The 71,639-nt window shown below is 45.6% G+C and overlaps 1 protein-coding gene and 1 pseudogene across 2 annotated transcripts; one reads left to right on the top strand and one right to left on the bottom strand.

Annotated features, from left to right (window-relative positions):
- Window positions 1-7,411: 7,411 nt before the first annotated feature.
- LOC119037727 (uncharacterized) lies at window positions 7,412-7,590 on the bottom strand (annotated as a pseudogene).
- A 4,242-nt stretch (window positions 7,591-11,832) lies between these two features.
- Window positions 11,833-44,336, top strand: ANKRD50 (ankyrin repeat domain containing 50). Of its 2 annotated transcripts, none has more exons than XM_037129865.2 (5): window positions 11,833-12,062; window positions 13,460-14,407; window positions 31,410-31,639; window positions 36,477-40,027; window positions 41,385-44,336. In XM_037129865.2, the coding sequence occupies exons 2-4, from the start codon at window positions 13,863-13,865 to the stop codon at window positions 40,022-40,024; spliced, it is 4,323 nt and encodes a 1,440-aa protein (XP_036985760.2). In that variant the 5' UTR covers window positions 11,833-12,062; window positions 13,460-13,862; the 3' UTR covers window positions 40,025-40,027; window positions 41,385-44,336. The 2 variants fall into 2 exon arrangements, with proteins under 2 accessions (XP_036985760.2, XP_053514366.1); XM_053658391.1 differs by lacking the exon at window positions 11,833-12,062 and adding an exon at window positions 12,118-12,428.
- Window positions 44,337-71,639: the final 27,303 nt, after the last annotated feature.

The raw sequence follows: 71,639 nt of genomic DNA, 5'->3' as shown, positions 1-71,639 counted from the left end.
TTACTCTGGGTTTGCTGGATACTTGGAGACTTGAAAGAGCAGCGTGTAACAGCTGCAAAGTGTTAAAATTAATTCAAACAGCAAGAGCTGATGGTTGTTTCCAGTTACAACAGGGAAAGCTGCAGTTAGCTCCCGTGGCGTGAGGAGAAGGAAGTTGATGAATCTTTTCTCTGGCGGAAGCCTTGGAAGGCGCGTCCCTGCAGCTCGGCAGAGCATGCGCAAACACGGCTTCCCAGAAGTAGCCCCGTGCATGCTGGGGGACCATGGTCTTGACTGTCGGTAGTTTCATATTTGACTGATAGTTTTATTCAGATGCTATTAAAAGCTTACCAATAAAAAATATATAGGAATATGAGCAAGAAAGAATCAGAGCCTCCAGAAATGCCACTGCTAACATCTGGACGTTTGTCTCATCAAATGTTTTTCTGTTTTTTGTTGTTGTTGTTTACAGGGTTGAAATCACACCATACAATTACACATGTCACTTTCTCTATTTGCCATTTTGCAATTGAGCAGTCCCTAAGTTTTCTTTAAACCCTTTAATACCATTTGATAACTAGTATTTTATCATCTCCATATGCTAACGCTTTATCTGAAACATTTAGGTTGCTTCCACTTTTTAACAATCGTAAGTTATACAACATGGTAGTGAACATCTTCATGCCCAGATCCCTAACAACATTTAAAATCACTTTCTTAAGCTAGTTTTCTGAAATTGTGATTTTAAGATAAAAGGCTATGAATATTTGTAAGTGACCCTTCATGCCAAAGTGTTTTCCAAAACAGCTGGGTCACCTTACATGACCCCTCCCAGCAGTGCAGGGGAGAAAATAGGCAGCATTTTGTTGTGAGTGAAACCAAGTTCAAAGAGGGTAAGACAGCAATTGAATTCACTGGCAAATGTTAGCCTAAAGGGCAAGGTCAGGGAGGGAGAAGGAAATGTCACCTGTTGCACTGAGAACAATTTTTACAAAACGGTTACAGAAATAGAGCCTATCAGGAATGCTTCTGGTTACAATGAAGTTGTTACCTCCGCGTTTTCCTCTGCCCACCAGCCTGGCAACTCCTTCTGTTCACCTCTCTTGGGACAGAGGGCTGAGCAATGGCACCAGCCAGCTACCCTGGGGACCGAGTGCTCCGCCTACCACAGCTGCCTTCCAAAAGGCAGACACATGTCAGTAGGAAGGGACCTTAAAGATTCTTCAATCCACCCTCCTCACCAGACCAGATCAAACCCTAGGAAAAGCATGGCAACTAAACGTAAAAAGATGCCCCACCTCACATGCCACCACGGACATTTAAATGAAAACAACAGGGAGACACCACTGTAAATTGATCAGAATGGCCAAAATCTGAGACACAGACAACAGCAAATGCTGACGAGGATGAAGAGCAACAGGAACTCTCATTCATGGCTAATGGGAATGCAGAATGAATGGCACAACCATTTTGGGAGACTGTTCAGAGGTTTTTACTAATAGAGTCATAGCTTAGCATACAACTCATCAGCATATAAATTTACAGAATTTTTATTTCAATTCATAAAAAATGTAAATACCAAGTGGAAGCTTATGGGTTTAAAGCTTCAGGGTTCTTCACTCAGGCACGGCCCCCTCTGAGGGTGATATGGAGTGATAGTGACTATTTCTTTGAGGAGAGCTTTTATACTGTCAACAGAGTTTGTACCAGGAGTTTGTACCAACTCAGCTCCTTGGTATTTACTCCAAGTAGCTGAAAACTTACAGGCACCTAAAAACCCGCACACCACACCGATGTTTACCGCAGCTTCGTTCATCATGGCTGAAACTTGCACGCAACGGGGATGTCCTTTAGGAGGTGAATGGGTAACTAAACCATGGTCCATCCAAGCACTAGAATATTATTCAGCCCCCCAAGTAAATGAGCTATCAAGCTCTGAAAAGACATGGAGGAAACTTAAATGCATGTTGCTACATGAACACAGCCAATCTGAAATGGCTGTCATTCTTTCAAAGGCAGAGTGGAGAGAAAGGGAAAAGCTTCGTGGTTGCCCAGGGTGTGGAATGGGGTTGATGAATGCTGATGGGAGAGAATTGTTAGGTCAGTAAAACCACTCTGTGTATTTCTATAATGATGGATACGAGTCATTATCAATTTGTCCAAATTCACAGACTATACAACACGCAGAATGAACCCTGAAGTAAACCATGGTTTAGGGTGACTCTGTTGCGCCAAGGTCGGCTCTGTCACTTGTAACAAATGTGGCTCTCTGGCGGGGACGTTGATGATGGACAGACCGTGCGTGTGAGAGGTGGGGGTTATGTCAAACACCTTCCTCTCAGATTTGCTGTGAACCTAAAACCGCTTTAAAAATACTCTTTGAAATAAGAGAATAAACAGAATCGTTTGCCTGAGATAGGGCCATCCCTGCACGGAGGAGGTACGACTGACCCTTCCAGGTGATGAAAATGTTTGTTCCCTAGTTTACTGTGGTGGTGGTTACACAGGTAATACATTTGTCATGTGGGACAATGAAGACATACACATTTTGTAATGTGCAAATTATACTTTATTAATGTGGATTTTTTTTTAGTAAAAAAGTGTTATTGCCAAATGCAGAAAAGTTTAATGGCCTCTGAGATAAAAGAGGAAGATACCCTTTGAATAAATAGTGTACAATAGACAGAAAACTTTAAAGTATAGGGGGTTGTTGAAAATAAAAACGGCTTTTTCCCCTGGTACAAACCCTGTTGACAGTATAAAAGCTCTCCTCAAAGAAATAGTCACTGTCACTCCATATCACCCTTAGAGGGGGCCGTGCCTGAGTGAGAAACCCTGAAGCTTTAAACCCATAAGCTTCCACTTGGTATTTACATTTTTTATGAATTGAAATAAAAATTCTGTAAATTTATATTCTGTGAAACCTAATTTAATAGAATCTTCCCAATTCACGTTTTCATTTAAAATGTGTTTATGGCTCCATTTGTTACATAATGAGAATAATTTCAAGTAATGATTTTCCGTTTAATTTTATTTATAAACAGAATGGAATTTGAAGCCTTGGCCAGGTAGTTCAGACGGTTAGAGCCTCATCCTGATGTGGCAAGGCTGAGGGTTCCATCCCTGGTCGGGGTGCACAGAAGAAGCCCCCAATGAATGCACCAATACACAGAACAACAAATCTCTCTCTCCTCACCCCCGACCCCTCGTCTCCCTCTCCCTTCTTCTCTCACTCTTTAAAAATCAAGAACTTAAAAATAACTGGAGATAAAGGCAGGGAGGCAGGAGAAGTTTGCTCCTGCACAGTTGCAGCTTGGCAGCCTAGGAACTGAAAGGAGAAATCAATGAGAACTGGCCTGTGACTTTTGCTCCTTTTCCAAACACATGGCGTCATCATCGACCCACCACTAATCCGTTTGAAGTGTTTTCTTGATGTTGTGTTCAAAGGACTTCGGGTTTCTCTTCTCTAATCTAGAGAGTGAAAGGCCTTTAACAATGACGTAACTGAAATATTTTCATCGGAGCTCTAAAGTACAATGAGATAAACACAGCGCTACTGGATACAACGGAATCGCTCACCCCTATGGGAGGACGTTCCTCTAAGAACATAGAATCGACACGCGGTGAACTGGGAGCAGGAGAAAATTAGAAAACAGGAGCCACCGTTTCAGCCTCCTTGGTCTTCACTGTGTATTCAAGTCAACTAAAAAGGTAGTAAAAGAAGAAGTTTCCATGGCATATCTCTTAAAAACAGGTAAAATAAGCTGTTGGAAATCAGGAACTGAGTATTACTAAGTTTAAGATGGGAACCGATGTTTTATAACACAGACCTGGAAAATAAAAGGCTAAACTATGTTGAATAATCTGAATACAACTTGCAACAGAAAATGATTATACACCTGCATTTAGATCATTTACTACTAAACTTTAAAAATAAAATAAACAGCCCCGGCTGGGGTGGACTCAGTGGACTGAGTGCTGGCCTGCAAACCAAAGGGTCACCGGGTCAAATCCCAGTCGGGCACATGCCTGGGTTGTGGGCCAGGTCCGGAGTAGGGGGCACATGAGAGGCAACCACACATTGATGTTTCTCTTCTTCTCTTTCTCCCTCCCTTCCCCTCTCTCTAAAAATAAATAAACAAATATTTTAAAGAATTAAAAAAATAAACTGATTGTTCTCTTGGCAAAGTGGATGGCAATCCTGCCTCCCTCCGACTATTTCCCCATTATCCGCCCTGCTTCCCCCAAACGACCTCGATGACTGGACTGTCCTTGGGTTGCGCTGAAGACATGAGTGTTGGAATGGAGGTTGGCAGGGAGGCTCAGCCTCCGTGCCAACGTTTGTTTCATTTTCCCCTTTTGCTTCCAAAAACCACTAAGCGAATGGCCACGTTGTGCCGGGGAGGGAGAGAGGACAGGGTAACCCTAGAGGTGTAGCACGGACCTCAACTTTCAGCCCAGTGGTAGCAACAGGGTGAATGTTGTTCTAGCTGTAGACATCCAGACCGGGAAGAAATGGATGCTGGGGCAAAACTGTTTCCAACACTAGCTGAGCAGAACCTGTGGCCTAGAGAAGGGTTGTGGACATCAGAGCCCCTAGGCAGCTGCTTGGGCCCAGAGGAAGGAGGGCCATGAAGGCCAGATGGGCCCCGTGGGTCCATCCTTCCAGTGGCTGTGCTGTTTCTGAGGACACCGTCTTACTCAGGGTTTTACAGCTGAGCTGTTTTTCTAGGGCGTGGACCATATGTAACTCATTTCTTTGGGAAATAAAACTGTGCTATCTATTGGCTATGAAGAAAAGAGGGTTCCAGGGCAGGAATAAAAGAATACCGAATTCTTGTTTTCCTATTAAGGAAACAAAAGTCAGAAAACCCTCCAAAGGATTCAGGAAAAGGCAAAATGGATTTAGCTGCAATGTTGTTAGAGGCGGTTCTAACGGAAAGCAAACTGGGCCTTGCCCTCCTCTTCTTACCCAGCGCCTCTCCTGTGAAGAGCAGCTTTCATTGTTTTGTTTTTCTCACCCACTGATTTAATTTAGTGCATCTGCAAGCTAAAGGGAACTTTGAAATGATAAACACACAGAACACCGAAAACTCCGATGGCTCATCAGGCACATTTTCCCATTTCCCTCACATCGTGAGTTTGTGAAAGGAAACTGCATCTGGGTGATTCATCTTCTAAAGCCTTACTGAGAAATTATCTTCTTTCTTCTGAATAAATGTGGGCTAGCATATTCTTCGGGCACGCACTCTGTGCAAAAGTGTCACGACGAAGCTCAGCGCCGCAGGACCCGGGTCACAGGACCAGCTCTCCGGGCCCCTCTTGCAGCGTTCAGTCCATTAGAATTACTCGGCTTTAATTTTTCCTCAGCCAGTGCAGTTCACTGACCCGAGAATCTTTTATTAGCTAAATGAGATTTAAAAAAGGAAGAATGATAGTCCTTTTTTAAAAAAAAACCTTTACTCACAGGAATTAGCGTAGGGACATGCCTGACCTGTCCCTGCCCTGAGCAGGCCAGGCCTGACCCACGGGTGCCACCGTCACCTGCAGGGCACAGGCCAGTGGGTTGGGCACTTTATGCAGCAGAAACTACAGAGTAGTAATCAGAGGTCCGGCAGGAAATGTCGCCAAAGAAAGAGAACTGTGATGTGGACGCCATTGTGGAGAAGTGAAGCTTATTGCTTGATGAGAGTTAGGTTTATGGAGTCCATTCATGCTCCATAACCAATTAATGCTTCCAACGTTATGGACATATCAAGAGCTCAAGTAATTTAGGGTGTCCAAAGTGTACCTGGGAAGAAGCCAAGAGATCACTGGAACTGTGAGTTAGGTGTCCTATCACAAAGAGCTATGCAAAGATGCTTATACATACATCAGGGGCAGCCAATAAAAACATTAACAAAGAAGCATGATACCAGCTTTTGGTTTTCGGCAGATCACTTTTGCAAAAATGTGGGAGACGGGATGCGTGAGGTTGAGACTGAAGTAGGAAGACCAGGCAAGATGAGAAGCTGAACTACATAGTAAGGATGAGAAGGAGAAATACAGATACAAAAGGTAGTCAGGAGGAAAACCAGAGAGAGAAGGAAGGTGTGTAGGGAGATTCCTAGATTTCCTAGGGAGATTCCAAGTGGATCACGGAGCCAGACGCTAGGAGCCAGCCCAGGAGGAGGAACAGGTTTGTGTGTGATGGGAAGATATGTTCTCTTGAATCAAAATAAAAATGCCATGTTCCGGGTATATTAAAGGAGGTGGCTTTTAAAATCGAAGTAGTTATGTGCTCGTCTGTATTAGTCATGGTGCATTTATTTGTTTATTCAACATCCTCGCTGAGGAGCAACAAGCCGGGTCCCAGCAGTGGGTGGGGGTGGGCAGCGCTGTAAGCAGTGTCCCAGTGCCCACCCCTCTGGAGCTAAGGATTGTATCAGAGAGCTGTAGAAAGCGGCGACTGTGGGAATCCGGGGAATCCTTTCTCAGGAAAGGCACATCCTCCCTGTAGCTGCCAGGTGGTGTTATCAGCCTGGTTTCCTGCTGGAGACTGTGGGGGACTGTGAGTCTCCTTTTAGGTCACAAGCTCTGTGTCCCTGGCTGTCCCAGCTGGCAGTGCTCCTGCTGAAAGTTACTACCAAGCACCTTGTGGCTTTGGGTGGATTTATGTGGACAAAAGGCTCGTTTTTTGCTTTTTTTAAAAAAAGAATTCCTTTTCTATTTTGGGCTTTAGCTGAGGTGGCAGAGGGACGCTGCCAATAAGCTTTCTGAGGCTGCCCGCTTCGGCTGGGACCTACGAGGCGCACCAGGAGTTGCCTGTGACTGCCCGCCTCCCACTCTCCTCTCCCCTGGCTGGCTGTCCAGGGCGGCACAGCCAGCCCATGGCTGTCACTCTGTGCCACACCTTCGGATGCAACCTTTTAATTTCAGCGACTTTTGCTATCACGGCAGGGTGGGACTGTCCCAAACCATCCAGTCCCGGTTCCCTTTTGAGTTACGGTTCCTTCTCCAATTTCTTTCTCTCTTCTCACGTTTTACTATGAGTGGAAAGAAGGAAACAGGCCTCACTTTCCACACTTCGCTTAGGAACCTACTCAACTCAATATCCAAGTTCATCGTTTACAAGTCCTACAGCAGGAAACCATTTTCCTCAACTTCCCACGGAGACCGAGCAAGACTCTCTCTTCCTCTGTTTTCCAGGGACGTCTTCCTCGCTTCCTGCCGGGCCCTCGCCAGCAGCACTGGGAGTGTCCTTTGTCCCAACAGTCTTTGCAAAGCATAAGCAACTGTTTCTATCAAGCTCCTAAAAATTATAAGAGCCTCCGGTCACTACGTGATTCCAGACGCCTTCCACATTTAGGGGTATCTTCTACATTAACTCCCTCAGTATCAAAATCGGCATTAGTTTTCTACTGCTATAAAATAATGATCACAAACACGGGAGTTTAAAACAATACCCAGTCATTATTTCACAGTTTCTGCACACCAGGAGTCCAGGCAGGCTCAAGTGGATTCGATGCATTCACGGCTGAAACCAATGTGTTTACTGACAGTGTTTTCAATGAGCAATAATCACGTCTCGGATAAACTTCACTAGCTATGACATTGCCACTGCCCAAAGCTACCGACAAGTGTTTTCACGTGGCACTCAAGGTCCTGTTCCAGGCTCAGTCTTGTTACTGGCAGAGTTTAGGTCTCTGCAGTGATAGGACGAAGCTCCCCAATTGTTGTTGGCAGTTGGCCTAGGGTTAAACTGACCTCTTCCTTGCCTCTCTCCATCCTGTGCTTACAGCCCACTCCATATTCAAAGTCAGCAATGGGCATCAAATCCTTCAAACTGGGCCCCAGCCAATGTGGCTCAGTTGGTTGGGCATTGTCCATCCTGCAGACAGAAAGGTCACTGCTTCGATTCCAGGTCAGGGCACATGCCAGGGTTGCAGGTTCCGTCCCCAGTCAGGGCAAAGACAGAAGGCAGCCAATCAGTGTTTCTCTCACACATTGGAGTTTCTTTCCCTCTCGTTCTCCCTCCCTTCCCATCTCTCTTAAAAAAACAAAAATAAAAAATTTTAAATGCACCAAACTGGGATTTTTCATGTCACTTTGGTGTGTAATTTGTGGACTTTGACTCTGCTAGAACCTCCCTACGGTGAACTTTTCAAGCATCATGTCGCCTTGATCTGAGAGCACACCTCCGTTAAGATATGCTCCTCTCCAGCCTCTGGCTCTTACTATCAAATGGCAGGGCCTTGCTTTCTCCGGTTTCAGGGACCCTGTGAGGCTTGCCTTTGCACAGCCTGCGTGCAAATCTGAAAGTCTTGCTTTTATCTTATCAGTGACAGATTGTAGACCGAAGTGCCAGGCACTAACTCAGGTGACATTTTGGAATTCTTCGGGAAGCAAATAGTAAATGTATATACACAAATACAAGTAATAAAATAGTCTTCATTCATTTTCATTGGAATTTAGCCAAATTAAACTACTATGTATTATAATATTTGTTCACATCACAAAGATATATTAAATAAGAAATATATTTTCTTATTAATATTTTTAGGAGTATTACAGCTGTCAGTTATTAAGTGTAAAAATACTTTTGAAAAATGTTCGTGTCAATGTACATTTCAATAAACACTAGCTAATTTACTAGATAGTTTATTAATAATTAACCAAGCTAAGCAAAAACTCTTCTTCACTTTCCTCTTTGAAGAAAAAGTTCCTTTTCCACCAATGACTAAAAAAGACAAAAAAATTTTAAACTCCTTAAATTAAAAGAATTTAACCAAAGATAGAGTGACATGTTGATTAAAACCAGAACTTTTTTATAAAACTAGAAAAGAGAATATTGTCCTTATGAATTAATTTATAAACTAATATTTCATTCAAAGTCAAATAAATCATCAATCTCTGTTTAACTATGATACTCAAATTTTCTGAGCCTTAACTCTTTAAAATCCTGTTATGTTGAATAAAAATGTAAATGTTTTAAACACAGCACCTAATGCTGAGAAAGGCGTCAGTGTAGATGGATATATTATATATATTTATATCTATGTGGACTGTATTTCTATTTATTCATGTTAAGTGGCTCATTGAATTTCAGGGAAGCTGTGTGAATCAGGGTCCCTTAATCTGCAGTCCTGTGACAGAGGAGGGCATTAGTCCTCTATACTAACACAGACTTTGTATGAGCTTGCTTTTCTTTTTCTTTCTGGTGGAGAGCTTAAGTAATGTGTCCAATTCTCAAAGATTTCCATTTGTGGTACTTAAAGGACAGGACCATAACACCTTGCCCCTCATTCCCTCGGATGGGGGAGTATATTTCGCCCCTTGTCTAGCTGGTCCTGATGAACTGCTTTGACCTACACAGCTGGCAGAAGTGATACAGGGCTAGTTCCAGAGTAAGGCCTCGAGAGGCTACTAGGTTCTCACGGAACTCCGAGCCCACTTGCTGGAAAGAAGCCTCAGGAGAAGGCACATACAGCTCAGTCTCTGCCACCAGCCCAGCTGGTGACCCCGACAGAGGAGTGAAGCCAGCTGAACTCGAGTGCACGAGCTGCAGGGAGACCACCCAGAACCACCCAGTCGATCCACACAATTGGGAGAAATAAGAAACCAGGGTTGTGTTAAGCCACCAAGCTGTACTACAAAAGACTATTGTCAACATTTTAATGATATTTTTCTTCTACTACTAAGTCAAAAGGTGGTCATATTGATTTTCAAAAAACGTGTATTATTTTACAACATTTTTGTGACTTCTGAATTAATTTTTATTGTATAAAAATTATCTATAAATTTTTGTTATATTTGAAAAAGTCAAAGTATACACTTTCATCCATATAGGCCTAGACCCAAACAAGGCTTGCGTTCGCTGTGGTCTACCCATGTCTGAAAGGCAGCAGGGGATGCCTCAGGGCACGCGCCACCTGGGCATTTTGTTGCCTAGGAGAGACAAGCCCTAATGTATCAAACATTGGACGTGAGCTTTGTTACATGTGCTCAAACACCCCGGGGAGCTGCACCACTACCCTGATACGCTCTGGCCTGGAAGCGCACCCGTCCATCCGAACAGTTGCCTGCAGGTGGGCAGTGCGAGGCCTCTCAGCTGTGTGAGGTGACTCTGCCCCAAACCTAACCTCCTAATGTCCCAACTGTGATTCCGCCTTACAGGTAAGGAACTAGGGAAAGCCACAGCCAGAGAAATAAAATGCGAAATAAACTTTAAAGCAAAACAAAAAGAAAAGATCTAAATGAGTCTGAAGATCAATTACAGCTTAGCTATCACTGCCATTAACAGCATTCCACAATCGTTAGTTGCCATAAAAAAAATAGAGCCACTAAACCAAAAGTTTCTGTAAACTCTCTCTACTGGGCAGAAATTATTTTGATTATCATATTAGCAAATTGTTTAATGGAAATAATAATATAATGGATATATTTTGTATTTAATATTTTTCTCTAAACATAATTTTACAACCAAGAACCTGAGGGAGTCAGTGACCATAAAGCTGCGGGCAAGCTAGGTTTATAAACAATCTACTTGGTAATTAAAATTGCTTAAGCAATTTTGTAGATTTTATAAGTTTTTAGATTTTTAAAAATCAATTTTCCTTGCTCTAATTCTAGATAATTTATACTCTTCCGTCTTTTTTTTCCCCTTGCTTTGGAAAAGGACCTCAGAATTCACAGTAAATGAATTAAAGTTAAATACTAAGATCAACCAGCCTCAAATGCCACGGGCAGGATGGGAATAAAGAGAAGGGAAAAGTCAGCGCAGCACCCTCCATTATCTGTTTTTCTAGTTGAGTGTGATACCTATAATTTGAAATCCCTGAAACCAGATGGAAATTGGCTTAGTATTTGGGAAATAAAGACATTCAAATCAATGGGAGATGGACAACTCATGGTTTTAGCATAGATAATCAAATTATAAAGATGGTGCATATTCTACTCTCTCAGTTGACAGGAAGTACTTTACTTTCCCAGCAGAAATCTTAAGTCTGAATGATCCAGGTCTACTCGAGTGCAAACAACTGGCCTGCCTAATTCAACAGTTCCTGCCTGTGGCCAGACCCTCCAGGGCAGCAGATCTGACTACATTCTGACCACCACCGTAGACTTTCTCCCCTGTAGTTGCCCCTGGAAATCATCAAACCGTTCCTAAGGGCAGAAGCCTGAGACGCAACGACTGCTTACAAACTATCGGGGAGGCCAAGTCCTTCCCATTGGCGGTAGGAATGCCGCCCCATACCTCTTTTTATTTTTGCAACATTCTGCCCAGTCTTTTCCTTCCTGCTGTTAGTCTCACCATGAGAAAGGGGAAAAAAAATCACAGGAATTTAATGGATTGAAAGGGAACCCGCACGACTAAGAACAAGGATGGGTCTGAAGTGGCCCTTTGGGGCTAGGGGGCCAAGGGAGAGGAAGGGGCCAACTCTCCCAGCCCAGCTGCTCCTCCTACGAGCGGATATGGCCCCCAAAGCCAGCGAGTCCCTCGGGCCTGGAAGACAAAGGAAAGCTCAGGGCCGAGCGGTGACGGGGTGGGTGGGAGCAGCGACTCGCGTGAGCACGGGGACGTGAGAACGCAGCCCCCGCCCCCTTCTCCAACGACCGCCCCGAGAAGGCGGAGCCCCAAGGCCGCTCCGAGAAAGGTCTCCCCGCGGCGCGAACAGCGGGTCCCAGGCAGCAGCACACGCCCCGGCACGGGCGGCTGGGGCGGCTACGGGCCGGCACGTTGGGGGCGGGGCGGGGGCGGGGCTGGCGGCGAAGAAAGGCTGAGCGTCGGGAGGGGGCGGGGCCTGAGCCGCGGGCGGGGCGGAGCCGACCGGTCCTGGGCTGCTTGAGACAGTCATTGCCCTGGCGGCGGCGGCGGCGGTGGCGGTTGGTCGGTGGGGGCTGGGGGAAGCGCGACCCTGGCTGCCGGCGCAGTTGGAACGGGCACGTCTCGGGGTCAACCGGCGGATCGCGAGCTGGGAGCGCACCACGGGCCGGGCGGAGCACGCAGCTGCTGCTGGAACCCGGGAGCGCTGGCGACCGAGGCGTCTCAGCCCAGCAAGTGTCGGGGGCAGAGCGCGGCGGCCGCGGCTGCTGCGGCCGAGGTAACCGAGGGGCGGCGGCGGTGGGAGCTCGGGACTATCGCGGAGGCGCGGACCTGACCCACCCGGGCACTTTCCAGGCTAGGACCCTAGTCGCCGCCAATCCCCTCGCTCCGCCGCGGCCGGGAGGGGGCGGGATCGGTGCGCAGGGTGCGGGCGCAGAACCGGACCCGGATCCGGAGGCGACCCCTCAGCACGGATTGGCAAGGACGTCGGGCACCCCTCCCCCTTCGAAAGACACACCCCGGTGGCGGGGCGGGGCGGGCTGTCCCAGCGTCTGCTTAGGAAGACCTCGGAAGGTGGCTGCACCTCCGTCCTCAGCCCATCCACGGTGGCCCCCTGTGGCTCTTCGCGGCCGCTTAAACGAAGGTGGTTCTGTCGCCGGGGATCCCGGAATTCCTTTTGTCTGTCAGCTGAACCCAGCGGCCGGAACTGGAGGCAGACACCCCCAGCGCCGGGGCTGTTGGCTCCTGGCCCCTCCTGCCTCGGAGGGAATTCTCCCCGGCAGCCGTTCCTCCGAGTGCTGGAGGAGGTTCCACTCCTCACCCTCATCCGAAACCTTCACCTCTAGTGCAGAGCAAGGAAGGATTCACGTTATTCTGTGTTTGGATTTATCATTCGTGTGAGATCATCCCCCTCCTCCCCTCTTTTTTTTAACCCGTTGCCATCCAGCCTCCGCCATGGCAGTCATCTCCTAGATGTTGCAAACTATCAACAAAGAAGTGTGGCTAGTCAAGTAAACAGTCCTTGACTGGCTGGACTGGGCGGGTGGATAGAGCTTCCTTAGCTGGCGCCCTTCTACCAAGCTAGTGGAGAGATCTCTTTGGCTAGGCTTAAGGATGTTACTGTGTGTGCGCATCGTCTTTTTTCCCTCTTCAACAGTGAGGTTTGGAATATCTAGGGTAACTTGGTGAAAATGTAGATGTATGGGAATTATAACCATGGCAGAAGAAAAATATAGAAAGGAAAACGTGATCAGGATTTCAGGGTAATTGTTCAAATTTTTGAAAGTGCAAAAAATGATTTTTGAGGTTAACTGGTAAGTTGTATCCTTTGATAAGTAAACTTTTAACCTAGATTTTTGCACTAAGATATTTTATTTCAGTTACTGGTGGAAATTGTTGATGTCTTACGAAGAGGAAACTGTGAAAAGGTTCATTAAGAATCTGCCTTGAAAAGTACATTTTATGACTGCTTTGCATGAAGAGGTGCTAACACTGGTCTGTCATTTTTGTCACACAGTTGCCTCCCTGGCAATGGCCCATATGCCCCAAAGTGGCGGGTCTGGTGGTGTGCGTGGCTGTCCTTCCCCAAGAAGTACAGAGCTACCTACCTACTGTACACAGGGGCTCTCTGGTGACATTGACTATAATGGACACTTTCTCTGATCTGATTTGCAGACACAGAATTAACACTTGGAATCTGGAGAAGCATTTTGTACAAAGTGAAAGATTGGGCTTTCTTGTTAGTTTTCCAGATGTATCGTCTCATCTGCGGACTTGAAAGACCCACAATCACATAAACTCTGGTTGTTAGCCATGGAGCCGTGTGACCCATCAAGATAGAGAAAAACTGCTGCTGAGCTTGGGAACCAGCTGGTTTTTCACCAGTTCAACAATTAAACTGATACATTCTCTGCTGATAATCAAGAATAGAGAACCAGATAAAGTCATGCGCATCCTATCGACAAATGGACCCTGTGGCTGTTGAATTTTACTGTCACTGGTTACTCTGTCCTTCAAAGTGAACTTCATATGCAGGTTACGTCCCAACGGACGTAAAGACCTGTGTTGATGTGTCTCAATGCTAGCAAAGGTTGAAGATACGAAGCCTATTATGACTAATCCTTGGGAAGAGAAAGTCTGCAAAATGGCTCAGACGAGTTTACTGCAGGGGAAGCAGTTTTACTGTAGGGAGTGGGTTTTCCACAAGCTTCAGCACTGCCTCCAGGAGAAGACGAATAGCTGCAACAGTGCTGTCAACACACCGCCCCTCTCAGTGAATTCTGGGAGTAACGCTAGTGTTGTCCCTGGAAAAGGAGCCGCCTGGGGTGTGCTGTTGGTGGGAGGGCCTGGCAGTGGCAAGACCGCCCTGTGTACTGAGCTCTTGTGGCCAAGTTCACCTACAGGCTTGCAGAGAGGCTTGCATCGCCAGGCTCTGGCCTTTCATTTCTGCAAAGCCCAGGACTCAGACACACTGTGTGTTGGAGGGTTCATCAGAGGCCTGGTCGCCCAGATCTGCCACAGTGGACTGCTCCAAGGATACGAGGACAAGCTGAGGGACCCTGCCATCCAAAGCCTCTTGCAGCCTGGGGAGTGCGAGAGGAACCCTGCTGAAGCTTTTAAAAGGTAACAGTAAGAATGTCATGGTGTGCGGTTTCTGTGCAGAAGTTAAAATGGTTTTTAGATTTTTGTAGTTTTTAAAAATTTCGTGGGGTACTTGCACTACTGATGTATATTTGGGGGATAATCTGTGGCTGTGAGTAAACCAGTCTCTTTGAATATTGAAGGAAACAAAATTGAAGCTTTGTTTGCAAAGGGTATGGATTAAAAGTGACTTTTATAATAGCATTTAAAGCACTGTTGAGAAACAAGTTATTTTTCAAGTTTATGCCCACTATTTATTTACTCTTCTGATATTACCTGTGATTGGTAAGGGATACCTGTTCTTACGGTAGAGAAGAACATTTAGCTGCCCGGAGCGTAGGCTGCATCTTTAGGAAGGGCAAATTTACTGGTCCCGAATTTAGAGGAACTCTGATCATAAAATCTATTATCTGTGTTTGTAGAGTTACTCCTTTAAATGAGAAAGTTCTCTTTGAAAGAGACCACTGGCCATTGAGAATCTGAAAAAAGTTTACTAATGTGCTCTGCTATTTATTCACCTTTCAAGTAAATGGAAATTTCAGTGATATTTTGATATGTGTGGTATTTACAAAATAGTGAAAATTAGGTGTCATTTTAATACTTTCACCAAGTGATACAAAATTTTTTTTCCCCTAATCTCAGTTACTCATTTTTCCATAGCTAAAGGAGTGGTCTAAGAAGTGACATGAGTTTTTTTCAGAGTGATTCCAGAATCAAAGTGTGTTTTAAAAAAATGAGTCCTTGAAAATAATTTTTTGTATGTTACCCCTCTGCTCATTGTAAAAGAAGGAGGCAAATTGTTTTGTAATTGCTGTTGCCTCACTGCTGCTTTAGTCACTTAGTCATGCACTCTCGTCCCCCACACGGTAAGTAGTTCTAAGTAGTTCTTCTCGTGGTTCCCCAAAGACGCAGGGGCGTCCGCAGTGAAGGCGAGTGTGGGTGTGTGTCTGTGTGAGGGTCACTAGGGGTCCTCTGAGCAGGATGTGAATTGCTGGGAAAGTGATTTTGTTCTTTTGATGTCCTCAGATCTACTGGTATGAAATCTATGAGTTTTGGTGTGATGTTGAAACCACCAGTAACAGTAACACACAGTATGTGTGAACCACTGTTCTAAGAGCTATGCTAATATTAATCATCAGATCTTCATAATAGTCCTGTGAGGAAGGTATTGTTGGTCCCATTTTATAGATGAGGAAATCGAAGCACAAGAGCCGAAGTAACTTGTCCAAGATTACAGGCTAGTAAAGGGCAGAGCTGACGTTTGAAAGACACGTGTATGTGTACAGGTTTGTAATCACAGACATTCTTTGGAGGACTTAAGCAGGAGAGGAGGGGTTTTGAAGTTTGTGGGGACCCGGGGTGTGTCAGAGCTGTGGCCTGAGTGGTTTTCAGATTACCCGTGTTCACGAGGAGTGGCAGTCTGGAATGATCACTGTGACTAGGGGTATAGAATTCAAACAGATGAGAGGTTTATTAAAGTCAGCAAAAGGTAGTGTATCTTTGAGAGATGTGATAATCCTGCAGCCCTTCAAAAGGTGTAAGTGCTAGCCAATAAAACGCAGGGCAAATCTGTTATCTTTTGCTGTTAGCAACAAAATCTGGGTGAAAAGGATTACATCATTCTTAACCCAGTGAGGAAATCTGCTAGGTGACGCCTGCAGGGCAGGTCTGAGAGGCCAGGTGTGGTGGACAGTGTTGAGCATGCAGTCACTGTATGGAATGTGCTGTCGCCCTCGGCCCAAAACTTTACTTTCAAAGAGGCGTCAAGTCTCTGTACACAAACAACTCATTTTTGTCAACTTTATGCTTTTTCTAAAGATAGTGTTACTAGTTGAAGAGCTGAACTTCCATTTCTTACAAATCATTTCATAAGCTATTTGGATTTATTGACACCTTAGAAAATCAGTTTCAAAAAAAATATATAACTAACTATGCACGTTATTTTATTGGCATTCACATTAAAATTCTACTACTTTTAAATATTTGAAATCACGTCTGATAACTGTATTTTTGATATGTTCTGATCCTGAGCAGATCTTTCTCTATAGTAAGATTCCTTACTCAGTCCCCTCTTTTTTGTTCCTGTGTGAATTTCAGTTATTAACTAATGAGAGAGATAAGCAGCAACTGGAGCCGTGTGTAACAGTCACCAGTCACCAGTTACCAGTTACCCGACGAATGAAGGAGCTAACTGACATTTGCCCCAGTCTGCACTTTGGTAGAGAAAACCCACTGCTTCTACGTGGGCCAGTGGGTGCTCTACCTTGACCTCCTGCTGAAGTCTGGGTCACTTATTATTTTTTATCATTAAATAAATGAGGTAATCTTGGTATTGGAACAGCTGTTTCTGATAATTAGATACCTACTTCCTCTACGACTGTGAAGCTATGGTATACCCACAGCCAAATGTACACGTGAGAACAGAATTCAAAGTGAAAAAGAAACATTTTTGCATAGTCAATGGCATTTGACGATATAGGCCTCTTTTTTGGACAGTCAAGGTTTCATTGTAGGTTCTACTAGTGACTGTGACTGATTTGTTAAATAGGTCCTTTTGAGAGTTTTAATAGGAATATATTTTATTTAGCCAGGGTTGGTAGAGCTCAACAGGTAGACAGTGGGCAGAAGATCATTGTTTTCCAACCAAGCAAAATATGACCAAAGACACTGAAATACAGAACAGGGACCAGAGGGGAGAGGGGAGAGAATCACAGCGGAAAAGGGGAAGGATTCACAGGAACGAGTATAAAGGACACATGGACAAAAACTAAGGCTGGGGGGGGTGGGGGAAATGGGAGGGAGGTGGGGAGCACTGGGGGTGTGGGCAGGGTTGGGGGTATAAGACAGAAAACTGTACTTGAACAATAATGAAATAAGTCTAAAAAAAGATCATTGTTGTCCAGGAGTTAATATTTTGGGGGAGATGGAGATCAAAGTAGGTGATTATAATGGTAGGGATCAAGGCACCTGAGTTAGGGAACCAGGGGTGGGGTGGTGGTTTGGGGTCCTGTGCCCCATTAAGAAGCACGACTGAAGATGGGTATCTCATCCAGCCAGAAACTCCTTTCTGACCCACTGTCCCCACTGTCATGGTCCTTGAACCCAAAGGAGATGCGGATTGATGTGAGCGATAAAAACCTTTGTTTCTGGTGCCTATCGTCCCTGACTTCTCTTTGTTTACAATCTGCAAGACCAGGTGTGAGTTTTCTATGCATGATGTCAATTTTCCCATGTTGACTAAAGAGACTGTGTTCTGTGTGATGTTGATAGGAGTTCAGTAAACAGCTTCAGGGTTTCCACAAATTAAGTGTAAATGGGATAAAATTGAGAAGAAGAGTTAGGACACATGGTTCTAAACTTTGAGAGTTAGGAGAAATGTCCACATGGAGAAAGGCCACAGTGGCTCGTTAGGGTTGGAAACTGAAGTCTGGACTCTGACGTTTGTTTTTGGTGTTGAATGGGAACCCTTAAGTAGTGGAATCTCCTACTGATCTCCTTCTTGAACATTTATAGCTCCTCACACGTATCTCGATAGATTTTAGCCTTTTTTGTCGTTATTTATGCATATGTCTTCTGTTTTCTCTTCCGCTAGGCATATGCTTCTTCATGACATTATTCATGAGTGATTAATTTTTTACATTCACAATTGTGCTTTGAACAGCACTTCTCATATAGTAATTGCTAGATGATTCTCAACTGAAAGACTGAATAATGCTACTTAACTATCTAGAAGATGTTTGAATCCAGTTGAAGGACAGCAGAAGCTCTTGCCTATGAAAGGAAGTAGAAATGTTAGATCGTCAGGGCAGTTTCAGATGCAGACCACACTGGCGTAGTGATTATTAATTTATCAGCCTGCTGTTTGCTCTTTCGCATGTACATGGCATAGGTCCAGACAGTTTTAAGTGGCCAGATGTCCGTCTTCTGTCTCAACTGGCTCCAGGTGTCTTTGGCAAACTCAGTAAAGGGACACAGAGCAGAATCGGACCAGAACATGTATTTCCTTGTTACCTTCAGTTGTGGTTATTTTCAAGGCAAAATATTCCCTTTCCATTATCTGCCTTGTATAACTAATACTATGTAAGACAACGGTTACTATTATCCATTCCTAAATATTTTCAGATTAAAAGACTTTGTAAAAGTGTCTCTACTGGTCAGATTTTGAATAAAATAAAAGAATGTTATTTTCATAATCAAACTTCTACATTGCCGTTAGTCTGAGATTGGCACTTTTCACTGAAATGTCTGTTGTTTCCAACTTTTAATCATGAAATTTCCTTTCGGATGGCCTTCCATTCAGTCAGCCTGTCCTGCTTTCAATTCCTAGAGTGAAAGGGAACCTTTTCTTTCTACTCCAGATGGGCTCTCTCTGTTACACTTCATGTCTGAGTGCAGCTTCCTTTGGTGCCTGGTACTATTTATCACTTGCAGAACCGGCCTTAACCTTGAACCCCTTCGGCGTAATGACAGCACCACGTGCGGGTCCATGTGTTCGCTGCCTGATGTTAGCCATGTTCTTAGCCTTGCTTGGCCGCGCTTTTATTCAGACTTTTTTTTTAGACCAGAGAGTAAAGTGGTGCCCCACGGGTTAAATAGGTTTTTTACCCAATGCAGGACATTGTACACACGCACACACACATTATTGGGGGGTGTTTTGTTGGGAAAAAAGCTTTTGACAATATTAGATTCTCATTCCTTTGAGGCAGTAAACCGGTTGCGCTGAGTCAGCTGCTGTCTTTCGGTGGACCTATGCTCCTGATTTGATCCAGCCCTTTCCACCCCACACACACTGTTGTTCTGTCCCAAGACCATTTCATTTGTTTCCTTGTCTGTCCAGGAAAAGTCCAGCCATTGATAATATAACGAGAATAGGTGTAACCTGTCAGCCAAGGAGAGCGGGCTGGAATGCGCATGCATGAATAATAATGACCTCACTGTACTAGTCTGAGGGGGCAGTAGATGCTGTTGAGTGAGCATGTGTACTGTGTGGTTGTTGCATTCATAATGACTAAGTAGAGCAAAGAATCTGCATCAAGTTTTGCGTTAAGCTTGAACATTCTTCTGCGGAAACCATTCGGATGATTCAGAAGGCTTTTGGGGACAATACAGTGAGTGCAGCACAAGTGAAAGTGTGGCATAAATGCTTCAAAGATGGTGGAGAATCTGTTGAAAGTGATCCACGTTCTGGAAGGCCTGCAACAAGCAGAACATCTGAGAATGTGGAATGTGGATGGGCTGTAGTCAGCAAAGGTCAGTGACGGATGTGTGAGAACTAGAAGCTGATCTGCGGATTCCCAAAACTACTGTGTCTGAGATTTTTGACACAGGACCTTGGCGTGAAACGTGTTGTGGCAAAATTTGTTCCACAGCTTCTGCTACCAGAGCAGAAGGAACACTGTGCTGCAGCTGCTAATGACTTGATTCAAACCACTACCAGGGAATGAGATTTCTTCAAGAAGGTCACGACTAGAGATTTATCGTGGGTCTACGACTGGGATCCAGAAATGAAGGCCCAGTTGTCCGAGTGGGCGGTGCCTGGTTCTCCACGCCTGAAGACATTGTAGGGAGATCAAGACCATGTTAACTGTGGTTTTTGATTGGGAAGGTATTGCCCATCATGAGTACGCCCCTCCAGGCCAAACAACAAGGAGTACTACCTTAATGTTCTTTATTGGTTGAAAGATGCAATAGGACAAAAATGGCTGCAGTGGTGATTGGCAGCTTCATCACGACAATGTGTCTGCTTATGCAACCCTGTCTCGGGCAGAGTTTTTTGTGAAACATCAAATTACCCAGGTGACCCAGCCCCACTACAGCCCAGATTTGGCACCTGTGACTTCTGCCTTTTCCCAAAACTAAAATCACTTTGGAAAGGGAAGAGATTTTAGACCATCAGTGGGATTCAGGAAAATACGATGGGATGGCTGCTGCCGATTCCAGCAAAGGATTTTGCAGTGTTTTGAGCAGTGGAAGAGACACTGAGAGAACTGTGTGAGGTCCCAAGTTGCTAACTTTGAAGGGACTGAGGTGTCATTGTCCTGTGTACAATGTGTCTTGTATCTTCTTCAGTAAATGTGTGTCTCCCATCGTCGTGGCTGGAAACTTTATGGACAGACCTCTATATCACCATGGCTCCCGTAGGCAGTTTCAAACATGAACACGTGCCGTGGCCTGGTAGCTCAGTTGGTTACAGCATCGTCCTGATACACCAAGATTGCGGGTTTGATCCCAGATCAGAGCACATACATGAACCAGCCAATGAGGCATGAGCAGGGGGAACAAGTCTGCGTCTGTCTGTCTCCTCCGTCCTCTCTCTCACATCAATAAATGTTTTTTAAATTTTTAAAAATTAAAAAGAACATGCACATGTTTCCTATTCCTCCCCAAAAAAGCAAGCCTGTACTTTTACCTCCCCCTGAGCGTGCCGTTGTGTTGTCTGGAGTTTGCCTGAGTGCTTCTTCCCTGTTACCTTCCTTCCTCCTCCCTCATTAAGGTCTCGCTTGGCTCTCTACACAGTCACTGAAAGCCGTCGAGGTGTGGCAGCCTCTGAACTCACTGCTCAGTATGTCTTACCCTTAGGTGATACATTTCAGAACTGTTTTTCATCATTTGCACTTTGTTCCTTTCAGAATCCCCTACCCAATTGTATTTCTTGGTAGCTGTGCCCCTGGATTGTGCCGGGGTATTTGTCCAACCAAGCTTACACAGCTCTTCTCTTTCGATTCTTATTCCTTGAAAACATTATGTTTACTTACATGGATACCATAGCAACCAAATCGGCATCCATAGCCTCGTCTTCACTCTGATCGATGTATGTCTTTTTCCTGGCGCGTACCTCACGTACCTCACGTACCTCCCAGTGCTGAAACCAGCATCTCTTTCCGAGCTTCTGTCCACAGACTCACTCATTGCTCAGATAAGTGCTCAGTGCCTGCTCTGTGCCAGGTAGGTGTGCTGAGTGACGGGGCTAAAGGGGTTAGCCAAACAGCACACTGGACCAAGTGGGAGGGAGTGCATCAGACAAATAGTTACAAAAATACGTGTAAAAGTGCAGCTTTGAGAAACGCTAAGAAGCAGGGACACAGGACGCTCAAAAAGCTGTAATAGGAATAAGTTGTTCCATAATTATTCTGCTTTCTTAGACCCTTTCTACTTAAAGGTGTGATCTTAAGATCAATAATATCGGCAACACCTGGGAGGTCATTAGAGCTGCAGAGTCTCAGATTTACTGGCTCTGAACCTGCACCTGAGATCCCCGCGTGCCTCCTGTGCCCACTGCAGTTTGAGAGGCACTGTCCTGGGCTAGATTCTCTCCGTTTCCTGTTCTGTTGTAAGATATTTAATCTTTTCCTTGGAATGCTTCTTGAATTCTTTTACTCTAATCTAGAATTTTTAGTCACCTACTCCTAGTTGGCCTACTTAATTTTAGCCCCTCCTCATTCCCCTTGGCTCGGTCACAGTCGGCCAGTTAACTGGAGTAGAACAAGGCTTCCTTTAGGTCATCCTTCTGAGCCCGTGATAATCTGCACAAGTTCAGATTTCTCTCTGCCTGCCTTTAAAAGCTCTTGATAACTTGATTCTGCTCCAGCTAATGTATGTCTCATGTTTCCAGACTTCATCTAGGCACATTAAGCTCATTTATTCTTTCAAGAAATATTTTTAAGCGTATGAGAAAGTGTTAAAGTTGATAGGAGATGTGACTAAATAAGAATATTCTTATTTTCTTACTGTTTAGTAAGAATTCCACATACATAATAATGATTTAGCTTTTGATTTGTTGTATATATTGAAGATTTTATTTGTTTTTAGCAATTTTGCTAAAAACAAAATTTTATGAGTAAAATTATACAGTAAATTAATTTGATTTCATGGAGTAAAATAAGTAACCACTTTGGCGTGTATTCTGACAGGGGGCCCGTCTTTACCCTGTGGCCACCCCCTGGTAACCGTCTTACACTGCACACCAGCTTCTCCTTCACGTTGTCCAGTCCCAGAGATCTTCCTGCCATTTCTCTCTACTATACACATGTATAGCGAAATAAAGTTCATGTAATTGCTTAATAAAATAATATTAAGAGAACTAATTATGTCTTACCTGTGGTTATCTTGAGAAACGATTTGGATCCTTCCAGAAACGGTGGCCTTTTACAACTCCGACTCATGGTTTGAATACAGAAACCACAGTGCACTGACCTGCGGTTGCTTTTGCTTGTTCCTCCTTGAGCTGTTGCTCTTTCCCTTTTGGCGTTTTGGGCCCTTGGACTGGCGGTGTTGGGGTGTGGCACTCTTCCTCCGCCTCTGCTTTTGGCGCAGCCGCAGGCTTTGCTCGGACCAGCGGGATGTTAGCAGACAAGGTCCAAACAGAGGTGGGCCTGGCCTCCTGGTGTGGCCATCCCTTGGAGGACGTGCTCTGGCTAGCTTGTCGGCTGTAGGAGGAGGGGCCGGTATGGAGCAGACCAGTCCTAGCCTGCCTCCTTGTCCAAGCCTGGAGTGGATCAGCAAACAGACAGGAGAGAAGCATCAGCGATTGTTATTTTAAGTTAAGCCACTGGGTTGGGTGTGGTTTGTGATATACCAGTAACGTGAAGATGGTTAACAATACGAAAGCTAAGGATATGATGTTTTAATAGGAACTCATTAATTTCCATCACAAAAATCTAGGTGGCCTCACTGATCCCTCACTTTCATTCCCCCCACACACACACACATCCATTCATCAGCTCCTTTTGCTCTCTCCCAAGATAAAACTGATACCTCCACTTTCCTCCAGCCTGCGGCTGCTACTGGCATGATCTCCGCCCAGACTCCTGCTGTGGCCTCTGAACTGGCCCTGTTGCTGTCATCCTCCTCCAACAGCTGGTAGAGTACCAGACCCCGTCACTCCCCCTGCTTTACCCCTGCGTACAGTCTCTGCGCTTCCCTTGCTGAATTCTGAAATGGTCAGGTTCTGGCCAGCAGGTCTCCGTACGGCCACTTGGCTGGTATCACTTAGGTGTGAGTATCAGCTTTACTGCTACCCCCTCAGAGGGCTCCCCTGCCCACCGAGTCTTCAGAAGACATCCCAGGCGGTCACTTTCTGAAGTCACATCACCACACTCTGTTTTCTGTTCCTTCATTTTCACTCGTTCAGGATCTGGAATTATTTCCTGTATTTGTTTGATTTGACTTCCTGCCCACCTATTGGAATGAGCAGGGGACTTGCCTGTCTTGTGTATCTTTGGGGTTTAGAATACAGTGGAGAGCAGATAACTACTTCTTGAGTTAATGAACTATGTTTTAACTTAAAACATTATGATTTGTCACGTTGATAATTGGCATTTTATCATTTAAAATTCACATTCACTTAGAAAGGAGAAAAAACTTTTATAGCTTAACTCTCAGTTAGTAGGTTTGTTAAATTGCTTCTTTACAGAGAGAAGCAGCTTGCAAACCCATGGACTTCACAGGAATCGAAAGGGAAACACTGACAGCACCAAAGGGGAAGAAATGGCCGTAGGAACTGTTCCTTCCCCCAGTGTGCCTCAGTTATACAGGAGAGTAAAAAGCGCGCATGTACCCATTTTGCCACGTTTGCTTTAAGTGTGGATTTTCTGTTTTGTTTTAAAGAAAAGTAATCTATGCTGGAAGCCTACCAGTTCTCTCTTCCTAAGTCTGATGTACTCACACCCCCTGGGAGACCCTCCGGCGAAGTCCTGTCTGTGTGGTTTGCAAGTCCACGCGGTTCGTCTGCCTGGGCAGACGTGGGATTCACACACACTCTGTGGCCCACTCGAGCCGTGCTTGCTGTTGAGTCCATACAGCTGTTCCCAAACCGCTTTACTCTCGGTCCCATTCATACTCACAAACACCTCTTGTCGATGTGGGTTATACCCATCAGTATTGGCTTATGAGAAATTTTAGCAGGTAAATTTAAACATATAAATAAACTTAAATACATATTATATATTAACAAAATTTTAATGAAAGGATAAATATGTTGTCCAACTCCCCCCCCCCCCAATGGAGTGGTATTATTTTACTTTCTGGCAAATCTTTCTTAGGCTTAATAAAAGACAGCTGGATTCTCGTATCTGTTCTGCACGCAGCCTCTGGTGAACTCCACTGTATTCGTGAGAGAAGGAGAGTGAAAAGCAAACACCACCTGGCTTTCTAATAGCCCCGCAGGGGTGCGGAGGGTGGGAGGCCCCGGGCACCCCCAGCACCTCCAAGCGCGCTCCGCAAACACACTCGCACACCGCGGTCCCCCGGAGGGGACGGGGCGGGCGCTGTTTCCGAGTTTCTCTGCATTGTTACCCGCGGCTCCACGCGGCTCCTGTCAGCCACTGTGGAGCGTATAATCCACTGTTTGTGCTGTGCTTCCGTCGCTGCTGCCGTGTTGACGCTTCCCAAAGTCAGCTTCCCGATCTGGCAGCAGCGCTGCGAAGAGCATGCTCGGCGCCCTCAGGGTTTCGCTGCAGGAGCGGCGAAAACCGATTCCGAGTTCACACTCGCGGGTGCCTCGTGGGTGGCAGGGTGGACGTTGGTCTTCAACTCCGAGGCGGCCCCAGCCGCCCCCCACAACCACGGTGCCTTGACCTGTTGCAGCCTTTTGCCTTGGGTGTCGGTGACCTGCTCGGGTCCCCCGCAGGTGCTCGATTGTCAGGGTGCTTGTGTTTTGTGAGGTAAATGTGAAATGGCATCTTATTATTTTAAATATCTTTGATCCTGTGGCTTGCCACTTTGTGAAAATTTTTGAAGTGTAAAAATGAACACAGTCAAATATATCCGTCCTTTTCTGTATGATGTCCTTTATGGTTGGCCTTTTTGGGTCTTAATATTTTAAAACATGTCTTCTACCTGATCCAGCAACATGTGTTGAATGGCTGGCTCACCTTCCACTGTTAATTTGTAATAATAACACAGGAACACACACACACACACAAATGTATGTATGTATTTCTGAGTTTGTATTGAACTCTGGTTCATTCATTCATTCACTGATTTACCAGATAAACACTGGATACCAGGAATGTACCAGATGCCATTCTTAAGAGTGGGGTATATTAGTAAAAAATGGCAATATCTGTGTTAAAATTTGAGGGCTGATGTGGGCGGTTGGTAAAAAAATGGAAAGTTAGGAAGACAGTGTGTAGCCCGTGGCAAGAAATGAATGTGGAAATGCACAGTGGAGAGGACGGGAGTGAGGTGCTGGGTGGCCGGGGACAGGGGCTGCCATTTACGTAGTGGAGGGTGGGGTCTTCGAAGGGCATTTCCGACCACCGCATTGCAGCCCGGATCCGCGGGCTGGAGTAGCACTGTCCCAGAAAGCCAGGGAGCCTGGGGGCTGGACCGGTGGCCCGGGGGCGCGTAGCAGGAAACAGGAGTAGTAGTGTGGAGCCATGCAGTGCATGGACTTGGCGGCTGTCGTCAGGATGCTCGTTTTCATTTTTACCTTGAGAAGAGAAGAAGCCATTAGGTCTCTGAAACAGGAGTGACATCATTCGGCTTGAGCTTGTGCGGTGTGGAGGCCCGTGGTGCTGAGGGTGAGGCCAGGAGGCCAGAGCTGGTGGTGCAGCAGTGAGGGGAGAGGCTCGGTGCTTGAACTTGGGTGAGGCGGTGCAGACAGGGAGAAGTGTTGTAGCTACATCTCCCCCGTTTTTCTGTCCAGTCATTTTTGACCGCGTGTCAGACAGTGCGCCACCAATCGTGGCGTTCCAGATGCGTCTTTCAGCAGACGATGCCCCCCTTCCCCCCTCCGGGGCGGGCTCGGCTGGGCCAGCGGCTCCTCCGCAGTCGGGCTGAGACCACTGGCTTATCTCCTGGGTTTTGGTGGGTCCTTCCGAGCTTCTGAGGGAGAGTTCTGAAGGCTGCTGATGGCTTGTTTCTTCCGCCACAAACAGTTACGTTTAGCTTTTTGTTCCCAGTCCTTCAAGCTTCAGATTCTAACAGATCTTCTTGAGGGAGGTGGGCTTTGTGTTTAAAGCAAGCGCTCTGCCATTAGCAGAATTTTGTCTCTGACCTGTAGACTAGGGGGACTCCACGCTGGCTGGTCTCACTGGGCCTAGTTCTGCAGCTGCTGCCACCCACTCCACTGCATCTGGCAGTGGGAGTCCCAGCGAGGAAGATTTCCTAGTTCTTTGCTGCTTTGCTTGTTAAATAATTTTGAATGAATTTCATTTTTGCCCGTACCGCACAAATACATTTCCTTTCCATCCTTTGGCAGTTTTACGAATCACCGTCATGGGTTGGACGTGAGCGCACATTCCGACAGCGGTCTGCCTCTGCCTCCGGGGCAGGAGGAGCCTGCAGCTTTGTCTCTCTCTCTCCCCTTCATTTCCCCACCATTCCGACCTCTTCAGTGCTCTCCCTGCTCTGCCTCTAGCACCGCTCCCCCTCCTTGTGGTCTCAGTGAGGGTTGATGGTGACCGTGTGAAGCCCCTACTCCAAGGTGGTCGTGGCGATTTGTAAATTTGGTCCCTAAGCTGTGATCTGTCCCGCACAGCTCCTTTCTCCATTGGGGCTGGCTTTGGGTCCTCCCTGCTGCTGCCCACAGGCCCTGACCCTCCGTGGGGGCCAGAGGTGCCTTTTCTCTCCTCCTTTCACTGGGTGACAGTGAGCGCTCCAGCGCCTCGGCCCCTTGTCTCCCACCCAGAGTGTGAGTCCTGCTGTTCGAGGAGTGGGGGCTGGTCCCTGTGCTTCCACCAGCGGGTCCCCAGGCTGCTGCCGCTGCTCTGCTGCGTGTGCTTCCTTGGCAGACTAGAGTTTGAGGTTCATTTTTAGCATTCTGCTACTTTTCTGTTTCTTACACTTTTAAATGTTTATTTTATTTTTGACTGGTGATATTTTTCTTTTTGTTTTCTTATTCCATATTTCCCAGCTGTATTTTAACAAAGAGGAAATAGTTCATAAAGGCATAAAGTCACTACAACATCTTGGTCAAAAGTTCAGAGAGAAATTTTAGCCTGCATATTGGCCAAACTTGTAACCTGTTTTTAATTATAAGTTTTACTTACTAGATTTAAAAAAATGAACAAATATATAATATTTGATTTTTAACCTATTGGTGGTGATAATTACACTTTCATTTTTTTTACCCTCTGTACTATGTGCTTTAATTTATTGGATGGATAATTTTATTCCTAAGAAAGGAAAATAGGGAAACAACCTATGTCCATGGCAGGTGAATAGATATAGAAATTATGGTATATATAGAAATGGAATACTATTCAGACATAAAAAAGAAGGTAATCCAGCCCTGGCAGTGTGGCTCAGTGGATTGAGGGCCAGCCTGCAAACCAAAGGGTCACTGGGTCGATTCCCAGTCAGGGCACATGCTTGGGTTGCAGGCCAGGTCCCCAGTAGGGAGTGCAGGAGAGGCAGCCACACATTTGATGCTTCTCTCCCTTCCTTTCTCCCTCCCTTCCCCTCTAAAAATAAATAAAATCTTTAAAGGGGGGGTAACCCAGCCATTTGTGGTGTTCGTGGGCTTAGAGAGTATTTAGACAAGTGAAGTAAGTGATACAGAGAAAGACAAATACCATTATCATCTCACTTAGATGTGGAATCTAAGATAGACTTATGTAGAGGTTAGATTGTGGTGGTTTTGATCTTAAATTTCACCAGATAGTAGTGAGATTTCAGGCTCCAGAAACTCGACATGGGTAATCTGGTAATGTTATATATATTTTAATTCTGAAAGTTCCTTAACTATCCGAGTAGGTGATAGTGTAGAAAAATACAGATACTTACACTGAAAAGCATTAATTTTCTGGTCAGAACTTTTCTGGTCAGTGAGCACTCCCTTCTGCCGTGTCTGGCACGGTGCAGTGGGGTGAGGGAGTACAGCAGACACACGTGGAAGCAGTCCTCACGTCCCGAGGTGTGGTGGTGTGCCAGAGACGGCCAGCCACAGGTCCCAGCAGAGGGAAGTCGGGGGCCATCAGTAACCCTTGGCGCTAATCACGTAATCACTGTAGCAAAACTATTAGGTACACCCACCATGTACTCATTTCCTGGGATTTTGGTATTGAGACAAGTGACTTTTTTTTTAATCCTCACCTGAGGATATGTTTATTGATTTTAAAGAAGGGGAGAGGGAGAAAGAGGCAGGGGTAGGGGGAAGGGAAAGGGGTGTGGGGGAGAAAGAGAAGCCTGTATGCACCCTGACCCAGGATCAAACCCACAATCTAGCTATGTGTCCTGACCGGGAATCAAACCCTCAACCTTTTGGTAAACACGACCGTGCTCCAACCAACCAAGCCACCAGCCAGGGCAAGGCAAGTGACTTTTAGTACAGAATCTTTACCAAACAAACCTGAGTGTTTAATACTCTCAGGAAAGTCAAATTTGAAGAGTAGCAGATTCAGTTAGAAGACCCTAAAATACATAGCGTATTTTTCGAACCATAAGATGCACCTAGGTTTTGGAGGAAAACAGGAAAAAAAAATTTGGAAGCAAAAAAAAGTTAAGTATTTAATAACATAAATAACATAATATTTCACCAATGTAAAAGTAAAGCTACATTCGGACTATGAGCTGCACCCCCATTTTCCTCCCAAATTTGGGGAGATGCGTCTTTATAGTCCGAAAATGTGGTACTTTTGTTTTTTTCCATGAAAACCTTTTCAGGTAATTAGATGCTAAAAAGTGAGCCACTTGCTAATTTAGTCAGGTTGTTCCAAGAACTTTCTTGTTTGAATTGGACCTCAGGGTTTCACGTTAGTTTCTGATATTTTCAGAAGCAGTTTAGCATAGACAAGAAGAGGAACTCTGAGACAGCAGATTCCGTTCCCTCTCCTGCCACTGACGTCCGGTTTCTCTGTGCCGGCTGCTTTCCTCGTGCCGTTTCTGCATCTTCCGCACGGAGATGCTGACGGTGTCTGCGCTGCAGGGCTGTGTGAGGAACCCCGTCCACAGGGACTCCCCAGCCCGGCGCTTCCTCCTCGTAAGCACTCAGTACGTGCGAGGGCGCCCGTGTGTTTCCCACTTTTATATTTTAAATATTTGGTTTCCAAAGGAAAATAAGCTAATACACATTGTGTACATATTTCATATAGAATACGGAGGCATTGCATCCTGCTCACGAATCCCCTAGCATCAGAAAGCCAAGCTGCGGTGACATAGCGAAGACAGTTCGGTCACTTTCAGATCAGTATCTCGGTGTCCAATTTGGAGTGCTTAGTACTTGAGAGTTTTGGTTTGCGACCAACTTCTAGAAACGAAGCAGCTTGAATGGTTATAGTGCCGTCCAGGAGATGGGAATCGGGGGTGTTGACTGCTGGTGTATTGCAGGTTTGTGAATGAAGTTTCTATGAACCTTCACCTGCAGGTTGTTGTGTTGCCAGAAGTCTCACCTCACTTAGGTCGGTGCCTAGAAAGGGTTGCTGGGCCACGGGGTAGGTGTGCATTCAACTTCTTAAGGAACTGCCAAACTCTTCCAACTGGCTGTTTGGACGTGGCTGTGTCACTGTGCCACATCGGTGACAGCCCTTGGTGTTCTCAGGGCTTTCATTTATCTCAGCAATCCCACTAGGTGTCTGGTGGTATCTTCCTGTGGTTTTAATTTGCATTTTCCTAATGAGTTAATTACATGAGAGAAGGGAAGCAATACCAGGCAGAGGAAACTAAATGAAAAGGCCCTTGTATAATCGTGTCTAATTAAAGTCATTGAAAGAAGGCTGCTGTGGCCGGAGGGACATTTTGAGAAGTTGTCTGGCCAGATGCAGCGGGCACTCCGGAGGGGGGCTCAGGGAGGCGTGTGGCTGTTACCGAAGCCCAGGTGGCAGAGGCGACGGTAGTTTGGACTGGGGCAGCGAAGTACAACCAGCCCGCCGCGGGAACGTTCAAGGCGTGCAGCACCTGACTGCTCAGTCGGGGCACTGACCTCTTCCCTCTGACTGTCAGATGAACAGTGGCAGCAGCCAGCACAACAGCAGCCGTCCAGTGCGAGTGAATCAAAACCACACCTATTACTTTGTCACCTTGGCCAAAAAAGTTTTTTTGGTGTGCCACAGAATTGTAGTAATTGGTGTACGTGCCATGAGGCGAAAGAGGTCGGAGTCGCTGGCCTGGGGCTGTGATGTTGCAGGCCAGGATGGGTTTGAGAGACTTTCACAAAGACGTGGTGACCAGACGCACCACTAGAGCGGCTCAGGGAGCCGTGGGACTGAACAGTGAGGAGCAGGGTGGTGGACAGGGTCGCCTGGACGTGGTCCCCACTAGGTGGGTGGCGCCCTCCTCAGTGCCGTCGGTCTGTTTCAGCGCCTCGCTCGGCACGTGGCACATGGGGAGTAAGTGTTTGTTGACAATGAATGAGCACCACTTAAGTTATGAAAATGGTGTGTTCAGCTGCAATATAAATGATATGAGTAGGGAATATACTCAGTGGGATGATACCCAGTAATTTATTCTCTGCACTGGAATGTGAAAATACGTCTAATGGGACCCAGCCTGCAGTTTCGCTCTGCAGTCGGTCCAGGTGAAATCTGTGGGACAAGCCGCATGCAGTACAGTCGTCTGGTAAGAGAGACTGTGATAAAACACTTCTGACTTCTCTAGAGTCTTTGCCATTGTCCTTATTATTAACGTGGTCCCCAAATTTGTTTCCCCCCCCTTTGCAATACACTCTGGCTTTGTTATGAACAGTTCAAAGTTCAAGCTTTGGGCCAATTCAGAAGGTTAGAGAAAATTGAAGTACTGTTTCCTCCCATTCCCACTGCTCTTCCTCACGCGTGCTGAATTCCTGAACACACACACACTCACACGGTCGGTTGTGGAAAATGTTACTGGCAGCGCGCACTATTTCAGAGAAAAGTAAAGTGAGGGATTTCTCCTTAAAGTGAGGGCATTGTCCTTAAAGTAAGGAGTCGAAATCTATACAGTGCGTTTATGCTAAAACCTGAACTCACCTCTTAAGCGTGTTCCCAACGGGCAGGACTCCTGTTTGAATGACAAAGGTCTGCATCAGAGCCCACGCCACTCACGCTTGTGCGGATGTGCCTTCCAGGTGTGTCCTGCTCCCTCTGCTGGGAATGAAGCCGCCCCAGCAAAGCCTCTATCTGCTCGTGGATTCTGTTGACGAAGGCTGTAACGTCACCGAAGGGGAACAGACGTCCGCCAGCCTGTCTGGGACGGTGGCGGAGCTCTTGGCCGGTCACCACGAGTTCTTCCCGCCGTGGCTGTTGCTTCTCTGCTCTGCCCGAAAGCAGAGCAAGGCTGTTACTAAGATGTTTACCGGTAAGCACGACTCCTTACTGCCGTCCTCAATGGCGCTCGTCGCCGAACTGGTCTGCGTGGTTCTTTCTTCGAGGGGAGTGTGCAGCGGGAAATCTGGGGTTGCTCCCGTCAGCTGTTCTCAGCAGTACTTTTTAAAAGTTGTACTGAAAATAAGCCGCAGAATGTTTTCCGATCCTTTAGCGTTACCCTTTTCAAGGTTGTTCTCCCAACTGCCTTCGTAAATGTCGGGGGTGTTTCGTGGTAGCTGCAGTTTACCTGTGGGGGTGCGTTTATTGTGCAGTTACATCACCACCAGCCCCTGGTGCATCTGGACGGAGCATCCTGGGAGGAGTGAGTGCACTGTTCAAACCACCAGGGGCAGTCAGCAAGGTGGCTCTCCGGGTGGGGCAGGAGAGCCAGTGTCCAGCCTCGCGGGATGCCTCTTGAAATAGGTCCTTTCTAAACCCTTTCCCGACATGTGAAAGAACAACATATGTAAATAACGTATAAAAGTACATGATCAGGTGTTTTTTTGTTGACTGAACTGTTTTACTTTTGTTACTAACACAATATAGCTGTGATTACTCCTGTTCGATTATGTAAAGCATTCTCTGTGCTTCATAAAATATAAGGAGTATAAACAAGGACCACTCACAGGATTTACAGTTAACTGGAGAGAAAACAATTCAGTTATTCACTAAGTAGCCATGTCAGTCTTAAGTAGGTCTGTGCACTTTGCAGTGTGGTAAAAGCTAATTAATTTGTACGCTTTTTCTTAATAATAAAATTGAACATAAACATACCAGTATGTTAGGTCTGGCTGGTGTGGCTCAGTTAGTTGGAGTGTTGTCCTGTGGACCGAAGGGTCGAGGGTTCCATTCTCAGTCAGACACTTACCTAGGTTGCAGGTTCGAGCCCTGGTTAGGGTGTGTGTATAACCAATCGATGTTTCTCTCTCTTGCTCGCTCTTCCGAACTGTTGCTTCTCTTTCTAAAAGCGATGAAAAAAATGTCCTCGGGTGGTGATAAAAAAATATGTATATGCTTTTGTTCCATCTATGAACGTGGTTTATTTTTTCATTTATTGAACTTTTTTCTTAGATTTTTCAGTTGTTCTTATATATGCCCTGCACATCTCTTCCTGCTTTTTTGCTAGTGTTTTAAGTTGAAATATGTGGGTTTTGGGTTGAGATCTATGCATTCAAACTTAAAATTGTCAGGTGTGTAACCCCTAGGGCAGTGACTTTAAGGTTTTTACTGTGTCTGAATCGGTTTCATCTACTCAGGTCTGAGCATTTACCATTTGTAAAGAGCTGCGTTGCCTCAGGTACAGACTGTATACACTGACCCACAGCATTCCTGTCAACAGCGTCAGATGAGTCTCAGGAACAACCCATTCGGTGCTAAGCAGGATTCTGACCACACAAGAAGATGTCGTCATTGGCTGCCAGCTGCCAACACTTGTTTGGGGACAGGAGCCCATTGGGAAGCATTTTATGTATGAAAAATTAAACCTCAAAGACTTTTGAATATCTTTATACATATTTATTTTACCTGATTCAAAAGTAATACATGCTGTGTATATATGGCCAGTGTTTTAGACGACAACATACTGAAATAGCACATCACTCCGAGATGCAGTAATAAGCACTCTCGAACACTCTGGATTGAGTTCTGTGTGTGTTATCCCCCTAGTTGAGATGGTGCTTGATGTCACTCACTTCTGCGTTGTCAGTTTAACATCCGTAGATCTTTCAGTGTCGCGGTGTTGTCTTCTTGGTGTCTGTTTCAACGGACACACAACTTGTCAGTCCGTCAGTACCCCGGAATTCACCCAGCTCTCCTGCTCTGTGCTCCTGGGGTTTCCCATCCTCTCGTCCCCACAGTCTTCAGGGCAGTAAACGACTCCGTGAGCGTCAGTTTGAACAGACAGCCCCGGTCCTGGCTCCCGTCCCTCTGCTGTCTCCAGCATTGAGGAGTCGCGCGTCCTGATAAGTGTTTTAAGGAAGAACACAAAAGCGGTCCAATATTTAAGTTAATCGTGTATCTTCCCCTAAAACTTTTGAACATTTTTCAGCCTTATAAAAACATTTCAAAGTGCTTTGATAGCAGTATATTAAATGGTGCCTGTTCATGAGAAAGGAATTACATGTAAAATGGGTAGAAGTTACACTCCAAAAAAGGCAATTATTTTCAGCAACTTTAACTCAAGATATTCAAATTGTTGATTAATAAATATTCTTAGTTCTATATTAAGGAACATAATTATCATGAATGATGAACACTAATTGAGTCTATCTAAATTCATGCAGCTAAGCATATTTAGATTTGGAAGCTCTTTGTTCTTTTAATTGTGAGCATTTTATGCCTGTACTTTCTGAAAGTTTCTCTCCTTTCGCTTAGAATCAGTCCCGTGGCCTTGCCTGCCAGCCCTCACTCCCTGTCGGGTACTTGCATTGTCTTTCTCAACTTTCCCCGCTCATTCTCATCTTAACGAAAAGAGCAACGTCCGAACAGTCAGAATCCTTGGTCAGTGGTTTGCCAGCCCAGCTACTCTGGGCAGTTATACTGACTTTGCTGAGCTTTAGCTTCTTCATTCTTCATTTTTAAAGTGCAGAAACTCATCTCACAGGTGTGACATGAAAAGGAGTCAGGTATGATAAGTACTTGAAGTGCTGCCTTTAAACTATTGACTGAAAAATTGATCTCTTTTGTTTCTTGGGAACTGAACCTGTTGCTACAGAGGTTTAGCCTTGATTCTGTCTTAATTATCTCAAGTTTCAGTCACGATATCTTAGTTAAGTAGGTTTAAATTAATAGATATTTATTCATAATAGGTACTATAACCTTTCATGTAAATAAATCAGTATCTACAAGATCATTTTGGAAACTTGGAAACACTGTAATAATATGTAAGCTAGTTACTTTTTTAAGAATGTTTTTTATTAACAACATTCCAGGTGTTTCCCAACTTAAATTGTTTTAATTACTTCATAAATCCAAGAGCAAATGAACACACAGAAAAAGGTTTTGAGGCAAGTTATTGTATCTGATTGTCATTGGTAAATGTAGAGTGATATAAATTTCTGTGAATGTTTTAAACTTCCTTAGATCAAGAATGTCTTTTAATCATTAAAACTTATCTTTTGGAATTAATTCTACTGAAAATCGTCTGTTATCTGTATAATTAATTAATAATCAGTTGCATGTATGTATATGTATAATTACAGATTCCACTTTTGTATAGATTCATTTGTTATTTCTTTATATGTTGTTCTGGTAGGTTGTATTTTCAATAAATTTACCTATTTCATGTAAGTGCTTCAAGCTTACTATCACAAGACTGAATGTACCAGCTTTCTCTCCGGACCCGTTATCCTTCAGGGACGGTTTCCATCCCGTGCCATGAAGCCAGGGGTTACTGTCAGCTTCGACCGCGCCTCTCCCTCCTCCTCCAGACTCCGCCACTCCGTGCCCTCCAGCCCTTTCTAACAATCCCCAAACCCGCGTTTTACTTTTTCTGTGCTGCTGCGGCGGCGGTCCAGGCCCTTAGCGACTCTGACCCCGACTGGCTCACAGGCTCTTCAGAGAAGTCCTGCCCCCAGTTTGACCCCAGCTCTTCAGTGGCCTTGAGCCCGTCCTCCACAGTGCGAGCCTGGTCACCTACTCCACACCGATGGGTCATCACAAGATGAAAGTGTCATCTTCCCACAGAGCACCCGGCGTACAGTAGGTGACGTACAGGGTCCGGCAGAAGTGAGGTCTGCTTGAGTGTGGTGGTAGGGCAATAATATGGTGTAATAATTTATAGTCTTAATTTGAACATTTCACTTAAAATGTCATTATGGTGTGCTAGAGTGTGACATTGTCACACTAGAGTGTGTTACAGAATTACATGCTTCTAACTTTGTAATAAAAGATTTTGTAATGAAAAAGGGGCATTATTTGTGCTGGACCCTGGGTACATATGTTTGTTTTACTGAGTTGGGTATGAGTATTTCACTCAGTATTAATTGACCCTTACTAATCTTTGCTGACTTTCTTGAGTAATGTCTCTTAAGGAAGTCCAATAGTTTTTTCTTCTGTAAGATGAAAACACACCTGCCTAATAAATTCATCCCTATAAATCAGGACACCTCTTCCCTTTAGGAAATGAAATTACAGTTCCCTTTGAAGAACTTAAAAGTGAGTCTCACATAGCTTTATCTAGTATGTTTTCATGTTTGGATTATATTAAGTGGCTTTATTTTTACAATGCTGAAGTTTTGTCAGCATAATCTGACCAAGTCGCATCTTAAGGTGACAGTCTGATGTTTAATTATTTAAATTTAATAGCATGTAAAATGATGTTATTCAAAGGCTGTGACAGGTGATATTCTAATTGGATATGAATATGCAGTCCCCTCATTAAAGCTGGTATACATTTAGTTATAGGGATGGAAATACATAGATTTTTCATATGAAAAATATCAGCTGTAAAAACAAACAAATTTTACTTGTTGTGTTTCTTGCAACTCTTTTTCCTAATCAGTTGCGAGCTCTGAAAATGGTGACGTGTGTGTTTGCACATGTGTGTAGAACCGCCCAGCACTCACCCCTGAGGTCGAGGGCAGCACAGAGCCACCAGAGTGGGCGCCGTTTGTGGGCTGGGAAACGAAACCGTTTATCTGCCATCATTGTGCTCTAATAAAAGGAAAATAAAACTGATTTATATACCAACAGGTATCGATTTATTAGTGTTGGTTGATCTATTATTGACTTTTTTGCTTACTGGTTGAGTGCATATTGAAGGCGTTCTGAGTGTATGGCAACTTCCATCATCGTTTTCAAAGGATGACATCTACTTTTTGTCTCTTTAGGTTTCCGAAAAATAAGTCTAGATGACCTTCGGAAGGCCTACATTGTTAAGGACGTTCAGCAGTACATCCTTCACCGTTTGGATCAAGAAGAAGCTTTGCGACAACACCTCACGAAGGAAACCGCGGAGATGTTAAATCAGCTGCACATTAAAAGCAGCGGGTGCTTCCTGTATCTGGAGCGAGTTCTAGACGGAGTTGTGGAAAATTTTATTATGTTGCGAGAGATCCGCGACATCCCCGGAACTCTAAACGGGCTGTATCTCTGGCTGTGTCAGAGACTGTTTGTGAGAAAGCAGTTTGCAAAGGTTCAGCCTATTCTGAATGTGATCCTCGCAGCCTGCCGACCTTTGACCATAACGGAATTATATCATGCAGTGTGGACCAAAAACATGTCGTTAACCCTGGAAGATTTCCAGCGCAAGCTAGACGTCCTCTCCAAACTCCTTGTTGATGGACTGGGAAACACTAAAATCCTGTTTCACTATAGCTTTGCAGAGTGGCTTCTGGACGTGAAGCACTGCACTCAGAAGTATTTGTGTAACGCAGCAGAGGGACACAGGATGCTGGCTATGAGCTACACCTGTCAAGCCAAGGACTTAACGCCACTGGAAGCACAGGAGTTTGCGTTGCACTTGATTAACTCAAACCTGCAGTTGGAGCCCGCCGAGTTAGCGCTGTGGATGATATGGAACGGCACACCCGTCAGAGACTCCCTGTCGACCTCCATACCCAAGGAGCAGGAAGTGCTGCAGCTGCTGGTCAAGGCGGGCGCGCACGTGAACAGCGAGGACGACCGCGCCTCCTGCATTGTCCGCCAGGCCCTGGAACGCGAGGACTCCATTCGGACCCTGCTCGACAACGGTGCCTCCGTGAACCAGTGTGACTCCAACGGGAGGACGTTACTGGCTAATGCTGCGTACAGCGGCAACCTGGACGTGGTGAACTTGCTGGTCTCCAGGGGAGCAGACCTAGAGGTCGAAGATGCTCACGGACACACGCCGCTCACCCTCGCCGCCAGGCAGGGACACACCAAGGTGGTGAACTGCCTGATTGGGTGTGGCGCGAACATCAACCACACTGATCAGGACGGCTGGACGGCATTGAGGTCTGCCGCCTGGGGCGGTCACACGGAGGTGGTCTCGGCGCTACTGTACGCCGGCGTCAAGGTGGACTGTGCAGACGCCGACAGCCGGACAGCTCTGAGGGCGGCCGCCTGGGGTGGACACGAGGACATCGTGCTGAACCTGCTGCAGCATGGCGCCGAGGTCAACAAGGCTGACAACGAGGGCAGGACCGCCCTGATCGCAGCGGCGTACATGGGGCACAGAGAGATCGTGGAGCACCTCCTGGACCACGGGGCGGAGGTGAACCACGAGGACGTGGACGGCAGGACTGCACTCTCCGTGGCCGCACTCTGCGTGCCCGCCAGCAAGGGTCACGCTTCAGTCGTCAGCCTTCTGATTGATCGGGGTGCTGAAGTGGATCACTGTGACAAAGATGGCATGACTCCTCTGCTGGTGGCCGCCTACGAAGGACACGTGGACGTGGTCGATTTGCTTCTGGAGGGGGGCGCAGACGTGGACCACACCGACAACAACGGTCGCACACCCCTCTTGGCTGCAGCGTCCATGGGCCACGCCTCGGTGGTGAACACACTGTTGTTTTGGGGTGCGGCCGTGGATAGCATCGACAGCGAGGGCAGGACGGTCCTCAGCATAGCCTCAGCCCAAGGGAACGTCGAGGTGGTGCGTACTCTGCTGGACAGAGGGCTGGACGAAAACCACAGAGACGACGCTGGATGGACGCCTTTGCACATGGCAGCTTTTGAAGGTCACAGGTTAATATGTGAAGCACTTATCGAACAGGGTGCTAGAACAAATGAGATCGATAATGATGGACGAATACCTTTCATATTAGCTGCGCAAGAGGGTCACTATGACTGTGTCCAGATGTTGTTAGAGAATAAGTCCAACGTTGATCAGAGAGGTTATGACGGTAGAAATGCACTGCGGGTCGCCGCCTTAGAAGGGCACAGGGACATCGTCGAACTGCTTTTTAGCCATGGAGCTGACGTTAACTACAAAGATGCTGATGGCAGGCCTACCCTTTACATTTTGGCCTTAGAAAACCAGCTGACAATGGCTGAGTACTTTTTAGAAAATGGTGCAAATGTAGAAACAAGTGATGCAGAAGGAAGGACGGCCCTTCACGTTTCCTGCTGGCAGGGCCACCTGGAGATGGTGCAGGTGCTGGTCACCTACCACGCCGACGTCAACGCCGCGGACAACGAACAGCGGTCTGCTCTGCAGTCCGCAGCCTGGCAGGGCCACGTGAAAGTGGTGCAGCTGCTGATTGAGCGCGGGGCCGTGGTGGACCACACCTGCAACCAGGGCGCGACCGCACTCTGCATCGCGGCCCAGGAAGGGCACATTGACGTCGTGCAGGTTCTCCTGGAGCACGGCGCGGACCCAAACCACGCAGACCAGTTTGGACGCACTGCCATGCGTGTCGCAGCCAAAAACGGACACTCTCAGATCATTAAATTATTAGAAAAATATGGTGCATCTAGTTTGAACGGCTGTTCCCCATCTCCTGTTCACACGATGGAGCAAAAGCCTCTTCAGTCAGTGTCTTCAAAAATGCAGTCGTTAACAATCAAGTCAAACAGCTCTGGCAGTACTGGTGCGGGGGACGTGCAGCCCCCACTGCGTGGTTTACCGAACGGGCCGGCGCATGCCTTCAGCTCTCCTTCCGAATCTCCAGACTCTACGGTTGATCGGCAGAAGTCCTCACTGTCGAATAATTCCCTGAAAAGTTCAAAAAACTCCTCTTTGAGAACGACTTCGTCCACAGCGACGGCTCAAACTGTGCCGATTGACAGCTTCCATAATTTGTCCTTTACCGAACAGATCCAGCAGCACTCACTGCCCCGCAGTAGAAGTCGACAGTCCATCGTGTCCCCGTCTTCCACGACACAGTCCCTGGGACAGAGCCACCATTCCCCAGGTAGTGAATTTGAGTGGAGTCAAGTAAAACCCAGTTTGAAATCAACTAAAACGAATAAAGGGGGGAAATCAGAAAATTCCAGCAAGTCTGGGTCAGCTGGGAAAAAAGCTAAACACAACAGTTCTTCACAGCCAAAGGTCCTAGAATATGAAATGACTCAGCTGGACGCGAGAGGGCCTGTGGCCAAGTCCGGGCCCAATGCACCCCCTAAGCAGACGCCCGTGGAACCTCAGTGCAAGATCCCAGTGCCATCCGCTCAGCAGGACATCGGGCGGTCCCAGCAGCCATTTCTCATTCACCAACACAGTGGGGAACAGAAGAAGAGAAATGGAATAATGACAAATCCAAATTACCACCTCCAGAGCAACCAGGTGTTTCTCGGCAGAGTTTCAGTCCCACGAACAGTGCAAGACAGAGGGCATCAGGAGGTGCTGGAAGGGTACCCTTCCTCAGAGACCGAATTAAGCCTTAAACAAGCCCTGAAGCTTCAGATCGATGGTGCTGACCCTAGCTTCAACTATAAAAAGGAAACGCCACTATAACAGGTAACGTCCGGGCAGCATGGAGTCGAGCGCCGCAGTCCGGTTCCCTCTCAGGAATCGGACCTCGAGTGCGACCCTTCCCCCCATTCTGCTCTTGTTGTCCAGGGTACCGATGATTTCACATACGTTATATGTTTTATTTATTATGTTTATTATTTGCCCCCTTCCAACTTACATGGAATCTTCGTGAGGGTAGGGAGTTTCATCTGTTTTGTTCGCTCCACATACTTGGGATACCGCTTGGTCCTATAGTAGTTCCTCAGTAAAAATGTGTTAAGTGAATGAACAAATGAATGAATGAATATACTATTTATGGGTCTCAGAGTGAGAACTCTTTCTATATAGTCATTTTCCCTCTTAAAAGTTCTTTGATGATAACAGAGGGAGGAGCTGTTTCTGTAATACTTTTCGGTTTGAATAACATAGTGTATGTATGTAGGTGCTGAGTAGATGACAGTACATGTTAACTTCCTAACTTTTCACCCTAGAAGTCCAAGACTTAATTAGAAAAAGGTAGTTTTTTGTACGACAGATTCTTAAGGCTCTTCTAAGTAAACTTTGCACTTACCAAGCACAGGTGTGGAAAGGTGGTGAATGTATGGATTGTTGGCAAGAGAGTTTTTAGGGGCCATTATATTTAGACATAAGAATTAAGTGTTAAAACCTCAAAAAATAAAGTTATATTTATTAAATAACACCTCAGTGGATGTTTCATTAATTATATAGGGGAAGTGAATGGGAAAATAGATACAGCATGTTGTATTATCTATACTCTTTTTAGAAGCACATTTCTGATATTGGCAATAAATATCTCATTACCAATCTTTCTTGACTTCTACAAGTATGTTTACCCCACTTTGCTTAATCAGTTTTATCCTGTAATAAAATTGTACTCTTCTGGCAAACAGAAAGCTCCTTCTTAACGCTTCTTCTGTCTTTGGAGACCTATTTTAGGTGGCACGTTAGCACAAATAATTTCCTGTACCTTTTGCTAACAGATGCCTTCAGTGTGGCCAAATCCCATTCAAAAATAATGTGTGTGTAGTTGTCAGTTCATTCGCCAATGTGATTTACTTTAAAAATATTTGTTCTAAGCCATCACTCCCCAACTCATGACATCTTTTGTAAAGGCGAGTAAAACTGTGTACTACACAGCAGAACACATGAGTTAAGCTAGCATTTTGGGGACCCTTTAAAAGTGCCTTTTAAGTTAAAGAATGGATCTCTTATGTCTACTTTGTGCTTTACACAGTAAGTATGTATATTCTTATGTGTGGGCTTAAAACTGTAGTAGTTACACAGTAAGTACAATGTAGAAATTCATACGTGTGTGTATATATATCTTTAACTTCTGCACTAGTTCCCCGTCCTGTGGAACGGAAGACGTGCTGATTGGGGCGGCTCCCCGGCTGCCGGATGAGAACCCAGCGCCCGCTGCCGCGGGAGGAGGCGGGGAGTGTGCGGCCGCAGGGGGTGGCCCGGCCCCTCGAGTGCTGCCCTGTGCCTGCCGAGTGGGCTGTGCTCTCAGTGTGACCCCCTCGTGCTTCGGAAACTCCATTTCGTGTGCTTTGTATTCATTCACTCCACAAGAATAAGCACTTTTTAAAATGCAGATGTATACTGCAGTGCCCTGATGAAAGCTGAAAAAACTCTAAGTATTTTAAGTTAAGATTTGATAAATGTGCATGTGCCATGATCAAATATATATGAAAAGGCAGTGTTCCTTGTATTTATTTTTTTCTTTTTGTGGCAAACGAGTCTTAAGCCTACTGTTTCCGTCACATCCGCATTGCTGTAGTGTATGGCTTGTTTCTTGTATCTTTAAAAATGTCACTCAATAAAATAAATCGTGCAAATATTTATACTTGCTACACCTTCAGCATCAGTTAAAATGAGTTTCTGTTTAATGCCACATTGAGGTGAAGAAAATGGTTTCTTCATAGATTTAAAAACAATTTCTAGTCTTTTAGGGAGCTATTCTAAGTAGTTGAAATTTGGATTTCCCAGTAGGACCCTCCTGGTCTCTGACAGTGTCAGACAGGAAAAAGGAACAAAGGGCAGAGGGGAGTCCTGTTTCACTCACCGGGGTGTGAGCTCACCCTCCCCTCACTTGTCATTCCACCCCCCCAGAAGACGGTCAGTGGCCCCCGAGGCCGGGAAGTCCCCGGGACAGAGCCAGGCCTCGGGTGCGTGTGGAGAGGGCGGTCCAGGAGTCTGTGAGGGTGGGTTATTGATCCCCAAACAATTCATCGACGGCCCTCATCTCTTCCGTCGAATTGAGTACACTAATTTACCATAGTCAGTTTTCATGCTGGCTTCTCTCTCAGTTGCTTCTATTTTGCAAATCACTGCATGTTGAAAATAAGTCCCCACTGAAAATCAGTTGAGTCCGTTCCAGTGGTTAGTGGGATGGACGTTCTTGATGAGTGTGGTAAGCACTGTCCTTCACGGGTGACAGCACTAACCTGTCGGTCATAGCACATCTGTGGGGGCTTGGGGGCATTTGATAAACACTAAGCTTTGTCCACATACTCTTTCCTGTTTTCTTCCTCGGACAACTGCCTCCGGGATGACTGCCAGGGTCGAGGGTGAGGTCCGTGACCACGGAAAACCAAGCCGACTGGCTCTGGGCAGCGTGCGGGCCGCCTGCGGTGGGCGTGCACGTGTCTGGGAAGGCGCGACTGCATTTAAAAGCCAAGGGCTTGTGTTTGATCTTTTCAGGAGTCCCGAAAACCTTACAAAATCCAGAAATTCTATTCTTCCCGTATACTGTTGGTAAGAAGGAGGAATGAGGAAAGAGAATGTGGAGATTCAGCACAAAGCCATTGCTACTAGAAGAGAATCTTTAGAAAATGCAGGTACCCGAGGTCAGAAACGTCATCCTGCGTGAAGGAGCTACACTAGACGCGCTGTTCACAGAAGCAGAAGCGTGTGCTTGGTTGTGGTCATTGTTTCACGTGGATCTTCTACAGGGCTTTTCATTTTGCTTCTGTTGTTCAGAGTCAGCCAAACTCATCTTTATGTCACCAAGCCAGAGTCAGGAGTAGAAGGTGCCGTAACAAGTTCAGTCGCTATTTAGGTGACATGGCGATATGGAGAACTCGAATGTGAATGTTTCAAGTATTGAATTTTTGTCCCTATGGGACATTTATTAATACACTTAATAGGACTCTTACAAAGTAGCCTTAAAAGTGTTAACGATTCTTTTAATACATATGAACACATACTGTTTTGAGAACCAACCTTGCTCATGTCTCAGCCGTAGTCCATTTCCATTGCTGCAGAAGATGAAGCTCTAATTTCTTACTAGGTGTATTTTTTTTAGAGAACCCTGAAAGCTGCCAGTTTTTTTATTAACCTTGAATTATTGGAATTGTATTTATTTAATTTTATTGTTTGCTTTTACAAAAATGCACCTTGTGGCCAAAGGGCAAAGAAATGACTCATTACAGAAGGGATTTATGTTTTTCAAACAGCTAAATGTTTTCATATTCACATGATAAAGACTTGAAACGTTGGTAGGAAGAGAACCTGCTGGAAAAATAAGACTTTCAAATGTAAGTATTCCTCTGAGTGTTTTTATATTATGTTTTGGAATAGAACCAAAAATGGCTTTTAGTTAGGCTAAGGATGGTGGGGAAGCAAGATGCCCTACTTTGCTGATTTCTTTCTGTGGGGGATTTAATACCATGAGTGAAAATGGATTTTAACCCATTAAGGAGAGTAAAAATAGTCCTCCAAATGTAACTCCTAAAGAGCTATGTTCAAGATCAAACTGGTTAAATTTTGTAAGTCACCTGACGCCACTACAGGCCTGTGATGCCATGTACTTTTAACGTGTTTGTCATCTTCCATCTCTGTCTGTCCCTGAAAGTCGTGAGTTGACAGACCGGGAGCGATAGGAAGTACAGTGATGAAGAGTAAAAATCTCAGTGCCCGTAGGGAGGTCCGCCCAGAGCGCAGTGTGTTCTGCACAGTGCAGCGGCGTTCGGTCTCTCGTCCTCGTTGGTCCCACCCCTGCGAGAACCTTCACCAAAAAGAATTCCTTCTGGAAACGCAGGAGTGCACCCTTTTCTCAGCATCGTCTGGCTATGCAAATGTTTGTTTTGCTTCGTGCCCTCCGTGTATTTACACGTCTCAGCAAAGGTAGATGCCAACAAGTACTTTGTTTTACTTCTGCGTTGGTTTGGGGTATGTAAATAGCCTAAAGTGTACATTGAACTTCACATTGTAAAAGTTTTATTTTATTCCTTGTATTATATTAAGCAAAAATCCCTATGTATATGAAAGTGCATAATAAATATATTTGCTTTACAGAGGATATCTTGTTTTAATTTTGTTCTTGAACCAACAGAACATGCATGCCATGCTTATAGTAAAACGACTAACAGTTTCCTATTATAACTTATTTTAAATAAGTACCGAGCACATGAATTTGGAACCATTTTACAAAAAAAAAAAAAAAAAAGAGAGAGAGAGAGAGATAACTTTCCAGAGGTAGGTAGGAAAAAAGATCTGGCCTGTACATCTTCCGAAAGCTCCTGCCTGAGTCTCTCTGTGTCTCCTGACTCATACAGCGCACGGCGTCTCGCCGTGGGGGGGTGTCGTGCGTTCGAAACTGCAGGGGCCCCGTGCACTGTGCACAGATGCTCCCTGACATCAGAGTGCTGCGGCCATCTAGCATTTCTAATTTTGGAGTTTTACTACAAATGTGGTCGTTCATTTTTCAAATAAATTCCTGTGTACTGTTCGCTCAGTAAACTTGAGTCACTTCTTCGTGCGTGTGTATATTTTCTGTTACTACCCTAAAGAGAGGTTTCTATAAAGGCCATCACAATATTTTCTGTTAGGTAATTTTATCATTACAGGGTTCTGCAGTAATTACCTTATATTCTTTATAAATGTATTGCATTAATAGAAACCTTATTCTAAAAGTTTTTAATGATGTTTAAACACAAATGGGTGATTTACATAGAAGAATTTTAAAACAGGCCGTTTGACTAAATACACACAGGCTTTTCTAGCTGGTGGTCCAAAGGAATATGCTGTGAGAACTTGGCAGTGATTCATGTTTTCACTCCTTTGCCCTAGTAGTTGGAAGGATTCCAACTAATAATAGTGAGATACACACTGAAGGCTTAGATCCCTGAATTTCTGGGAAAATTTCAGTCATTATGCAAATGTATGCACTAATCTTATTTCTAAGAGGTGGTCTCTGCTTGGCCTGTCTTACTATAAGTCAAATTTAAATTAGCCAAATTGAAATAGAGTCATTTGGAATTTACTGTGTGTTCAGGTCTCTACCTTTTTTTAGTTTTATTTTCAGTTACAATTTGCATTCAGTATTATTTTGAATTAGTGGCAGGTGGACAGCACAGGGGTTAGACTCATGTTTTATGAAGTGATTTGCCTGGTATTTCAGGTACACACCAGACACCACTCAGTTATTACAGTATCATCATCGACTCTGTTTCCCGTGCTGCACACGACATCCCTGTGACTGTTTTGGTGACTAAACTGGTAGCTTTGCACTTCTCAATCCCTTCATCTTTTTTGCCCAGCCCTGCAGCCCCCCCCCCGTTCTCTGTTCTCTGTGTCTACGAATCTATTTCCATTTTGTTTGCTACTTTATTTCGTTCTTCAGAGTCCACATATAAGTGGAATCACATGGCATCCGTCTTTCTCTGTCTGATTTCACTCAGCACAATGACCTCTAGGTCCCAAGGGTAAGATTTCATTCTTTTTTATGGCCAAGTAGTATTCCATTGTATACATGGGCCTCAACTTCTATCCACTTGTCTATTGATGGACACTGGTACAACTCAACACCAAAAAAACCCAAAAAACACATGCCCCCCCCTCCCAAAAAAAAACAGGTAAAAAGTAGGCGGAGGATGTACAGAGGGCCCATAGACATGAAAACACGCTCAAGGTCACCAATCGTCAGAGAAATGTGAGTTAACGCACAATGACTCACCTGTCGGAATGGCCGTCATCAATAAACCAACAAGTGGAGAGGATTGGTGATGGGAACCCTCGTGCACGGGTTTGTGGGCGTGCAGACGGGCGCAGCCGCTGTGGAAAACTGCGGAGGCTCCTAACGAAATTAAAACGGAACTGTTACGGCCCAGCGATTTCAACTCTGGCTGTATACCCAAAGAAATGCAAGCCAGTAATTCACTGCAGTATTGTTTACAATAGCCAAGATAGGTTTCTAGTCTTAAATACACATTGTCTTTACCACACTGGCAAAATTTAGCTAAGTTCTGAGAATATTTCTTTAAAAATAAATATTTAACATTTAGAAGCCCCCTATGTATTTACAGCTTTCACCTATTCTTGGTCTCCATGTGTGAAAACTGATACAATGGTATGTCCCCCCAAAACTGATGCTACACTTTTAACGAGTGTCCGGTACTCTTGCTTTGTTTGTGACCTTACAGTGAACGAGAACACATGCACAGAAAGGCACAGAAATCCTAAGCTGCTGTCCAGTAAGTTTTTATAAATTGAGCATACCTGTTGACCCACAACCCCAACGTGGATGCACTCTGGATGCAGGCCACAGCCACAGTGGAAAACTCCCCTGCCCCTCCCAGACACTGCCCCTCCCAGACACTGCCCCTCCCAGACACTGCCCCCAACAACAAAGACGCCTGCTCTGGCTTTCATCGCCGTAGGTAAGCACTGGCTATTTTAAACTTATTAGGAATGGAATCAAGCAATATGCCCTTTTGTGCTGACTTCTTCATCTTAAGTTTGTGAAATTCACCCACACTGTGTAACAGTGATTTGCCCCTTTCCATTACTGTATAGTATTGTTTGTCCTTTCAAAATTGTACAGAATTCCACAGTGTGAATATGTTCAAAAATCTGTTACTACTAGTGAACATTGGGATTGTTTCCAGTTTTCAGCTCTTAATACTGCAGGCAACATTTTTGGACCTATTTTTGGTGCCCACAGTATACATTTATCTCCAATAATATGAGTGAAATGACTGGGTCGTAGGATGTGATTATGATGAGCGTCAGTAGAAACGCCGGTTTTCCCAGGGTCTGCATCAGCTTCAGTCCCACCAGGCAGACGAGAGCCTCGGTTGCGACGCCTCTGCGAACGTTTCATCACTGCGTATCGTTCGGTTCTTTCTCTTCGTAATTCTGTTCGGTTGTACACTTGTACTGAGGTTTGAATGTGCATTTTTGACGTGACTGATGAAATTAGGCACCTTACATAAGACTCTTGTCTATTTTTATGTCCTGTCTTGTGGAGAAATTTGTCCTGTTCCCCCTTGATTTCTTGTTTTTTTTAGAAATTCTTTTACATTTTGGACATAGGTCCTTTTCATAACAGATATCACGCAAATAGCTTCTCAGATTGTGTGCTTTGTCTCCTCACTCACGATGGTATGTTTTCATATGTTTTCACAGCGGTTCCTATTTAATGAAATCTAATCTTTGATGTAGTTCTGCTGTTTTATGCCCCGTTGGATAGATCCTTGCCTATCCCAAGGTCATGACGGCAGTTCCTTTGTTTTCTTCCAGTTTCTGTTGTTTTAGCTCAGTTGTCAAATCAGCCCAGCGTTATCTGTTTATCGGCGTCTTTCAGTATCGCCTTCGTCATAAACCAGGCACTGTTATGAGGGTGAGTGTTTTTGTCCGTGGAGCCAACGTCAGACCCATTAAATCGCTGTGGCTTTGTCACAGACATCGAGTCTGGGAGCGGGAGCCCCTGCCTTGTCTCTCCAGGGCGTCCACGCTCCTCTCCCATTCTGGGTTGCCGCAGAGCTTGGAAAATTGGCTTCTCAATTTCATTAAAAGGCGAAACTTGCCAGTGTATGGTTTGACATTACATCGAATCTACAGATCAATTTGGAGTTGGGTGAGCAGATTTGTTCGTACCTTTAGTCTTCCAATCAATGAACTTGCTGTATCTCTCATTTGTTTAGATCTAAGTTATTTTTAGTAATGTTTCTCATTTCTGTGTAGAGATGGGTGCACCCATTAAATATGTTCCTAGGTAATTTGTTTCTTACTGATGCTGTTGTAATGGTATTTTTATTTCATTTTCTAGGTGTTGCTGTATAGAGAAATAGTTTTCTCAGCATATTGATCGTTTATTCAGAAGTGTTGCTAAATTTATTTTTAAGTGAGGTATAACTTTTACACACTAGAATTCACATGTCTAAAGGATAGTTTGATGAGTTTTGACAAGCATGTAAAACAAACAGCACTACAGTTGAGATACACAATGTCCGCATCACCTCGCAAAGTTTCCCATGCACGCCCCTTAGAATCAGTTCCCTCCTCTCACCCCAGCCTCTGGCAACCACTAGTCTGGCTTTCTCAATAGTTTTGTTGGTGGAAACCAAGCCCTTGCGTGGGATTGCGAGGACGGACTTCCAAGGACCAGGCACAGTGTGATGTGGCAAAAGGGTTTATTTGTGTGGAAGGCTGTCCCCGGGCTGCCAATGTCCAAGCCCCTCCACCCCACCATGGAAAAAGCCCAATCATGCCCGCAGTCAGCAAGGCCAGGGCAAAGGCCGGCGTCCGGAGTTTCTGCTTCACAGTGAAGCTGAGCCCTTCTGCAGCCCAGGGCATCTGCTGCGGGCCAGTGGCCACGTAGTCGCAAGCTCCTGGGTGAGAGAACCTTGCAACTAATGCAGCAAGCACAAGTCATGAGGAAGAGGAAGAGGAAGAGAGAGCACGCGAGTACTTCTTTGTTCCCCTGGAATTATTCTTAGCTTGGGTTTGGGGTGGGCCAGATGCTTTTCTAAGGGAACCAATCAGCTTCCCAAGCTTTCAGGACTTTTGATAGGTTTACATCCCCAAGTTAGAATGACAGCCTCTATGATCCAGACTCATCCCCGGTGCCCCCAGCAACCTGGTCCCAGAGGGGGAAGGAGGAGGGTTAGTCCCTGGGGGTGTGAAGCTGCAGCTTCCTGGTGAAGCAGAGGGGCTCCTGCTCCACAGTTCATGCAGCTCAGTGTCTAATGTCCTCTGCTCCTCTTTCCCATTAACAATCAGCTAGCTGTCGACAGGAACAGTTTTGCCTTTTTAAAAATGTCTGATAAACAAAATCATACAGGCGCCCCTGTGCTGGCCTAATTTCCCTTGGCGTGGTGGTTTGCAGACTCATCTCCACGGCAGCGTGTGTGTGCGGCGTGGCTTTCGATTCGGAGTGGGTTCGGCATTCCACCCTCATGCGACACCAGCAGTGGGTCCAGCCACTCACACGCTGAGAGGCATGTGAACTGTTTTCCACTGCTGACTATCATGTGTGACGCAGTTATGAGTGTGTGCATTCAGTTATGTGTGTTGGCACGGGACTCCATTTGTCTTTGGGGAGCAGCCAGGAGTGGGGTCACAGTGTGGCCAGGAAGCCGGCCCACTGGCTGCAGAACTCAGGTCACGAAAAACAAGGGAGAGGCGGCAGCAAAAATGCACTTCTTTAAAATAAGGGCCATCCTGAAGTAACCAACCTATATCTGATATACACCTCAGAGCTATTTAATGTTACTCAAATAAATTTGAAAACGTGGATGACATGAATGATTTCCTTAGAAGAATATAACTTTCCATTACTGATCTGTAAAGATTTTTAAAAATCTAAAAATCTTATTTCTATCCAGGACATACAGCTATCATGTCAAAACAAAAAGAAGCAAGAGTAGGTGGTTTCGTAAGGGAATACTATATGACATAGAGCAGGAAACTCTAAAGTTTTTGAAACTTCTAAAATGTTGCAAAAACACTGCAAAACACTTTGTATGCAGTCTTCGTATTACATGGATCTGACGTGCCTGCATTTCATCATTACAGTTTGATTACATAAGACAGACCCTCACATCGGGAGTCCAGTCAGTTACCCAGACTCGTCAACAACAAGGACCTCGGGAAGTAAAAGCTTCACTGCCAGCCCTCGGGCCACCTGTCACCGTGCATGGCAGAGTGTGCCCAGGGAGCAGGGACCCTCATGGCATCTCTTCACAGCCTGAGTATCTGGGACCCATTTCACCCACAGCCAGCCAAGCACACCACTGTATTGGGGCCCTGGCTCCCAGGGACAACCCCCTGTGACATTTTACACAGATGGATGACTGAAAGCGGAACTTGGCCAACAAAGAGTCCAAAGGAGCAACGACATGCAAACTGATGATGCTGGAGTGAAACTGGGCAGGATTAGATTTGAAAATGGCAACAGCAAAGCAAAGACAGGATGTGCCCTGGGCTTGTGTGAAGTTAGGTAGAAACCATGTTGAAAAGTCTAATGAATGTAACAAACAAGATAAAGTTCCTTCAATAGCATTTAGTGTACAATGTACTGAGGGCCAGAACCCACTATGTTTGAAATCACATGCAGTGATTACGAGGAAACCAAAGGAAAACCTTTGGTTGCCAGTAAAGGTTGGTTTCATTGTCTTAGACGCTGGCACAAACTGACTCACGTTACCATCTAGTGAGACCGTTAGCACAAACAAAGATGCTGCTGTGACGTTTAGACCCAGATTCCGAGGACCGCTAACGTCACTTTCCACGGTGTCAGTGCCGTTGTTTTCCCAGTGTCACACTCCAGTGCACAGTGAGGACGACCTGTGTAAACTGGTACCAAATCATGGCAAAGATCACATTAAAAAAAGTCAATTGATCTCACTTGGGATTTTTGATGCAAAAAGTCTTCAGTGAATACCAGGCACCAAAACCCAGCACCGCCTTAAAAATTATTTTATCTTCTCCAGTGGAGCTAATTCCAGGAATTCAAGCCTGGTTTGCTATTGGGAAAGCTACTAATATAGTAGTTTTTAAAATTACATACCTAAAAAGAAAAACATACATTCTTCATGGATGCTGAGAGACATTTGGGGAACTACAACAATAGTTCTTGATAAAAACACCATGGGAATAGGAGGAAATAGCGGTTTCTCGGTGTAACAGTCAGCTTTGTGCTCAACAAAGACTGTGAGGTGCATCCCACTCTGGCCAAGAATAAGACAATTCCCGCTCACCACACCTCGTTCTTCTCACTTCAGAGTTAACAGCTGGAAACAAGGAAAAGACTGAGTTTGTAAGAAGGCAAAGTCATCACCGGAACTGCCACCACCTACAAAGTCTAAGTCAATCAACTGGAAAACCACGGTAAGAAATCAGAGATTTGAGTAAAGCAGGGAGGCACACAGCTGATATGTATGTACAGTAGTTTCCACATACACAAACAGGAACCAACCACAACAGATCATGGAAGCAATGCACTATCAGGCACCCAAAATTTTTTTTTAAACACCTGTTTTTTGGGAGTCGGGAGAAATTCGGCATGCCCCTGCTGCAGGTGGGAGTACCAGCAGCTACAGTCCCCGAGGACGGCAATTCATACGTAAGAACGTCGCAAACTCATTTACTCCTGGGCCCAGAATTCCCTCCTCCACGGTTACTTACAGAGCGGCCTACACACACCTGCAAGGATGAAGGAGCAGGTTTACTCACTGGGAGAGAGAGAGCCACCCAACTAAGAAAGTAGGACAAAGAAAACAAAAGCTGAAATGGCGAGAAATCCGAAAGACGGGTCCATGGGTGGGAGACTGATGATACAAACTAACAGTAAGGGCTCTCCAAGGTCTTCTGTTGTGTGAGAAAAAAGCAGGTGAAGAACAACGCGTACCCAGTTACCTTCTGCACAAGACGAAAGCTGACCCTCGGGCTGGCGTGAAACTGCAGTTTACATCTGCAAGGAGGCGGCTAGGGACCAAGCCCGTGGGTTTGGGATGGAGGCGGGCTTTTCCTCTGGACACCTCTTACTTATTTACCAAGTGAATGTGTTCCCACATCAAAAAGAAAACCCAATAAAACACAGTAATTTGATTTTTTTGAACTTGTTGTCCAGCTCAGTATTTTAAAATATTTATTCACTGGGGGCTCATTTAATCTTTGTCCTGCATGCAGGTAAGCCTCACCTGCCAATCTGCACCCTGCCTGCAACCATGCCAAGATGACTCATCACAGCATCATTTTGGGTGCCCTGGATATGACCTCCCGAATTGGCTAAGGACGGGAGACTGCTTCTCGCCTGGGCAGCGGGCCATGAGGAAGGTGTGGACTTCCCCAGTCAGACTTAAATTCAGATCTAGCCGCTACCATTTCCTAGCAGGATGCCCTTTGGCAAATTCCTCGTCCTCTTAGCCTCAGTTTCCTTTTTTTGCAAATTGAAGATACTAATACCTTCACTACCAGGTTGGGAAGGTTAAAGTGAAACACCTGTGAAACACCTCTGACGGCACAAATGTTAGCTGAGTTTTTCCTTTTTCTCCACAGGCCTTGCTAAGTTTAACACATGATATTCTAAATTAATTGACTTGAATCAAATAAATGTCCTTTATTCATTCATTAATAACTTTCGTAGTCACTGGCCGTCCAACTCAGTGTGAAGAGCTCTGATTTAACTCTTCAGTCTGAAGAAGACCGAAGCTCCGCCACCTAAACTACCTTTCGGATGCAGATTTTAGGCCATTTATGAAGAGGCCGAGGGCTCAGAGCATTTGACCCGCTCTCCCTCCTGCCCATGAGACTCATAAGGAAAGACCTGTTCCAGGAAGGAAATCAATCATAGCTTATTCACTTTCGCCTGCTGTGAATTAAGTGTGGCAGGAAAAAAGGCTCCAAGCAGAGACCGGGTAACTGGATCAGCCCATTGTTTTGGGGCTGCCTGGTAAAAATGTACCTGTCAGGTACGGCCCACTCTTCCTCAGCCACTCGGAGGAAGAGCCTAGTTCCTTTGAAATCTCAGGCTCCTGACTCCTCCCCTCCCCCTTCTCCTTTGAACAAAAGGATGTACATACACAAGGTTACCTCGCTGTCTCTGGAATATTCATGCTCATGGGAGTTCTCTGTACGCATGTATTAAAATTTGATTTTCTTCTGCTATTCTGCTGTATATTGTTTGAATTACTAGCCTGGCTAAAAGAACTTAGAAGGAGGGAGGAAAAGTATTTTTTGAAGACTTTATTTATTTATTTATTTATTTATTTATTTATTTATTTATTTATTTTAGAGAGAGGAAGGGAAGGAGCAAGAGAGGGAGAGAAACACTGACCTGTAAGAGAAGCATCGATTGGTTGGTAAAAGTTTCAACTCTGAAATTACCGGGAGGAAAACTAAAACGGACCTATCAGTTTTCTACAATGAGGAATGGAGAATTTTTTTCTTGCTCATCTTAAATTTTCATATTTTTCCCCAATAAAAGGAGACTTCTCTCAAGACACAGATTAGTATTCCGGGGACCCCTAGGAGAGGGTCCCCGAAGAGGGCATCCTCACTGTCCTGGGTTTAGGAAGCCGGCCCAGCCACGGCTCTGGGGCAGCAGTCAGGAGGCTTTACCCTCCACTACCCCTTCAGCCCCAGGAGCAACACCTTCAGTAGGGAGTTGCTCTCTGCTTGCTGAGAGTTTAGAAAAGAAATGAACAAGAGGATTAAATCCATTCTGCTGCCCTGCAGGCCTCCATCCTCAGGGGGCCCTCCATGTGAGGGCCCCCAGCTTCAGCTGGGGAGCTGGGGAAATGAGAACAGCGGGGGGGAAAAAGGAGAACTCATGGGCATAAGGCAATCAGAGCGTTTGCAAAGCAATAGCCTCAGGAGCACAGACCAAGGGCAAAGGCAGACTCAGAGCTGCCCCTGCTGATGCGCCCGCCAGCAGGGTGGGAAGAGAGAGGGCGGGCAGCCCTTGCTTGTGAACTGCCCAGAGTGGGAAGAAAACCCTTTACTGGGGAATCCATGAATTCTGGTAAAAGGTTAACTTAGTGATTTTCTTCCTTTGTTTCTTCCTTTTTTAAAAAAAGAGAAATACCTTGTAAATCACAGATGCTGGGGTGCTCTCCAGCTGCCCCGCCTGGGGCCATGGAGTGCGCACCGAACACTGTGCCCTGAGTACAATGCTCCACATTTAGTTCTTAGAAAGTAGGAGCTTTTACCACCCACATTTAATGAACTGAGTAAATGGTGTTAGAGAAGGTGAGCAACCTGTTCACTGTCAACAAAGGCAGGAGCCAGAGGGAGCCCAGATTCTGGTTTTGTCGTTACAGAATATTAACCTGAGGGAGGCTAGAAAAACAGGTCGTAAGTTAGGGTCTGCGGACACGAGTCAGGCAGACCGAGGTGGTAAAATGTAAAAAATAACAGGTGAAGAGCGACTGGATCTCCAAGTTCACAAAATCTATAAAGAAAATGCTGAACAGTCACTCTGTAGCTGATAGAAGGAACATAAGCACAACGTATATTTAAAACAATGCCTGATAAGAATGAATGTTTTTTATGATAGGAAGAACTTAAGGGCGACAATCCCTAGAAAATCTTTATAAAAAACCTTATATGATTTCAATGGAAATGACCTACGTATGAGGAGGATTTGAAAGTAAATGATTTCTTAATCATTATCTCTCAGTTACAAGATGGTAACAGGTTCTCAAACCTGGCAACATAGCAGCGGACAACATAAAACAATGGCCAGCCGATGGCTTTGGTTCCTTCCTGTTTTCTTAAATTCAGATTCAGGGGACTCCCGTGTCAGGAGCACCACCAGGAGGCTGCTGGCAAGTGTGGGAAACTGAGAATCTGCTTGGCTACGTGACTTTAGGTGCGTAGGGGGGAGGACAGCTGCCATGGGCATTCCGTCGTCTTTAAATTGAAGAAAGTGCTAAGAGGAAGACACGATAAACTATTACATATAAACTGATTTGGGAACAAGACCTTGATTGGAACTCAGTGCCCTTACCGAAACAGACCAAGAGAAAGCAAAACGAACAAAACAAAACATCTACTACTATAGTAGATGTTGTGGAAAAAATCCACAACTGAATACGTTTTCATTCATCAAAACAACAACAAAAGGTGTGTTCCCCTCCTTCCACAGAAATCCATCAGTAAATAAGAGTAAGATATCATCAGTGCTTTTGAGGGAAACCTGAGGGCTACTGGCAATGTGGTAACAAGAGAAAAACTCTGAGAAGCCCTAAATTAAATCATATTACCTGGTAAGTAAGTTAACCAGCTATGAGTAGGTAACCAGTTGATAGCTGGGCCAGCTGACAAGAGACAGCTCACCTTCCTGAATGTATGTGGGAGCCTTGAATCAGCCGGGGCCACAGCATCCTACATCCCCACGAACACTCAGGACTGCTGCCCACCCCCAGTCCAAAGTACTGAGTGTTTCTCCCTCACACACTGCACCCCTATCCTAGAACAGCCTCACCTCACCCTTCCCACCTCCTGGTCTGCAGCCGATGCAGATTCTTTCAAGACAACCTGCCCTTCTTCTCCTGGGTATGTAGCGAATGAAGGTGCCCCTGGATCGCAGGGGGACGGGTGTGTTTGTTTTCTCCACCCAGCCCGCTGTTGCTGGTTTAGATTTTGTGCCCCAAGACCTCCTGCTTTTCTCGCTAGGATTTGACTTCATAAATCCACCCTTTCAGGAAAGCTTTTGGCTGTGCAATTTTTTGTTCAATGGTGCTTTGTTGTCCTTAACATAAATTCCCTCCACTGAGGATCCACGTGCCAAATGGGGAAATGTTTCCCACCTACGCGTGGGATGCTTCTCTCCCGGCACAATTATCTTTAGCATCACCATCACTGTATGCAGAACATGTACAAAAACAGAAACTTTATTTCATAGGTTTCTACAGGGACCATGGGGTCAGCAGTTTGATTGCGGAAGACATTTTTAATGGCACAGGACGCACTGGGAAAGGGCTGGGTTTCCAGGAGACCGGAGATGTCGCCTGCGCTGAGCCGTTTTCTGCGCCATGCCGCTCCCCGAGCCGCTTGCTCTATCACTTACAAAATAGAAATAACAGTTCCTGTTCTTCTAGCTCTTCATAATATTATATAAAAATATTTTCCAAAGCATAAAATGAGATGTAGATCTAGATTTTAAACCTTAGTGATTGTTAATATTAAAGACTCAATTTAAAATTTTTCAAAATTTTAATGAGATTAAAATGCCAGAACCAAAGTTGAGTAGTCATAAATTCCAGTATATTGCCAATTACCAGGGGACATGAAACTTCAAACACTTATAAAGAAGAAAACAAGCAGGCCACAATAAAGGGAGAAAATGTAAAAACCATATTCGAATACTTACAGATAATTTAATTCAATGCTAGTGTTACTGTAAAACAGTCAAGAGTGCCAGGGAGTCTCCCCCATTGGCCAACATGGTGCAGGGCGTGGTTCTAGACCAAACAGGCCTGTCAGTCTAGCCTGAGGGAAAAGGGATTGGTTGGGAGGGTGGACCCACCGGAAGTACAGGAAAATCTGAGAAGTTGATTGGTTCGTTCTGAGAAAGCATCTGGTCCACCCCACACCCGAGGTAATATAATCCTGGGGGAACAAAGGCGCTCTCTCTGGCTCATCTCTGTCACTCACACAGTGCACTTGCCCATTCTTTCTGCAGGGTGTGTGGCCTCAGTAGCCACCTGGCCCATGGCCCCCGGGAGGGAGTCTAGTGATGCACTCACGGGTGCAAGGGAATGCCCCCGGGAGTCTGTGACTTTGTGGCCCTGCCAGTCACATGGCTCACAGCCGTGCGGGCTCCACACACGGGCTCCAGGCAGCCGAAATGAACAGCAGCCAGGAAAGCCGAGCTACTGGGATGGGAGTAAGACCACCCAGCCGAGGCACAGGGACTCTGGACACTGGCGTTTGTTTTGGTCCTGCTGAGGACGGCTGGGACTTTCACGGCAGAAAGAGGAGAAGGGCTTTGAGACAGGAGTCCACCACTCTCCCAGACTGTGCAGCACCTGAATAAAAATCCTCTTTCCTCTTGCAACAGCATCTATCTGCCGCAGGTGTCTGGCTTCTGTGGCGACAGGCAACTGAACCCCTGTTTTCTGCATGGTTGTAATAGCAGCTGATAATCTGTCTGCATTTTGTTCAGGTCAGCCTCCCTGTGGCCCCCGACTAGCCATATTGCTTTGCGTTTTCCAGTCTGTTAACTCTGTCTTTTATTGGCCTTTTGAAGGACGGCATTATTATTTGAGATCCTACAGTTTACCTGTCACTTCTACCTTTTTTCTTACTTAAGCTGAAGGCCTATGCCCGCCCTTCACATGGCGCTAGGCACCAACCGTTTCAAAACCTTAGGAAAAGGCATGAGTTCCCCGAAGAAGCTCAGTCAAAATAGGAACAGCTGGGATGTTGAAACACACTCTTTCTTTCCCAAACATGCTCATGTATTCTTTACCATGAAATAATACATTTCAATTAGCAACCAAACACAGGATTCAAGAACATACTCCCCCAAAGAAGGTTCCGATGACATTTCCAACTCATGAAATAAAAAGATCAGAGGAAGGCTGAATTTCTGCCACCACGCAACCTTGTTTTAATCCCCAAATAAGTTTTCTCATATTGGTAAGTTTCTCTCTCTAGCAAATACATTAGGGTTGACTCAGAGAGAAGAGTATATTAAAGGGAGAGACATGCATTTTGCCCAGGGTGCTTTGATTGATCTAAACAAAGGCTGGGCTCCAAGCAAGTGTAATGTTGGAGATCAGAAGATTGCAGCTGCTGGCAAATGAGCAGGTTTTGGGAATTCACATTTGGGGAGGGAGGCTTGCTAAGGCTGCTCCAAGCCCTTGCCTTTTGTCTGTGGATATTGAGCCATCAAACGTTTAGAATTTGCATGGACATTTGCTGGCAGCAGGCATGGACACTGACTGGAGGTGTTGCCCAGGGTTTGGGGCCAGTTTTGGATTACTCTCAGTAGGAAACACAAAGGACTCTCTGAGCATGCTCATAGTTACATTTCTCAGGGAATACCTGAACTGCCTCCTCACCTCCTGAGACTCAGGGCAGGAGCTGGGCAGGGAGGCTGAAGCTCCGTGAATGAGCTGCAAAAAGTCCCTGGTTGTAGCCTCATTACAGGATTTACTGTTACAGAACAGGTTTGCAGAACAGTGTGGTGCCTGTCCTCCCACTCACAGAGGCATGTTTACTCTGAAAATAATAATAATGAAACCAAACTGCTTCCTGTGCCCAAACCCACCCCGACCCTGCAGCTCTGAAGCCGTCGCACTGAGAAGGCTCTCTACCCGCAACGCCTCCAGCTGATCGGACTATGTTCTCTCTGCTCAGAATCCAAATTCTGATCAGCTCTGTGGAGCCTGGAAGACGATGAGAGACAGAGCCACTCACACTGAACTTTCTCTTGGGCCGTGAGGACGAGATGAGGTACACAGACCTTTGTCAGAAAAGGTGAGTACAGACAGACAGAAGGTCTTCTCAGCTGAATGACGAGGGGCCAGTCCTTGGAGACATTTACACAGCACAACAGAGATATTTGCTCTAGTCTGTTTCAGCAAAGCCTTGGAGGGGGACCACGCTAACTGGACAGAGGGAAGCAAGCCAAGCTCTGACCAGGCCAGGTTTAGGAGCTCATAAAGGAAGGTGATTCAATGGCCACAGATGATAAATATCCTCCCTTTGGGTGTTTTGGTTTGCAAGTAGTAGACACCCATTCGCATTACTCCCGGCAAGGAGGGGGCTTCACTGAAAAGCTAGGTTGCCCACCTAGAGAACCGCAGGTCCAGTGTGGTCTGCGGACCCTGACCCCCTTCCCACGGCATCTCCTCTGTTTGCAGGCCTCTCATAGGTTAGGGCCGCCACAGCTCTAACAAAACAGCCAATCAAGGAGGACTCCCTCTCTTCTTCGGGAAGAATTCAGACTAGCCCACCCTTGGATGAATCAATTTTGATGAAAAAGGTGGGCTACTATCATTGTCAGCAGTCATTAAGTTCAAGGTAAAGTGGAAAAAAAGAATAGCTTTGAAAATAAGAGGAGGCCAGTCCCAGAAAAATGTCTGGGACTGTGCAGCTTTCAAACTGGGAGCAGGTAACGCACCAAGATGGGAAGGAGAACTGGTCAGTCCTGTGCACCAGGTGACCTTGGCCGGGGGGCTGCGGACGAGAAGGGCACTGCAGGGGTCTGGAGGAGGGAGGAGGGTGGCACTTATTTTGCAGGTAGAGAAGGATCAGTCAGGATGCCTTTCAAGCGACTGTACCCACACCTAGGAAATTATTGGACTAGTGAGGTGAAGAGCAGCAAAGAGTGCTCTTTAAAAACAAAGTTTAATTCAGGTGACTCAAGACTCCCTGGAAATCCTTACTGATTTACAAAGACCACAGCCTCAGGGTTGGCAGGGCCGTGGCTGGTCTGCTGAGGGCTCAGGTCTGCAGTGACATCACTGTCCCTCCTCTTCTGGAGCCAGGACTGGCCGAGGGCAGCTGCCTTCCTCATCACACACACCGAGGTCGGCTTTATTTTCAGCAGGTCCAACTGAATGACTAATGCACCCTTCTTTCTCTCTTCTCTCATTAACCAGTTACCTCTGAAAACAAACTAAAAGGCAAACCAAAAGCAGAGAACTATTTCACACATTCCTTCTATTCTAATATTAAAACTTACTAACCCTGATATTTTAAAGAAATAATTTCTTCTGTATTTTATTTAGAAAATGCACTAAATACATGAGGCTGATTTAAAAAAGTCACAGGACAGGTTACTTGAACAGACGTTTCTGCAAAGATGACATACAAGCAGCCAACAGGCTTGTGAAAGAGATGCTCAGTATCACTAATCGCCAAGGAAACTCAAAATCACAGTGAGGTGTCACCCCAGGCCCATCAGGATGGCTGGCTATTGCCAAGCAAACAAGCAAGCAAAGAAGCACCATCCAGGAGGCAGAGAAGTTGGAACCTTTGTGTGTTGTCAGTGGGAATGGAAAACATCCAGTCCCTGTGGAAAAAAGAACACCAGTTCCTCAAATCATGAAAACTTGGATTCCCGCAGGGCCCAGCCATCCAGGTCTGGGTAGAGAGACCGGAGAGATGGAAGCGGAGCCTTACAGAGATGGTCACACACCATGTTTGTAGCGGCAGCGCTAGTCATGACAGCCACGAGGGGGGAACAATGCAATGTGAACAGATAAGGTGTGGTCTATGCATACAACCAAGTATTATTCCGCCTTAAAATGGGAGGAAATTCAGACACCCGCTACAACACGAATGAGCCTTGAGTATATTACGCTGAGTGAAACCAGCCAGTCACGAAAGACAAAACACCATAGACTTTCACTTAGATGAGGCTCCGGGGGGGGGGAGTTGGACTGAGAGACGGTGAACAGGACGAGGGCTGCCCCGGGCAGGGTGGAGGGGGGAGAGAGAAGCCAGAGCTGCTGTTTAAAGGGTGGGTTTTGCAAGAGGAAAGTGTTCCTGAGAGTGGTCCATGACTGTGTGAGTGTGCCTCACGCCACTGCGCTGCACACTCGGAAACGGTCAAGCCAGCAAATTGTATGTTATGTGCATTTCCCCACAATACAGATGTCAATTATAGTTAGGATCTGTCGATGTAAAAATAATTGGGTGATTTAGCTAAATAAGAATATTTCTAGCATGAGTTAATTTGGTAGAAACTGGGTTTTTTCTCATAATTTATACTTCATTCTATTGTATAATGTTGTCTTTTTAAAATTAATTGGTCGAATTGCTGATAATTTCATAATTATTGTATTCACCTTTCAAAAATGATAATCAGGTGTCTATGAACACTGCTGATTATACAACTGAATTTTTCCTTCTGTAATTCAGCTTTTAGAAACTGAAGAGTACTTTATTTTTAAAGAGTATTTAAATAAATCATAATTACTTATGTTTCCAGATACACCAACCAAGTTGGGCCATGCAAGTAGAAAGCTGAGGATGTTGAAAACGCAACCTCTCTCCCTGGGGGTGCTCAGTTACTCCCGTGCTCTAACTTAGACATGTGAGTGCTTATGTGCTCCCAGGCTGCACCTGATAAGAATATTTAAGTAAAAGGAAGGACAATTATATACCTATGAAGACATGCAAAAAAAACAGTTTTATGTGAGAATTATTTCTGCTTGAACTTTTGGATACTTTCTTTGCTTTCTATAGGCCTCTACGACAAGCAGGCAATGTAGCTCCCACCACCCACGTAAACTGCTAAAGACACCGAGTTTTGAAAAAGTGGGGTCAGTCCAGCTTTCGTCTCTTCATGTTTGTGTAGGTTCCCTGGGCTCGATGGGGGCCGTCCTCTCTTGGGGCCCCCCCTACCATCTGAAGGTTCAATGGGTAGACATCCAAGGGGTTTCCTTGCTCCCACGTCTGGAGAATCGGTCCTCCGGGGCCACCTCTCCAGGTAGCTGGGACAGCCACAGAGTAACAGTCTTCCTCCCAGCGGCAGCTGGCCTCCGAAAGGAAAGACACAGATGTCCCCACACCACCAATGACTGCCCCGGCAAGAGCAACGGGGCCACTGCTGTGACCCTCTACTAGGCCAAGCAGGCCCAGGATGTGAGCGTGGCAGAACTGTGCCCTACCTCCCAATGGGTGCAGGGAGAATCGCATGACAAGAAGGTGTACATGGCGAGAGTTATCGTTACAGTCACCTTCGCAATGCCGCCCATTCAAAGTAGAAACCCCAGCCACACGGACAGAAGATTAAGGCACAGCGTGTACCGACATGTCGCGTGGAGAGCAGGGGGTGACCAAAGACGGGCGGGAGCCCCGGTGAAGAAGTGAGGGCCAAGCGGCGTTTACAAACATCTGCTTATCACGGAAGGAGAAGTCAGACCGAAGGAGTGGGGAATGGGTAAGGGCTAGGAAAAGCGTCTCTGAGAGAGACCCCAAAATAAGACTAAGACATAAGGGGTCTGCGGCGGCATCCTGGGGCCCAGCCCTTGAGCACTAGCGGCACCGCCGGCAGCAGGGAGGCCGGCCGCGTGGCCCCCGAAGCGGGGGAGACGGCCTATTTCGCTAGTTCCTGGCGTGGCGAAGACACCAGCCCTGGGCTGGAGGAAGGACTGTAAGGGTGGCAGAGCAAAAACCTTTCTCACAGAAAGACCTAGAATGGCTTAGGAACTGAAAGTACTGCCAGTCCAGGCCCGAAAGGGACACTTAGAGGCCTTGACCATCTGTCTCCGTGTGACATGGATTGCAAGTGTGTATAAGGTTGGATTCTTACAGTAAGTCTTCATTTTTAGCCCCACAAACAGACTTTTAAAAAACTTCTCCAGCCCTCACGGGTGTGGCTCAGTTGGCCAGGTGTTGTCACTGGTTCGATTCCCAGTTAGAGCACACCACTGGGCTGTGGGTTCGGTCCCCAGTAGGGGTGTGCGAGAAGCAACCAGTCATTGTTTCTCTCTCACACGGATGTTTCTCTCCCTTTCTCCCTCCCTGCTCGTCTCTAAAAGTAAATAAATAAAATCCTTAATGAAAGGGAAGAAATTTTCTCCAACTGATGCATCTAACGTAAACTCTAATTACACTCCGTAGCCACCCCTTCACCCTCCCTGAAATCACCCACCGGCTTCCTTGTCCGGCTGCATCTCCATCTCCGGAGCTCGGGCTGCGCCAGGCGGTCAAGGGTGGCACCTGTTCTGTAGCCGCCTTTCTCCACCCCGGAATCTCCTGCAGTGACCCAGTTGCATCTGGTCTCCGTGTCTTGTCATGTGGCCCGCGGCTGTGACACCCTTTAACCTCATCCAGAGGCCCCACGGGTCACGCTAGGACTTGTGAGCGCACAGGATCACGCTGCTGGTCTTGCCTGCACTGAGACCCAGAAACTCGGTGAGCCCCCCCCCCCCCCCCCCCCCCCGTGCAACCTCACCCCTGCTCAAGTACTGGGGAGAACGGAGGCCTCCACCCCTCCAGTGGACAAGTGCAGGCGGCCCCCTGGAGGTCGCCGAAGTCCCTCCTACTCAGAGGAGCCTCCCTTTCTTCAGCTCTACCTGGAAAAACAAGGCAAAACTTTCCTCTTCGTCAATTCCCCATGAAATATGCGGAGCCCTCTGTCCCCGGAGACAGAAGTCTCCCCGGGACTTTCCTCGGAAGAGCTCGGATAGCTGACCCCAGACCCCGCTGTCCGCTCACTCCTGCATCGCCTTCCCATCTCTTCTCCTCCCAACGTCTGGGGTCCCCTTGCACCTCGGGGTAGGGAGGAGGAGAGGGGGACCGGGCGGTGATGGTTCACTTGAGTCATCTAGCACCTTTGTGCCTTCAGTTTTCTTCTTGACCGGATTTTGCTTATAAATAAAGTCAGCATTTGATCCTCGATGGGCTGCTCCTTGGTTCTGCGAGGACATTTCTCTGAGGGTTCAATGGATGCCTCATGCCTGAGTGGCCCTAATGCCAAAGGCTCCCAGGGTCGCATAAAATATAAGGGATCTACACTTTTTAATACTTCAAAATATTATTCCACGACAACAGTGAACTCCCCACCCCACTGGCGATGGGCATTTTATGCTTTAACGTAATGAATAGGACCAGAGTAGTAGTGAAAGCCATAAGGAATGGCTGCTGGTGACCGGAGTAGCAGACAGAGAGTCCGGCACGGAGGCCTGGTGCCCAGGGCTCTTTTTCTCAGGGTCTGGGCCCTGGGCCACTGTCTGCTTCAGAGGGACACGTGGCAGAGTGTCACTGATATTACAGTGGTCTCGCTGCACCGCCCACTGAGTTCCTGACCAGAAGCTCTAAGCTGCGGTCTGCGGATCCATTCAAGAAGCCAGCAGGCCCGCGGGCTGGCGCTCCGCACACATCCTGCCTTATCTGGGAGTTTCGCTTTGGGGAACATCCAGGTGGACCATCAGCCTGAGCAGCAGCAGATGAGATCGAAGCTCCCCCCCCAGGGAGATGTCCTCTCCCACTGGCCCTGGCCAGTGGCTTAGGTCACTTTGTCACACCCACTCACCAAAAACTCAATCTGTATTTTTATGCCATCGTTTGAGGAGAGAGTCATTTCACATGCAAACCAGAGAAACTATTCTTCCTTAGTAAAGCATTTTTTATACCAAAGAAATGCACAGCAAAATCAAGTACAGAGAAACTCAAGACTGTTTCCTTAGCCAGGATTTGTTTAAATAAGAAGAGTGTACACATTTAGGAAAAAGAGACAAAAGAGAAGGAAAACTGTAAGTTGTATTTATGTAAAATAAAACTAGGGTCAGAATTTCTGTGCAAAAAGATGAAATTACTTATATGGCATAAAGTGGAAAACATAACTATTGATAAAAATAACTTGAGTTTAACATTAAATATGTCATCAGATAAATTAGACTTTAAAGGAATGGATTGCCAGCCCGACATTTTATAATAAAAATTTTAAATATACAAAAATAACAATGAAAAGGAAAAACCTCATACATTTCACTGCTAGTTAGAGGCTGTAGGTTGGAGACTATGTCTGCTCCGGCTTCTCTGTGGACGAGAGGGAAACAGCACTTCACCTGGGCCAGCAAACCACGGTGCGGCGTGAGCGGGCCCGCGTGTCAGCGAACGACAGGATGCCGGAGGAATCAGAACTCACAGTTAAAATAAGCTTGACAGAAGAAAACTGCCATTTTTCTCATGGACTGGTTGTTTAACCACTGACTTGCATGCGTATGTGGCCTCAAAGGACAGAAGCTGACCAAGTTTACTTGTGTCATTTTAAGAATTTTGGTTCCACCACAGTCGATCTTGATTAACTCTAACCCATCAAACTGAAACCCTTCATTATCTTTTTTGTTTTTCTTAAGAAAAAAATGAGGTGGCACACGAAAAATATGCTTATCTCAAAGTTTTACTTTAAAAACTTCCACTAAAAACTTCTTCCAGACCGTATTTTGATACAGTACCTACTCACAAAAATGATTCTAATCCACTATTCTCTTTATTATATAATGATTATAGTATACATGCCCTAAATATTGATACCAAACTATGTAAAATTCTGAGTAAAAAGTCTGTTTTATTTATAATCTATTCCCGAGGCTGCAAAATACACAATAAAATTAAGCAGAATACAAAATGAGCGATACTAGCATTTGAGACGGGGAGAGATTATTCAGAAGAGGGAAACAGCAGGAGAGAGTTGAAGCCAACGCGTAGCAATTGGTGAAGGAGGAGATGTCCTCTGGGGAGAGAGGCTCCAGGAAGACGGCCCGGGGGAGCTGGAACACATGCGGGAAAGGTCTCCGTGCCGTGGGCGATGGCTGGGACCGGACCTTCAGGAGGCCAAGCTTGGCGAGGCTGAGTGCCATCCAGGAGATAGAAGGTCCCAGAGCCAGGGGAGCTCCCGATCAGAGTTCTGTTACTAAGGTTGCTTAATACGAGGAGTTGTGAGGCAGGCCGTGAGGTGATGGGTACACAAACCGGGGGTGGGCCCGTGGGGGAGGGGGACACATTTGTGAATCTTCACAACAGAGGTTGCATTTCAAGTCGCCACTTCAAACATGAGATCACAAAGGAAGTGGGAGCTAGGTAAGAGAAGGGATTCCAGGACCACCCCCCTTTATCTCAGAGGTTACAGAGATGACTTAGATGCAGCCGAGGAGGAAATTTGCCTGAGCATGTGGTTGGGAAGGCCAGTGAAGAAAGTGTAAAGTGTGATCAGTCACGTCAAGTCCTGATGAAGAGGCAACACAGACGTCAGCAAAGAATTGGCCACTGGACTTGGTGACGCACAGGTCACCAGTGAACCCGGAAAGAACCATGTCCGTGGGATGGGGCAGGGAATGAGGCCCAATCAGAATGAAGTTTAGAAAAAGGGGGCAAAGACATTCTAGAGAGAAGGAGAAGGAAACTCTCAGAGGGGCTATATCATGAAGAAGACTAGAGAAAGGCAGTGGTAACAAGGGCAGCCTGTTCCAGTGGGTTTTTTTTTTAGGAAACATAAAATACATGTACATGGATAGAAATAATCCCCCCAGGAGGGAAAAACAAATGATTCAGGAAAGAAAAGGGAGAGAAAATGGAAAGCTCTAGATAGAATGGTTTAAAATGAAAAATGTGAGTTTCTCACAACAAAGCAACTATTTAAGAAACTATGAATTAGAATCCTAATAATATGTATTTTGTGCACACATAGGTAACACTGGATAAAACAATCTTAAGGTTTATAAGAATGGATATCGAAGAGTAGCCTAGAATATTTTTTAAAAATAACACAGGAAGACACACCTCCCCAAGAACATACAAGAACATACAATGGGCAGATCAACATGGTGTCCACCTGGTATTGGCCAAATGGCTCGGTAGAAGCAAATAGGAAATTCAGAACTAGATCCAAAGATACTGATAATTCAGAGAATGACACAAGTATCAAATTAACTGGGATGGGATTTATTGTTTTATAATGAGTGCACAGAAATTTCCATCTGGATGAAAACAGTATTTGCCCTTATTTTATTTTTAAAAAATGAAGCCTCTTTGTTTTTACTCTTTTTCTTATTTTCTAGGGAGGGACAGATGACCTCACCCTTTGAAATGGTGTGAAAAACCATTTTGCCTTCTTTTCTAAGTTTGGGTCTTTCTGACACACATATTTCTTGTTTTTGCTTTTTTTCTACATTTGTGGACTCATTTCTTTAATGCCAGCCTACCCGTATGTGACTCTTATCTCATCATCTTGCCACAGCCTTGTTTAAGCAACAGAATCTAAGCAGAGTCATGAACATCTCTCCCTGTTTCCGTTTGGGGGAGCTGGTGATCATGGAGGGACGAGCCTGGACTGCAGACGGGTTTGCACTCAGTTCCCGTTGTGACCGTCTGTGCCAACGCAGGGCCCCTTCCCGACTTGCCCCAGAGCACATTCTGTCCGGCGGAGAGGAAAGCTCGGAGGGCTGCTGAGGAAGTCACCTGAAAATGCCCATGACTCAGAAAGGCTCCTTAAGCCACTTTAAATTTTTTTCACTTTAGACACTGCATGTAGAGACAACTTACTTGCCCCACCCATTTTCCGTGGTATTTATCACACTGGGTACATGTAATGGCTAGAGTCTCTAACCCACGAACAGAAGCGAGAACACCTAACCAAGGGGCGAGGGTTCTCACCAGGGGCCACAGGGAGGAAGCCAAATGCTTTGTTCGGCGTCTATGTGAGGTCTATGGTCTTGTAGACTCTTACCGAGAGCATCCGGTTTCCTGGGAACTCAACAAAGTAGTAGCTCTTATTTTTCCAATATGAGCCTTTCTTTTCCTAAAGAGCCACAGTCTCTTAATGTAATTCTGTATTAAGGTGAACAGTCTCAGTTACAGAGTAGGGGAAGCAGTGATAATCCTGCATACTTATTCATTCTCCTCAAATAAAATCACTAAACTAGATAAAACGTGTGTGCCTGTGTGTACACGTGTGTGTGCGTTTGGGATGATGAGAAAAGAAACACATAACAGATAAAGACTGAGAGTGACTCCTCCTCCTTTAGAGATTATGCCTAAGAAAGGAACAGAGAAAACAAGAACACAGTGTAGTGTGTCCAAAATGACAAAACAGCATTGCTCACACCAGCTGGGTGTGTCGCCGCAGCGCACACTTTACTGTGGCCTGGGTCTCAGGGAAGGAGCTGCAAGATCTTCCTGAGAAAGCCTGCAGGGACTGAAGCAGATTCAAGTGCAGACAAGGATGAGAAACTGAGAGAGAGAGAGAGAGGAGTATGGTGGGAGATGCAGGAGTCAGGGGCAGGGAGTGGAGGACCTTTCAAGGTCTGTTCCTGACCCAAAAGGAGGTGCTACCCCTCGGTTTGTGGAGCCCCTGCTGACTGCTTCCCAGGGAACCCACTCAGGGCTCCCCACTCAGGGCTCGGCTGGAGGGCAACTACCCTGTATGTCTCAACCCACTGGCCCAGTGCAAGTGCTAACAGATACCCATTGTCCATGTATCAGACCACTCAAGGGAGCATGAGTAGTGTCAGTATTTTTTTTAACAAAACAGAAACCAGGAAGTTTGCCATCCCCTAATCTAACAAAGTCCCCGAAAATGCTTTTAAAAAAGAGAGTGCAACGTTGTATCTTTACCCATCTCTAGCACATAGAGAATATTATCTTTTCCTGTTTACTATTAGCAAAGCATATCTATAACATATCTATATGTCATGGAAAGATGTGGAATAATCTGGAAACATAGGCTGTACTAACAAAAGAATGAGCCTTGAGAAATCTTTTGAGAAAATTAGAATGTCAAAATAAGGATTTTTCCTCTATGTATTTTACTTACATATGTATGCATGTATGTATAAAATAAGTGTATTATGAATATATAAGTAAACACATTAAAAATGATATTCAACAGAAGACAGATGAAAGAATTTTGAAGGGAGAACGGTGCATTGTCTCCTGCCCCATAACATTTAAAGGTGTAATATTAAGGTATGCTATTCATGGTCAATTGCAAATTTGAAAGCAGAAAGTACACACTGGAGCTTCTCTGATTCTTTGGGGTCACAAATGTCCCTTTGAGGACTTAACTGCTTAATGGTTTAGATCACATGATAGCTAGAGCACAGATTTGTCAAAAATACCTGGATCAATTTTTAGCTTTTACATTGACTGACTATAGGATCTTAAGAATTTAACTTAACTTTTTTAAACTTGAGTCTCATAAAGTTGGTGTAATCCCATTATCTGCTTCATAAAATTGTATTTAGAAGTAAATGAGAATTCTGCATATAGTTTCACTTATTATTAATCATTTATATTAGTAGATGTTACAATGAACGAACCAATATCGATACATTGTTATTAACTAATGTCTATAGTTTATTTTGATTTCCTTAGTTTTTACCTAATGTAATTTTGTATTCCAGGATCCCATTCAAGGTACCGCACTCTATTTAATTATCATCTCTCCTTGGGATGCATTTTTGTTGTGATGGTTTCCCCGTAAGACGTGTGGCTTTCCTTGAAGACCCTGACAGTTTTGAGGGGTGCTGACCGGGGAGGAGGCAGGGTGCTCCTCAGCTGGGGTCCACCCAGCATTTGCCCCAATATCAGACTGGATAATGGGTTTCAGGAGGAAGACCACGGAAGTGCTCTTCGTTGTGGGTCACGAGAACACAGGATCGGCCTGGTTTTTAATTGCGACTGTTGGTCTCAGTCACATGGTTGAAGGAAGGTTGATCGGGATTTTTCACTGTAAGGTCATTCTATCCACTCCGCCTTCACACCACACTCTCTGGTGGCAGTTTGGGGACATAAGCCCACATTCAAGGAGTGAAATGTTCCACTTCCTTTACAGTGAAGTAGCTATATGACTATTTGGAATTTTTCTGCATTGACTATTTGTCTCTTCTTCCTCGTTTATTAATTTGTTGAATCATTTATCCATATCAATATGAACTCATGGATATTCATTTTATACTCTGCATTATAATTCGATACTATTTTTTGTTGTTCAAATTGTGCCCGCTTTGGCCATTGGGAACTCTTTCCACTGTCTCCTGTGCTTGGATATACCCCCATTTTTTATAAATATATTTCATAAAGATTTTATTTATTTTTAGAGTGAAAGGAAGGGAGGGACAAAGAGGGGGAGAGAAACATCAGTGTGTGGTTGCCTCCCATGTACCCTCTACTGGGGACCTGGCCCAAAACCCAGGCATGTGCTCTGACTGGGAATCGAACTGGCGACTCTTTGGTTTGCAGGCTGGAACTCAATCCACTGAGCCACACCAGCCAGGGCCATACCCCCATTACCCTTTTTTATGTAAACTTCACTCTAAAGCTAGAACATGCCTAATTTTTCTGGGAGTGGACCACTGATAAAACACAGTGTGAAAAAAAGTCTCACATCTTTGTCACATTAAAGATAAGAGATTATTGTCAAATAGAAAAACTTGAAACATGAGGCAATAAAAGGAAGGAGAAAGTGACAGAATATGACCCAAGGCATTATGGACACAGAATCTTTCGCCATCAGAGAACTTAACAAAAGTGTCAGAAACCCTTTGTGTATCTTCTAAATCATTGTCATCCATATTTTGCAAAAGAACATGGTATTAACTAAGGTATCAGATGCCGTGAAAAAGTCATGGAAGTGCACGTGTCAGTTCAGGGTGATTCATAGCAGAGGACCATCTGTATGCCTTTAGGAGATCGTCAGAGATCCAGTTTGTTTGCCTCAGATTCAAAAAGGCTCCCTCTCTTTGCGAACTAAATTGCCCAAATTTTGCAAAACACTATTAAATAGAAGTCTTTGCAGACTTGTGGGCGAGATTTTTAAAGGAATAATGGGCCCTGGTTCGTTCACTGTTGGAAAATTCTAGCTTTTCAGGAGGACAGGTCGAAGGTCCAGTGGAGACACATCCTAGAGGAAAGAGCGTGATTGCCTGCTCTGCACAAACCCACAAATACTGATTTCTTCAGGTCACTACGCGCACGGGGAATCATGCCAAACACTGAAACTTAGAAATACCAACACCTGCAGGTAATAAAACCCGTCAGTTAGAAATGGCAATTGATTCAACTGACATCTAATCAGCGCTTAACACATTTAGAGATAAAAACCTCCTAAATAGTATGCGTTACACTTCCCTCTTCTATAACATACTTTAGTGAGGCCAAAGTTTTGTTCATTTGCTTCGTTAAATCTTCTCGTTCGCTCTGCGGGCCAGGTGCATGGCAGGCTGCGCCACCTCCTTCGCAGCGGAGAGAAGTTTGAGTCGTCCAGCAGGAATCAGTAACGGGACAAAATACTACCACATTTTAAAAACTGTACTGCATGATTCTGGTTGTACACAGAGGGCATAATCTCTACTCAAATACAAGAAAACAAGTGTATCATATTGTTTTCACTGGGTCATAAGACTAAAACACCGGAACAGCCTGTGGGTTCTTAGGAGGCGTGAGTCGTCTTTCTAAAGAGCTGTGTGAGGAGAACGCATTTTGGAAAAATTAAAATGCAGCGAATGAGATAATAGAAAAATTCCTCAGGGATAACTCTCTAGAATTTGGAGACTAAAAATGAGAGAAGCTAATGAATTTTGCTACCAGCAAATCCATGTAAATGAAGGGGATTGGTAACCGGCGTTCTAAAAGGCTGTTCTGTACTAGTTAATCAGCATCACTGTGCATCTCCCAGCTTCTGTTATTCTCGGCACCCAGTAACTCTAAACAAATTACAGACCTGTTCATTTATTCATTCAGTCACTGATTCGTTCATTCACCCATGTATTCTTTCAGCAGATAATTTGTTGAATGTCTACCAAGGGGAATCCTTTTCTCCCCACTCTCAGCTTTGGCTCCGAAGAAAGGCAGTGGATTGCTTCATGCAGACTAAAAACTAAAATTGACTCCCAGCGCCCTGTCTCCATCTCCACCAGCAAGTGAGCTAGAGAACCGCAGGTGCCCTGAGGGGGCCTTGGAAGCTCCGGGCTGCAGGCACCACCCTGCCGGCACCACCCTGCCGGCATCGCCCTGCCCATCAGAGGCACAGTGAAGGGGGGGCAACCGGTGCGGGAGGCCGGTCACAGGGCCCACGGGCCTGCTGCAGGATCACACACAAATCCTTGATTCACCAGGCTCCAGGTCGCCTGAGCTCTTCTTTCTTCTGTCACCTTCCTGGGAGAACAGCTTCTGCTTCCTGTGTTTGGGTGGTTCTTTCCTTTCTAGCTACAAGACTTATTTTGACCTTCTAGGACCAGAAGATTTAGGTGAAGATGTTCAAGGTCCCTTCTCCGGGTCCCAACCTGAGCCACAGCCATACCCCTCCCCCCACCCCCACAGTTAAGTGCATTTAGTATTATGTCACAGATCCAGAATTTTCTTAAAATAAGTGCTCTATACTTGTAGTAAACCTGACATCAAC

The sequence above is a fragment of the Artibeus jamaicensis genome, unplaced genomic scaffold, assembly GCF_021234435.1.
Source record: "Artibeus jamaicensis isolate MK-2021 breed Jamaican fruit bat unplaced genomic scaffold, CSHL_Jam_final scaffold_537, whole genome shotgun sequence".
NCBI lineage: Eukaryota > Metazoa > Chordata > Mammalia > Chiroptera > Phyllostomidae > Artibeus > Artibeus jamaicensis.
The sequence above is the reverse complement of the archived record's forward strand: the minus strand, read 5'-3'. Positions and strand labels throughout refer to the sequence as shown.

Coding starts and splice junctions, on each gene's coding strand:
- ANKRD50 (XM_037129865.2), top strand. CDS start 13,863: ATGCTAGCAAAGGTTGAAGATACGAAGCCTATTATGACTAATCCTTGG. Junction 14,408..31,409: donor CCTGCTGAAGCTTTTAAAAG/GTAACAGTAAGA, acceptor TGTGCCTTCCAG/GTGTGTCCTGCTCCCTCTGC. Junction 31,640..36,476: donor TGTTACTAAGATGTTTACCG/GTAAGCACGACT, acceptor TTGTCTCTTTAG/GTTTCCGAAAAATAAGTCTA.